Here is a 72,089-nt window from a genome sequence, read left to right as displayed (position 1 = left end):
CCTGGGGTGTTTCTGAACGCCAACGCCTGCATGTTTAGAAATGGCCTCAGTTTGAATTCCTTGTGGGTTACCATTTTTGCTCAGAACAGGAGCAACCAATTTACCATTACAAATTTGTATTTGCATGTTAACAAAAGGAACGCGAGACAGATGGTTTTGTGTAAACAGCCCCTTTAAACCAGGCTTTCAGTAAAACTTCTTCATCAAGATTGTCCATGTCGATGAAGACAAATAAACAAAACAGAACAGATTTCAAATAGGCGACACACAGGAGTGAGATGTCACTGTCCTGCAGGCTGGCTCAGACTCGCAGTATTCCCTCCTCTTCATCCAGACTGAATGTAGCTATACCCTAGAATTACCCAGCATTAGGCTGCGATGCTGTGCCGGGGAGGAGGGGGCAGGCTGTTATGGTGGAATAGTAGATGGCAGGTTCTTTCTGAAAAGCTCACCACATGATGTCCGCATGACACAAAAACACACTGCAGCGCGAAGCCACAATGGCCACAGAGTGGCCTCGCCGCGTGGGAGCTGAGGAGAGCAGCTTGTGAGTGTTGGCAGCTGCCATGGTGGTCCCAGGGAGTCAGCGACGCCATCCATCAGGCTTTGAGCGGACTGTGGTATTTTGGCTAAAGCCTGGCTAGGTACTGTTACTGTATCGACGCCTCTGGCATGTTGAAGGCCGGATTGCTCTGCACTAAACTGTCACCTCTGATTTGTTTGCCTCTTAGTGTTGTGGCATCTGGACACCAGATCCACCGTACTCTAACTAGAAGTGCGGACCTCCGCCAAGGCCAATAGTGCAGTCCGCTATGATTATGCAAGTTTTGTGAGTTCTTAGAAAATCGGTCCCTGTAGTTTGTCTGTAATCCTGCTAACAGACAGACAGACAGACAGACAGACAGACAGACAGACAGACAGATAAACAGACAGACAGACAGACAGACAGACAGACAGACAGACAGACAGACAGACAGACAGACAGACAGACAGACAGACAGACAGACAGACAGACAAACAAACGGCACTGAGAATGTATGTCATGCATGTTTAGCAGAGGATCAGTATGCACAAACGGGCTAGCTGGAGGAATGTGCTGGAGGTAGCAATTCTTTTGGGGACACTTTTGTTTGTTGGTGTCCCTCAATAACCTGTTTTCAAACTGGCTTTTTGGCCAGTTTGGCCATTTTTATGATTCAAACCAAATGAGGGACACAGAGGATTGCTGCTAGTGGCCATGAAAATGTAAATTGGGGAGGGAGTGTTGAAGAAATGTCCTGGAGTCAGTTTCATCTTACTAAATGTATTGTAAGGAGAGTCTTGCAAGAGGAAGAGATCCAGACATCCAGGAGCCACTATGACAACAAGACCTCTGGTATAGTAGGTTATGTGGCACAAGGGTTACAGTGAAGTGACCATCCATCATGAAACCTTACATTCCCTGAGGTGAATTTTCTTCCACATGGAGTATAGCGGAGCAGCATTTTAAAATAATGATTGTATTTGTCTGTAGAGGTAATATATTCATATGCAAGGCTCTATTACAGTCCTATTTTCTATCACAAGGTTGACAGCGTCCACATGGGGCGTCATACTTCAATGATGAGAAAGGCTAATGCGTCAGTGATGAGAAAGGCTAATGACAGCGATAATGTGTGACGTCCATCTCTGAAAGGGTAAATGGGTGTTCACAGTTAAAGTCAAGATCACAGGCGGCGGTGAAGAAAACAACACCACACCGAACAGCTGAGCCAGTTGTGAAACAGTGTGTGCTTGGATAGAATGGTAGGATAACATTTTAACAGCTGCTCCTGCCCTAAAAGACACCAACAACAAAAAAAACACACATCTTTAACGTACCACCACCCGGTGGGGCCCCCCATCTCCATGCACAGGGTTCCCCCAATCTTTATCGGCTGGATCATTGACGGCTGGACGGAGGCTGGGTGCGCGGCGTAAGTTGGGGGGGCATGGGTTGTTGGGGGGCATGAGTGTGAGGCAGTACATAATATACTGTTCCTCAGATACACGCACGCACGCATGCACGCGCACAAACCATACACACACACACACACACACACACACACACACACACACACACACACACACACACACACACACACACACACACACACACACACACACACACACACACACACACACACACACACACACACACACACACACACACACACACACACACACACACACACACACACACACACACACACTGTACCCACAGGCCCCGGGACCACAGAGGCTGTCTTTAGATTTGTGTTTCTCAAACTCCCTGCATGTTATTCCCTATTGGAAGGATTCTTTTGGTTGGTTCCCACAGCCTCCATGTGAGGGTCTCATGGGCTGGGAGGTCGCAGGCAGACTCCCACCCACTCAACCTTCACTGGGGAGACGTTATGGCACTTCTAATGAACTGGGCCGGCATCTCCTACTACACTCTGCAAAAACAAAGACATATACCACGTTAACAAGTCATTTAGGCAAGTATTTAATCTTAAAATAGTTTCTTTTTCTGAAGAAGGAAAAAAAGAAGCAAAAAAAAGCCATATGGTGAGAGTACTTGTTTTCAATGCAAATCAGCAATATGTAAAGATTTTTCACCAACGCTTTAGAATACAGCCCGCAACTTCCAGGGTAATTACAGGGTAACACAATCTGAACTTACAGGGGAATTCATGGAATAAGGGAGTAATAAAGGGGGACTTATAAAGAACTTATACCGTACCTAGTTTTGTAACTATACCCGGTACCTATTCTGTTGTAACAGGGAACGTATGACCTATAGAAATAATAATTTCAATTTAATTTCAGTTTAGCAGAACTTACACTGTAGTTATTCCGTAACTATTGGGTACCTATTATACAGGGTAACTACAGAGGTGTGGGCTGTATTCTAAAGCAACATTAATTCCCTCCTAGTTACATTTAATTACAGGGTGACTACATGGGTGCGGCTCTATTCTAAAGCAGTGTTAATTCCCTCCTACTTACAACCTCAGTCTGTTTCATTGACCATTTACTTTTTTTGGTGGTAAGTTTTGCCAGCCTGTCTCCAGAGTTAGCCTGGAGGCTTTCTATTTGTTTTTTTAACTGTTTTTGAAGGACTAAGGCTTAGTCCTTTGCATGGCCGCCCCGGGTTCGAATCTGAGCCATGGTCCTTTGCCACATGGCATAATTCTCCAAAATTCCTCGCCCTGTAGTTACCCTGTAATTACATGTAACTAGGAGGGAATTAACGTTTCTTTAGAATACAACCCGTGCCCCTGTAGTTACCCAGTAATTATTACATGTAACTAGGAGGGACTTAATGCTGTTTTAGAATACAGTCCGTGCCCCTGTAGTTACCCTGTAATTACATGTAACTAGGAGGGAATTAACGTTTCTTTAGAATACAACCCGTGCTCCTGTAGTTACCATGTAATTATTACATGTAACTTGGAGGAAATTAATGTTGCTTTAGAATACAGCCCGTGCTCCTGGCTATTATATTATAATAGGTACCCGATAGTTATGGAATAACTACAGTATAAGTTATCCTAAATTAAATGAAATTTAAATGATTATTTCTCATAGGTCATGCATACCCTGTAACAGAATAGGTAGTTAGAAAAATAGGTACGGTGTAAGTTCTTTAGAAGTCCCCCTTTTGTTACCCTGTACTTACCCTGTAAATTCAGATTTTGTTACCCTGTAAGCTGTATTCTAAAGCGTTACCCATTTTTTCTTGAATAAAGTGTGTCTGTTTCTTGCCACTAATGGAGTGATCTGCCTTGCTTTGAGGTGTTGACGCTGCTAGAAAATTCCTGGAAATGGCTGCAGTGGCATTGGAAACAAGTGGCAGAATGTTTAACGTGTTTTACGAAAAGACAGAGTAAACAACCTGTTAGAGCGGACATTGTTCGCCGTGCATTCACACTTGATCGCTCATGTTCCATCCACAAATGTTATTGTGCATTAAAAAAATAGCGTACGTGTTGTTCCATCTGAATATATTTTCGAAGAAATGACTATTCTTTTCCGTTATTTGATTTACTCATACTCAGTTTGATATTTAATTGCATTAGTGTTGCTGTTTATCACTCTGCTCAACCATCCAGCTAATGCACGGAATGAGGGCCTTCATGTGAACGGACTGGAGCGCTGCCAGGGCAACTGAATAGCTGGCACTGCAAAACAAGAAGACTCTTTACAACACTGATTCAATACCAACACAAGGTCCTGACGTGCTATACATATTATATTCAGTACAATGAAATATGTCCAGTCATACAAGAGGCCCTAACAGCAAGGGAGGGGCGGCAGAGGAAGTACATTGTGTTAGTTTTCTTGTATGAATCATAATGGGGCTGTCAATATATAGGTAGCCTGCAGTCATACGATGGTTTTTTCCCCCCTCAACAAAGTTTGGGAAGTCTGCTGACCTTCAAATGAACCAAGGGATTTCATCTATGGTGACTGGTCACATTCTTCCTCTTTGGCCACTGGTGGTCATGGCTACAGTGGTCTTTGTTGGTTAGTGGCCATCAAAGACATCAAAGGGCGAGTTGTGAACACTTTGGCTTTGCCACTGACCACTTGACCCACGGACGGCCTTGCAGTGGAGAGCCGTAATAGGAAATGAACTAAAGATTACTCCGACCACAATCAGTCGGGGGATAAGAAAAGGGCTTTACACCAGAGGATATTAGCCTTTGTGGGGAGAGGAGAGAGAATAATATGTCTAGAGAGAAATACAAGGGTGGTGGTCCTTCAAATTCAATTCATACTGGGTGGTATGACTGCTGCTTCAAAGAATTCCAAGATTGGCCCTGTTATGTCTCGTCTGTGAAAAAGGCAGCGATGAATGCATTGCAGCAGCAGTGCAGCAATGACTAAATGACAAGAGGACTACACAGCTTTGGTCAAAATGTCATCTTTAATGTCACCCTGGTCATGGATGTAATAATGGACATGCTTTCATTTGCTTCCCCCGAGTGACAACCTTCACCTTGTGTGACATCATACCTGTGGGCTATAATTAACTTGGATAGCCGACATCAAACCCAATCCTCAGTCTGAGGCCTGTGAACGACGACACATGCTTCCGGGCAGATGCAGATCCAAGGTGGTGAGTGACACAGGGTGAAATGCAGAGGAAGAAGAACGCCAGCATGGTGAACCACCCAGAAGAGTTACCTTTTGGATTTTAAGTAACGACGAATTGAAAAATGACTTTTTCCACCTTACATTTACCATGAAAACAGTGTCTTTATTTTTTACCTGATGTTGCACCAGGAGGCAATAGGTGTACATAAAAATTCCAACAAATAAAACCATCACAGATTTATTAGCAATCCCCTTCGTCCCACCCAACGACAAACTGATTAACTTTCCATGCCCACTGCCCAAAATGGGGTGTGGCAATGGCCATGGCCAATCATAAAAAGGCACCTATTTGCTTAAAACAGATTCACATAACACCACAAAACTTTGTAGAAAGGTTGGCGGAGGGATGCACTGTACCACTACCAGGTGCCATCTACTGTATGTAGACTCTGATGAATGATCCCTCACTGCATTATGCCCTGGCTAAATATCCTGTTATAACAAGAAATACAGCAGATTAAGGAAGTAAGACACTCTCAAAATGCAGTTTTACAGTATTGTAATCCTGAAACCATAATCAGAAACCTAGTTGGTTATAAAGAAATGGCTTTTATCCCCCCCCTTTCCATTGTGTCATTTATTATGCATTTTTGAAGAAGTACCTAGATTATTTTAAAGACTGGATTTGGGAGCCTGAGTGCAAAACACAAATCTTGTCGAAAGCACTAATCCTACCATATGATAAAACACCTCGAACTATAAATCTCAACCTCCCAATAGATTTCTGCCCATATTACGTCATATGAATAATATTGGGTTACTTGATGTACTTGCCAAACCCATCCATAAGCATGTTCTACGAGAAAAAGAGAGGTTCCATTTTGGACTTCTAATTTCTTCCTCTTTGCAATGGTTCCTTGTTAGGAAGGTGTTTATTGCTTCAAGAGAGAGAAACAAATTTAATTAAATCCAACATTCTGCATATGGGACTCTTGGCCAAAAAGAGAAAAGGCTTGCAGTCGCCTATGTAGTCGTAAAAGTAAAACTGTGTCACAACAAAGTAAGATAAATATGATATCAAGAGCAAAATTATTGGCATGATAGCTGAATACAGTTTTTCCTAATTTTTACACATTTGTAGTGCATAATTAACAATGAACAATGGGGAAATAGCTTCTACCCTTCTGAAAAGAGGGTTTGAGGAATGAGATGTCTAAACTAACAAGCGAGCGCAAACCTTTTAGACTACAGGTGCCGAGGGAGGACGGCATCGGGGCAAAGCGACTGGTGCATACTTGGTGAATACTGCACCAATTTAAAAGATTTTCACCAATTGTCTGCTCACAATGAGTTCAAAATACAAAAATAGGCTCCAGGTTGAAAAATACCTAAATTCTCCTTTAACCACTAAACTCACTAAACGTCCATGACTGACTCAGTGACTAAGTGAGTGAGTGAGTGAGTGAGTGAGTGAGTGAGTGAGTGAGTGAGTGAGTGAGTGACTGTCCTGTCTTTTCCATCTTATGACCCCGGGGGGGCTTCTGGCCCAGCGCCATGGTAAAAATGTACGGTGCTGCATTTAGGTACATCGGAACTACTGTATAAAGGCAAAGGCATAACATCATTTCTTTAATCTCTTATTTATATTTTGAATTGAAAAACAGAAATTGACATGAGAAGAAGTAAATCATTTCATGCCACATGAATATGCACTTACAACTTTAAATATCATCATCTACTACTTCTACTGTACTGTAACTTTATTTGAACATGGTTTAATGGTGACTGTGATGTGGATGATTTGAACAGCTACAGTCCAGTATAATGACAGTTTTGCAGTAAAGTGTGTTTAACCGCTTTGCCCCCTTTTGAAATCGGATCCACAGTTTTTGTGCATGGACACCGCAGCAGCTGTACACATGTTTGTCATGGACTGTACTCAACAAAAGCGAGGCAACAAGATCATTCTGTCAAAGTTAGAGATGAATCTGTGCTACTTTGGCCTGGAGAGCACAACTTGGAAACATATCCAGGGTTTTCTAACATAGAGATGTCAGGTTAATAACCATCTTTAGGCCTGAGTGTTGACTCCACTTCACCACTCCACTATACTCATAGGTCTGATTTAACTATCACAAATTGCTACACAGCATCAGAGCGTTTCCACTTGGTGTGCAAACACTCTGGACGTCAAAGTCAATAAAACCAAAATAATCATTATTGCCTTCGGGAAGTGCAAAGCGAAACAGAGACTCGCATTCACAAGAAAAAAAAAGTTTCCGTTTCAAACAGTGCATACAGGCGTCTGATAGGTCTGCTGACACCAAGAAAGAACTAGCCTACTTTCAGAGACAGTCTGGACGGAGCAGCAGAGTGTGTCACGCTTTACTGGTGCAGCAATGAGAGTATCATTATAAACCCTCATCACAGTGTCATTTACCAGGTACATTTGACCTGACTTCCATGTGGGGAAGTCACTCTTGCACCCTGCATGTCCAGAAGGTCATCTGGCTGCTGAACTGTCCAGACCTCCCTGCTCCTGGGCGAGGAAAAGGTTCAAACACCAGCAGCCATGCTAGAAACAGCCTCTCTCCCATCACTGAGCACACATTAAACAAACCAGAAGAACTTGAAGCCTGAAATTGCGTACACCCTTTATATAGACAAAAGGAATACCAGAAGGGCGGGGATCTCAGCTGATGAATGTGAGATGAATGTCTCATGGTTCTTTTTCTTTCTATCTTCTAATCACCATAAACACACACATACCAATGAATTCCGACGCAGGGACCATCGATGCCATCGATACCAAATAAAGCAAAAATACAGCTCCTTTAATTTGTCAGCCGTTGGATTTGTTTGTGAGATTTGAGTGGTTGCACACTGCTGAGGAGAGAGCTAAGTATACAAACGCATGAAGGAGCCGGGCATAGACGTGTGCGTGGGATGGGAACCACAGTCTCTGTGCTGGCACAGCCCAGTGGATAAACAGAGGATTCATGTGGACAGGCGCCGCCACAATAATGCCTTCTTCACAGAGGCCTCCAGGAAGGCTGCAAAAAGAAAGCGCTTCTGCTTTCGTTTGACTCCCCAAAAATGAACATTCTTCTCAGGCATCAAACTATGGCGCTGGCAGTCTTTCACTCTTGTCTGTGCTTTTCACGCTCTGTTTTTGCCCTGCCACCCTCTCTGTGAGGAGTCAGCCATTCATCATCTGCCAGGACAGCTAATCCAAAAATAAGATGTTGAAAAACAGAAAGAGACCTGTAGGGTGTGTAAGATGCTCCTACTCTGCTGACTTCCCCACAGCTTCTTCTGACCTGCGGGTCCCAGACTTCAACAACACAGGGACCAGGATCAGATGCTGCTCATATGATAACCTCCTGGGCTGTTTATGGTTGGGATTATTCAAAAATAGATGTTCCGAGGAAGCGAGCCAGATTGTCAGGAGTGCATATGCACAGAATAACACAGATTCCTCAAGCATAAAGACATGGTCTGTGCCTGTTTGATAAATAAATATTCATAAATGAGTAGCACATACTGTAGGCTACTGTATATGTAGGCATAGCATATGTTCCGCATGTAATCTACTTTGTAGTGCACAACTGTCATATCTAATTATGAAGAGCTCATCAGCTTAGAGGGCAATTAACTGTATAGATATGCTATGATGCTCACTTCCTCTGTCCCTCCATCACTCCCTCTGTCCCTCCCTACATCCCCCTTCACTCACCCCCTCACTCACTGGGTCATTCTGTGATGGGTCCTGTGTAAAAGGTTAGGCAGTGGAGTCTCTGGACTTGGCCCAAGCACTGTCCCATTTGCATTCCTCAGGGGCAAGCTGTCCAATATCATCTGTGCTCTCTGACAGGGGCCCCTGAAGCCACAAAGGACTGGCTGTGTCGGCGTCTCCTCGCCCCGGGCCCCATCACCGCTGCTGGAGAGGAGAGGCGCACTTCAGAAGTGCCTAATCACACTGACGCCATGGCCCAAGAGGCACCTGCAGACAACAAGCCAAGGCTCTTTTAATAGCTATTTCTGAGGCACCTGCAGACAACAAGCCAAGGCTCTCTCAACAGGTGTTTCTATCACAAGAGGCACCTGCAGACAACAAGCCAAGGCTCTTTCAACAGGTGTTTCTATCACAAGAGGCACCTGCAGACAACAAGCCAAGGCTCTCTCAACAGGTGTTTCTATCACAAGAGGCACCTGCAGACAACAAGCCAAGGCTCTTTCAACAGGTGTTTCTATCAATCTGCAGACAACAAGCCAAGGCTCTCTCAACAGGTGTTTCTATCACAAGAGGCACCTGCAGACAACAAGCCAAGGCTCTTTCAACAGGTGTTTCTATCAATCTGCAGACAACAAGCCAAGGCTCTCTCAACAGGTGTTTCTATCACAAGAGGCACCTGCAGACAACAAGCCAAGGCTCTCTCAACAGGTGTTTCTATCACAAGAGGCACCTGCAGACAACAAGCCAAGGCTCTCTCAACAGGTGTTTCTATCACAAGAGGCACCTGCAGACAACAAGCCAAGGCTCTTTCAACAGGTGTTTCTATCACAAGAGGCATCTGTAGACAACAAGCCAAGGCTGTTTCAACAGGTGTTTCTATCACAAGAGGCACCTGTAGACAACAAGCCAAGGCTGTTTCAACAGGTGTTTCTATCACAAGCCTTCATGGGCACAACTGGAGGAACTTTGCTTTCATTTGAAGGGAATCTCACCAGGCCTTCGCAGTGCCAAGAGTGCCAGAGCTTTTTTAAAGCTCATCTTTTGGGCGGTATTTTAACCTTTATTGGATCGATTGAAATAAAGACAGGCAAGATTGGAAGCGAGTGTGGGATGACATGTAACGAATGTCCCATGATCCTTATTCAATCTCAGAACATCACAGTTACATTGTAGCCACTTGTCCTGGTGGCCCCTCCCTTTTTTGAATCACATTTGATGTGAAGGACATCTCTATTCTGCTAACCGCTGCACCAACAGCATTCATCCCATTCATTCCCGGAACATTTCTTAAGACACTTAAAATAACTTAATGCAATGAATGAATGCAAGCAAGCACATACTCGCATAACTCGGCTTCAGTCAGCCTTGAATTAATGACAGTCCTCTCCCTCAATACAGGGCAGATGTAAAGGTATGTACTGTAGTGGAATGCCATGACTAAGCCGGTGTTATGCCAAGTTCTGCATCTCCGCCACCAAATGCATTTTGGTTTTGGAGGGGGGGGGGGGGGGGGGGGGTTCTGTCCTGGCTCATGGAGGCTGACTTTGGTGCTTAAAACCCAGGTAGGCCCTACAGGTGACCTAGGCCGGCCTAGGGATATGTCGAGGCTCATGGACGCAATCTTTGGTGCTTAAAAGCAGCCCAAAATATCGTGGGGATGCATTTGGTGGCGGGGATGCAGAATTCAGCATAACACCTGTAGCACCAGTCTTCTACAGAGCTGAGTCGGGGAAACTGCAGGTGTGTCTGCTCTAATCTGAGAGAGAGAGAGAGGGAGAGAGAGGGAGAGATGAGGTGTTGGCATGTTGTTGAACGGGAGCGTCGGCATGATGGGTGCTGCAGTGTAACATTTCTGTGGGGATTGTGGGATGGGGGATTAGTGTTGTCTGAGGGCAGATAAGGCAGTGCGGGATCACAAAGCTGTTACATTTGTCTCCTGGAGCCAGCAGAGCAGCCACCCGCCCCCCAACACTGCCAACATTCCTGCAGATCAACAAGTCTTCCACCTCTCTCCTCCACTGCCCAAACTACACAACACCTGGCCTGATAAGGAAAGTTCACCATTGGCTCTCTGACACCACCACCTACACTTTCTTTAAATGTAGTCCTTGAATGAGTCATTCAGATCAGTTCCTGAAAGTGGATTCTAGCTTGTTTCTGTGCTTTTACATGTTAAAGTAGTGTTATTAAACCATGGTATAGTTCCATAATCAGAATGTCTTTAAGAAAGTGGGACACCTCAAAAATCCAAAATGGGACTTTAAGAAGGTTAGAGCCTGTTAACAGAGAGGAAATTATCATTCCCTTATTGACCATGTTTTGAATCACCAGTTTAACTTCCCTCGTGCACGTTGACTTGGTCAAGGTCTCAACATAGTAGACTTGGTCAAGGTCTCAACATAGTATAGTGATAAGGATGTTATAATTTTTACAACGTAACAATCTATCAAGTATGAAATAAAGCCCCTCCACCTCCCCCAGTACTGTAGGAAAGCTTCTTATACAGTGAGGAATGCAGGGAATCTGCTTTGCATTCTGCTCTCCCAGATCTTCCCAATAAAAGTTCAATGAAGTTTTGATCTAGTGACTGGGCAGGCCATGAAAGACATGTGACGTCATAGAGTAAAATAATTATTTGTGCCATTATGTCACATTTCACTTGTGTAGCCTACGTGTGTGACTGAGAAACATGTAATGGTATGTGCTGGATGGAGATGGATGATGAATATGGAGACTAATATCAAGCCTACCTGGGCGTGTTATCATGATTAAGAGGCTGCATTATAATGAATTGAGGCCTATGGCAGCTAGCATGAATCAAGATGCAATTGTGGCCTCCTTGTACATTAGGTGGGAAATATTTGTAAAAGTATGAGGACATCTAGTGGTTAAAATCAGTGTGTGAAATCCCACTGGAAGGTCTCCATTTCTATCTCCTCAGGCTTTCCCAACCTTGAGGTCAGGAGCCAAAGTGGGGTTGCTTGAAAATTATATTAATTGATAAATATGAATACAATAACTATTATTATAATCATAAAAACACCACACACAATTAAAAACATGAATGAATGAATTAATATGGGGGGGGGGGGCATGATGTGGCTCTATCCGTGTCATTGTTTTTTCAGCATTAATTTGCAGCCTAACTTGTAAGCTCACCTGTACATATCCTACACTGAGAAAATAAAGTCCTCACATTATGCACTTACAGTATGTGTGGCTCGTACTGGCTATTATGCCTCTGGCTGCTGTCCATACATGAAATAGCCTAAATGTGTCTAAATTGAACATTTACTTGCAGAATAGTATTACAAACTATTACATGATCTAAAACAAATAAATTTTCAGCAAGATATTGTCCATGTTTTTAATGTCTTTTGGGTCACTAGAGTTTCGTGATGTCACAGCAGGGTCACAAGCAAAAAAAAGGTTGGGAACCACTAACACTCTCTCTTTCTAACTGCAGGTATTTTGTCATTTTATGTTGCTGTGCTGAATGCAACATGTTTCTTGTGATCCAGGACAGGAGGAGCGGGAACGGTATTGGACCTGTGAGGGTCCCAGCTGCAAAGGAAGTGAAGGGCCAGAAAGCTGTCAGACGCCCCAATGGATGTAGTGTTTCCTGGCGCTGACCGGAGGCCATGATGTCTGCTTTAGATGACAAGGTCCCTTTCACACCTGAGCCGGCACACAATTCAATCCATCATAGGGTTTCTGATGATTTAAAATGTATTGATTGCCGTTCAGTAGAGTACAGACACACACACACACACACACACACACACACACACACACACACACAAATAGCCTACACAAACCCATTTCCCCCAGGTATGAGAAGTCTAATCTACTGGCATAGCAGCACTTTGAGAAATGTGGACTGAGACGGACGGTCCATTTTTCTGGTGCTTTCATCTCAGACTGGACTTAATGAACACTCTGTGTTCACAGAGTGGATGTGGCTTTTCTGCTGGGTTGCGGTGGCATTACAGGAGATGTTTGATCTCCAGGTAGCAGCGCTGGAGGGGAGGTAACATATTAAGGTCAGAGAGAGACGGCACAGAGGGGAGGAACAGGGAAGATTTGTTGCTCTGAGGGTAATAAACTGTAGGGGAGAAAGGCCACAGCATCCGTGCATCGTTTCAAATTCATTTTCATATTCTGTAATAAGATTTCAAACTGTTATGGCCTCATTGTTTTAGTCATTTGTCAAGATTAAGTCAAACAGCTCTGATATTTCATACTGCATAAATGCCGTCTGCTCATTTCAAGGATCAAAACAAGCTACCAAGTTCATATTTAAATACATTCTTTATTCAAGGTCATAGACATCTCCCAAAGGTATGCTCCAATAAACAGCAACACAGTCATTTACAATTCAAGGACAAATAATTCACTTTTACAATAACAAATTGAACTTTTTTTAACCTCTTGAGGATCAGTTTCTTCATCTGTTGCCTTGAAATCTGGACGGTAGACGACAAACCAAATATCATTCGACTGCAATCCGAGACAACAAGACTAATAATTGAATACCTTAAATAAAAATATCTCAGAGTTTGCATTGACAGTCATGGCACAAGGATCTAAAGATAACATAATTCACAGTTTGATGTAGTCATATAGATTTATAACGGATACTGATGCCTCCAGTATCCAGTTTTTGTTTTTACTATACAGTAAACTGTGACTGATGAAATGCACTTTGCAGGAACATTATTGTTGGGATCATACTTTGATTTCCTTGTACATTTGAAAAATGGAAATACTGTATCTTTGAATTTGAAAGATTTGTTGCCTACCATACCAACCAATCTACAGTACTGACCAGATTGCCAGTCTGAATGTAGGTAGGTCTACCAGGAGTTACAGAGCACAAACAATTTTATTTCATGGGACAGAACAAGGCCGCAGACTGTTTTTCATTTTAATGTTTTCCCCATCTCTGTTAGATGTCAGTTAATGTAAAACGACTTAAGTGTATAAATTATTTCTAAAAGCTCTGTTAGGAATATTGTGTTGACAGTGAGGTCGGCTGTTTTTCATGAAATTCTTAGCCAGAGCGTCTGGCTTTAAGTAATGCAGACAAAATATAATCTGCGAACTTAAATTAAAAAGGTAGGCCAATGTAAGATTTCTCAAAAGCAATATCTGATTTATCAGAAACACTGTCAGTCCAGCAAGATACATTGATAAGAGAATGTTGTATACTTTGGGTTCACTTTTATTTTTTAGAGATCAAATTTTAGCATTTGGGAACATTGGTTGAGGAAAGTCCATGATGCTAAAAACTATTAAAGAAATCATAGTCAAGTCCCTCCATATGATGAACTATGTCGTGAAACAGGAGATGGTTGAATGCATGGAGTTACAGTATGCTAACAACAGCTAACAAATTCTGCCTCCAATACCTACCAAAACCAAAACATGGAGGCAGGTTCTATTTGGATGGATTGAAAGTACTCCTCGTTCATGTTCAATAAGACAAGTTTCCTAAACACCTGACGGTCCCTTTAATGCAGCAATCACTTTCCAGGCATAGACACAGCTTTTAATGTTGCATGCTTCATCCTCGCAACTCCACAGGGCAACGACAAAGCACTACACACGCAGCTACAGTGAAGTAAGGTCGCTATCAAAATGCTGTCAGTGTCAAAGTTTGGTGCAAAGTTCTCCTACCTGCTACAATGTTAATTTTCCGGTTATTTTTCCACGCATCCTCCTGGTTGACAAGCTACTGTTACATTTTGTGATCATGTTGGCCAGTCAGCAAACTAAGTTTAAATCAGCAACAACCATTCAGAAGAAGCCCTAAATTAATGTCTTTATAGGCTACTTGTTGTCAACGCTCAACAATAATAGTTGTCTTGAGCTTTTAAACATGTGGTCACACCTTATAGACACCTTAAAAACATGTTACCATGGGTGTTATGTTTGCTGGGTGCAGCCATCTACTGCCTCGCCTTGTTTATCTATTCACCAATTGCAAACTGTAAGCTACATTTTGTGACAGAAGACTTGCTACAGTAATATTAGCTTGCTAGCTCACAGCTGCTATGAGAGTATTCTCCATTGTTAAGTTTTTACTAGAGTTTGTGCTTTAGTTGTTTAGTAAGGATTCAATTGCATAATCATTTTATGTTCATTACAGGACGAGTGGTTGGCTTCCAGGTAGTCTGACCCGCAAATTTAACCATACATCTTTGCTGCAAACACGGTTTCCCTTTCGTAGCCTACACACACAACATAGCCGAACATCCTTTTACTATTGAGTTCTTGTGAGAGCTGCTGTTGAAGCTGTAGCATATTAGATCCTGCCTGTCAGGCAGTGAGATCTGTTGCAAGCAGGGAGAGGTCTTGACTTGCCCTTTAAGTATAATTATGCCACTGCACAGGTTCATCGTCCTCTTCTCTTTACCTCCAGATCAGGCCCCGAGCATTTAGGATGTTTATCGTTTTCAAGCAACTGTTGGTCCTTGGCCTGCCTGAACAGAATGTCATGATAATAAAGGCTTTGCCAAGTTTGCTTATTAGCAGCAATTAACTGGCTTTCATCAAACAAATCTTTTGAAGCTCTACCATCTGGCTGTATAAAGCACTGTGGCGCATGCTGCGCTATCAGCGGGGGTGTGAGGGTGCAACTGATTTCTTCCTTTCAATTAAAAAAAAGGTGTGAAGGTGTATCCCCACTGTGAGAGTGAATGAATGCCTATGAATATAGCCTCTGCCCCCCAGAGAGAGGAAGCTACAATAGCATTGGCACAAATCACTCGTTTAAATTTGATGAAGGATTAAAGTTATGCATACTTAAGGGTGTGGCCGCTGTGACTGACAGGTGGCTAGCTGCTAGCTGTCTGCTAGGCATCACCTGCTCCCAGACTCCACACTCTCATCCAAATAGAGAGCCAAAGCCACGCCCACTTCCTGCTTGAGCATATGAACCGGTGTCTGAAAAAATATGAGTGGTGGTGAACGACAAAAGACAATATTAATGTTTTGATCCCGTTTGAATCGTGCCATGAAATACACATGTTTGTCCATTTAAAAGATAACTTTGAAGCGTATCGTTTAGTTTTGTATGAAACCACTCAATCAACTACATCTCTCTTCTCGCACAATATACGTTATGGTTACACCATAACTTATGCGACTGGTTGTGTCTAGTAGTGCAACAGTTTTACGACAAACTGCGACTTTCTTTTATATTGACAAACCTCACATGTGTGGCACTGGCACATGACGGTCAATGTGAGTGGTTCAGTTGGCGATTCTGTATCAGTCAGCGTTGAATGTGTTTGCATTTTTTACGCAACGGGTGGAATGGGCAGACCGTGTTTGGCCGATGAGTTTGAACCGCTCTAAATTAAGAAGTTGTTGGGTACGAAATTGCTGAAACAGAGAAAGATTTGTTTAGGTACAACAGTCATTGGCCCCAGCCAATGATCCAAGATGAGCTTTGTGAAGAGCGGTGTAGGAGAGGAGGATGAACCTGCCCTGTGGAACACCTCAGGGAGGCTTTGGACCTCCCTGCCTGTCTCATTGGCCTTATGGGCATGACCGGATAGGTCTTCAACACAAAATCTCACAAGATGTAGTTCTCCAAAGCTACTGTATCATGTGTCTTATTTCTCGCCTTGAAATGGATGTTTTATTCATAACCATTTGATTTTGTTGGTAAGCCACCGTATAATCAGGAAAATTAAAGTGGTTTCATGCATTCAGGTCCTAAATGGACTTTTATGTAAATTATCTCCACAATGTGTGTTTAGAATGTGAATGGTCTGAACTCTCATTAATTTTCCCAGGCAACTAATGGGGCATAATTGAGGTATAGATTTAGACTTCGACTGAATACCATTTGATATGTAAGCTGCTTCCACAAAATAGTTATTAAACGTTAAATCTATCATATCAAAGATCATACAACAAAGATAACAATAACCTCTTTACAAAAAATATATAGTAGTAACATTTATAATGAACTATTAAGATTCTCAAATATATAGTTAAACTGAGACAGGTTGCACAGTGACAGGAATGTTACAGTAATAAGTCTCACGGTTTTTGTTTTTTTTTCTCTTTCATTTTGGCATAATTACCGCACAAACAACGGGATTGGAAAAAACTTCAAATATGTAAACATAGTACAACAAGTACAAAAGCACATGTCGCAAGACGTGGTCAGAACACACGATACAGCAGGCAGCACTGACACCTTTTACTCCTCTTCCATTGACTTCTCAATCTCCTTCAGCCTGCGGACAAACTCCTGAGCCTCCTTGTCTCCGACGCGGGCATCCAGCATCCTCATGATTGGCTTCTCTGGAGGGAAGAGCAAACAGATGAGAGTGGCTGCTACACCTGACAATCATTTCTGGATTGAATGGCTTTCCATGTTGTATTACACAAGTAATTGGAAACCCTTGCCAGACTTATAACCTCTGGTCCCCCTAGAGGCCAATACTGTGTTAGTGTAAAAATGTGGTTTGATGCCGCGTACCGCTGGGTTTGCTGCGAGACAGGTGGAGGATGACCGGTGCAACGCTCTTCCCGGCCGCTGAAGCGTTTGGTCTCCCCGGCCAGCAGAAGTCGCTGAGAGGAGCGACTGCTTCGCCGGCAAAGTCGTTGGTGGAGAGCCAGTCATAGTCCATCACAGTGAAGGTCAAACAGGCAAACCTGTGGCGGTACTGTTCAGGACTGACGTGGCTGCAAGGCACAGGCAATGCAGACAGTAACAAGAAGGGGAAGGAAGGGAATTATTATTCACATGTAAAGGGACAATAACCCGTATAGCACGGTAAAAAAAACAATAACCTTTATGACACTGACTCTCATTTCTATTACCATGTCCCCATCATAAATGCTGACTTGTAGAGGCAGAGTAACACCAAAATGCTAAAAGTCATATTTACACAATGTTCTACAGTCTAACATTAAAATGTGTTTTTAACAAACAGAAATGTCTCGTGATTGATATAAATTTGTTTTTCAAGTGACAGAAGTATACAGTACTGTTTTTAAGGTTTATTAATAATTATTATTTCAAATTTGCACTCACAAGTAAAATAGTTCATCAAATACTGGGTGCAGTGTCTTAAGTTTGACTTGGGTGCGCTGACTCTTGGCCATGGGAAAGAGGTGGTGAGGACAGAGCTCCACTATGACAAACGGGTCACTCAAACCTGGGTGAGACCAGAGAGAGAGAGAGAGAGGGGACAGAGTGAGACCTCAGCTGGACAGCTGCAAAACAAGGACCTCTGCCCTTCATTCTGACTGTTAGGGAGTTTACCTCTGCCCTTCATTCTGACTGTTAGGCAGTTTACCTCTGCACTTCATTCTGACTGTTAGGCAGTTTACCTCTGCACTTGATTCTGACTGTTAGGCAGTTTACCATTGGCATCCAGCGCCATGATGTCTGCCGCGTGCAGAATCTCCACTGTCAGCCTCTGCTCTGGCGCGTCGTAGTAGCACTTCACACTAATCCGACCGAAACGGGTGTGTTTCAGCGTTCTCTGGAAAATGGAATTATTTGTCATTGTCTGTCAGCAGCAGCAAGAAGAGTAGGAACGGTGAAATAAAATACAATGTGAAAGTGTAACTAGTGCAAAGTGATTTCTTTCTTCCACCAAACAAGATCGGTCAGTGTATATCAGCCTGTCATAAACATATACCGTGTCTACACTGATGTTATAGTAAGTGTTGAGGAGAATTCATAAAGTGACATAATCAATCAGAGGTGACAGAAAAGCCAGTAGTAATGTGTTTTCCAATCAATACTACTCTGAGACAGGTCAGTCCAGTCGCACCTGCTGGGAAATCTTCTCCAGAAAGTACTGTTCAATCAGCTCAAAGGAGGAGCACTTATTCAGCTTGAGCTCCTCCTCCAGGAGCTACAGTGGGGAGGGTCAGGAAGGGAGAATGATGAGTGACATGGAGGATAGGAGAACTTACAAAAACTCAACTATCATAAGGCCTGGTTGACAGACTGAGAGTTCTAACCTTGTAGTCTCCATTCTTCATGTCCTCCAGGGCCAAACCATCTCCTTTGGCATGGAAGAACTGCAACAGAGTCTAATCATAGGGAACCAGATTTGAGTGAGAAAAACAATTTCTGACTGGGGGGCTTGAAGCTAACAGTATCACAGTGGTCCCTATCGTCTTCATGGAACATACGTCTCAGCATAGTAGAGAGACATGTGACGTTCACACAAACAGGATTTCTGTCTGCCAAACTACACGCTCAGCCCACTCATATATGGCATGATATTTTGCATGCCAAACTCAGCAAGTATGAGCACGGCCAAAGATAAGATAATAAAACAAAAACACACACGCTGAAGGATTACAGCTGTCCGTTGTGTATTGCTGCTATCTGACCCAGATATATTAAAAGATGAAAAGGACATTGATAGTGCTGGCCTTTTTCCTTTTTATATTACATTTTTAATGCAACTCTGCCACGTCCCTTGCCAGCTAGTTAAGCTGCCATTAGAAGACAGAAACTTTCACATTGTCATTCATGGACAACCTACTGACTTCATAAATAGCTAATATATGCTAATGATTGCACGACAGCATGCATCCAGTACTTAGTAATGATGATGGTAATGGTAGTAATGTGCACAGCTTTGACACATGCCTACCTTTAGCGTATAGCCTTGGGCTCAGGCAAACTGAGCCGAGCTGCTGGACAAAGGCTATTGTGAAATGAAATGAGGTGCAGGATGAAGAAGGTAAGTTCTGACCTCCACTGTGTACTGAAAGCGGTTGTAGAACTCCACCTGGACGCCTCTGTTTTCCGCCACAGCGTCCAGGATCATCTGCAGGAGCAGTTCCCACATGCTTTGCAGAACTCTAGGGGGCAACAGACACAATGGCACACCCACACATATGTATTTATCATGGCTAAGTGATTAGTAATTACAATTAACCCACTGATGTACCTCCTCCAGCCTCACGTATGTTTTCACAGCTGACGATAGCTAGATAGATAATTATCCATTTTAGTGCAAAAAAAGGCTAGCACTCATATTTGTAGTAAGGAGAGAGGAGGTGAGAGGAATTACCTTGCCAGATTCTCCTTCACGAGGGTTTCGGTGAGGATGGCCATAGTGTCGTGTAAGTATTTCATAAGAGGGGAGACAGCCTGGAACAATGTAAGTATTTCATAAGAGGGGAGACAGCCTGGAACAATGTAAGTATTTCATAAGAGGGGAGACAGCCTGGAACAATGTACGGTAAGTATTTCATAAGAGGGGAGACAGCCTGGAACAATGACAGGTAATGCATTAAAGGAGGATTTAGGTATTTTTCAACCTGGACCCTATTTTAATTTTTTTAATGTATAAGTAATGTGAGCAGAAATGTTTCAAATTGGTGCTGTATTGACCAAGGTCGCTTCAGTTAGCAGCTGTTTTGCCCACATGCTACTACTGCACTAAACAAGCCTTTTTCGATTATTCCATCATGACATTATTATAGTGACATATAATTTACCTTCTGCTTGTCTCACGAGAGTTGCGTTGTTTGCCGGAAGTCAGTTGTGGTGTGGCAAGCTGGGAGCTGCCATGTTTCTTGTTTTGGAGTACCAGATGGCATAACTGAATGATTTTGTAAGTTTTGTCTGATTGATCTGATTTCGAGAATATGGATGAGGCATTTGAATTCGATGGCTGCCCGGATTTATTTGAGCTGGACTAACGTTATGGATACAAACTGAGGGTAACAGGAGCTTCTATCTCTACCATTTACATTTACATTTACATTTCGTCATTTGGCAGACGCTTTTATCCAAAGCGACTTACAATAACACACTTTTTGTCGGCAATAGAGCAATCAACTATGGAGCACAGTCTATGACAACTACAAATCCTGAAGGAACAGTGGTACGAGTTTAGTTTAGGATTCTTTTTTTTTTACTTTTTTTCTACCAATGTGATGAACAGCAGGTAGAGAGAGGGTGAACACGCTGCTGCAAGGTCAATACTGTACAAGCATTCATTTTCTCTCTCTCTCTTTTACAATAATAATCTGAGCCTGTGTCCTCACAAAAATGTCTACTCACATTACTTAGTTATACTTAAAAAACAAGAAAATAGAAAAATACCGAAATTCTCCTTAACAGCAGGAGAGTAGTGACAAGCACCACTGATACAAGTATGAAGGTTACGGGCCTTACGTCGTCATTGTTGATGGAGTCTGGGGACAGGCTGATGTGCTGTATGTACCTCCTCAGCTCAGGCTGCATCTGCACAGAGACACTCTCTCACACATATGGTACATGTTGAGGATACACGTGCCCACACACACACTACCAGTCAAATGTTTCTTCATTTTTGCTATTTTCCACATTTTAGAATGATAGTAAAGACATCAAACCTGTGAGATGACACAAACAGAATCATGCAGTGACCAACAAAGTGTTAAAACAAAAGAATGTTATATTTTTGCTTTGAAATTAAATTCATACATAGGCATTAAAGGAGAACTCCACTGAAAAACAATGATGATTAATTCGCACATGATCTCACACATATCTGAAAACTGTAAACAGTTTTGCAGTCATTCATTTAGTTTGAGAGTTATTGAGCATTTAATTGAGTTAAGTTGTGGACCAGTGATGTCGTTCATGCGCAAATTACATCACTGGTCCAGTAGTTCCTCATAGGGCGCTGGCTGATTGTTCCGAACCCCTGTGGTTCGGCCACAAACACATAACTTAAGCATAACATAAGCCTGGCAAAATGGATTCTCCAGTTATCGTGATCTTGCGAATCCAGCCGCCCATCGCGAGGTCATAAGAGACCTGCATTACTGCCAAGCATTTATGAAGGACTGCTTTCCTGCTCTATTTCTCATTCATGTGAGATATCAAGTTGATTGTGATTGCAGGGATGCCAAGTGTGCTCTGACCGCTTGGTGCATTGTCCTAGATGCAAATAATCATTTGTTGAAAGAGAGGGTCGCACTCAGAAATGTCTCATTCATTAGATTTAATGGAGACATAGAACATTTTCGCACACTGATGAAGGCCGGATGGTCGAAAACGCTCTGTGGGCTCTATTCTCCCACAGGCCATCGGCGCTATTACGGGCCTTAACCGCAAAAAAACGTGCCTTGCGCCTGTTTCGGCAAGATAGCAATAGGCTTTAGGCTGCCAAATGCGCTTTAGGCCGAATGGGCGTGGCGCAGTCCCAAAGTGGGCGTGTCGGCGCTAAATACCAGCCTAGTCATATCTTGGGAGCTGGCCTACATTTAGCGCTTTGCGCTTTTCAAAAGCAGGCCTATTCTTTGCCTTCACTGCTTCTTCTCTGTCACCCTTCTCTCTCTCTCTCTCTGAGTTCCCAGCATGCATTGTGTTTCTTCATTTCGCTACTAAATAGCCACCAAATGAGCCAAAATAGATATAAAAGGTAGTTCTAAATTAATGTGTAATGGTAACACAGCCTGCCATTGTCAACATTTCAATATTGGACCAAATAAAACCTCGAAATGAAAACACCACCCTATGTGAAACATATATGTCCTCCTGGGCATATATATACCCCTTGTCGAGTTAACGTGATTTAGAGAAGTAACAGCGGAACGCGCTTCGGAACGCGCTACTAATGGCATCTGCTATACTGTGATGTCCGTCCAATAACTTGGCCCTATTTCACATTTAGTTTTACAATAAAAACACATTTATGCAATGACTTGACATAATGTAGGGTATATTTATGTGCATCATCCTTCCTGCAGCAGGCGAGAGAAAATGATATCTTTCTGGACAAACTTTCACCAATCTAATAGGCTATATTTTTCTAGCTGATGCATAGAACATTATTTTCACTTTGATCTTGCTATAGTGTAGCGTATTTACATGCTTGCAGTATTGAAACTGCAGTTAGATTGGTTTGAGAAGCATAATAATATGGAATAATAGCCTATAATGCAGACAGACAGGCTGGATGAAGGGAGGGGGGGGGGGGGGCAGAGCGTTTGGCTTTCGTCTGGTTTTGCGGGATCACTGGAATTGGAGCTAAAAAGGCAAGCGTGCGATTCGTTTATTGCACTTATCCAATGAGCATGACGGTGCATAATTTTACGCCTAAAAGGCGTGGTTGTAATGCTTTGGGCTGCATCTAGCGCCAGCACGACGATATCAAGTGCGCCTTTCCACGCCCACTGCTTTGATCTGCGCCTGCCGCTCGGCCTAGAAACTGCGCCGATGCAACGATAGGGGCCTGTGTCTCCATTAAATCTAATGAATGAGACATTTCTGAGTGCGACCCTCTTTTTCAGATCTTTAATTACCTGGGGGAGAAAGGAGAGAGAGAGACTATTCTACAATAAATGTCAAATATGCAGAGAAGTGGGAAAACTGGAGCTCGGATCCAGAGTATTCTTGAATCCAGTATATCCAGTATATACTGTAAGGCCTACACAGTGCAGTTGCAGTAACACTTTTTATTCCACCAGTCATCAGTGAAAATGTCATGCTTCAAGTGATGAACTGAAGTGCAGGTTGTGTGTGTGGCACCTTCTCAGTGAGCAGGGCGATGAGGCGCTTGGCTTCTCGTTGCAGGTCCAGGTCCATGTTGTACAGCTGGCCATTAAGAGCCTTATACACCTGCTCCTTCCCCTCTGCCCCGCACGACTCCTCCATGGCCCGCTCCACACCTGGCCAGTCCAGGTCGCGAGGCAGGTGGCCGAGGAAAGCACGCACGTGCTCCATGTTGTTCAGGCCGATGCACAGCTAGCGGAGAAGCGAGGACGAGCAGAGGAGGAGAAATAGAGGGAGGAGGCGGAGAAACAAGGGTGAAGAAACAAAGGAGGAAAAGAAGCAGGGCTACAGAAAGGTGGAGGGGTGGGGGTGTGTGTAAATGACTGATGATGAAAAGCAGCGCCAATTGCATTGACTCGTGCAAACATATTAGTGGGCTGATCTCCCACTGAGGTCTTCTGAGGTGTTCGTGTTGCCAGGGAGAGAACACTTGTTGACATTTACTTCCCACGTCCCCCCCCCCACCATGCCACAGGCGTTACCTTACCTGCACTGTGAAGCTCCTGTGGTCACGTCCCAGCTGGTTCCTCTCAATCATCCGTGTTATCATCTCCGAGTAACACACAGCCTCGCTGCAGAAATTCTACGGCACATAACATCACAATCTCATCTCATTTTCCTTTATGACTTCAGCTCTCTTTTAGCCTTTTCTGTGCGTGTATGCATGGTGTTGTGTTCACGTGTGTGTGTGTGTATGTGTGTGTGTGCGTGTGCATGGTGTTGTGTTCACGTGTGCGTGTGCATGGTGTTGTGTTCACGTGTGTGTGTGTGCGTGTGCATGGTGTTGTGTTCACGTGTGTGTGTGTGTGTGTGTGTGTGTGTGTGTGCGCGTGTGTGTGTAGCATGCGTGCAGGCGTTGGAAGTGGCACTCACGTCTGTCAAGCGGGTGACGAAGATGAAGGCCCCTGCAGAGTCTGGCCAGGCGAGCTGCAGCCAGAGCGTGCGTACCTGACTGAAGCATGCTGTCACCTCCACTGCTGAGGAGCTGTGTTTGGCCTGCTGCACAGGCTCCAGCTGTTCAGATAACACACAGATGCACACACGAGCGCGCACACACACACACACACACACACACACACAAACAACGTAATTCTTCGTTACAAAGCCCTGATGAAATCGTCTACACTCTACAGCAATAAACCTACATACTCTAGCTCAGTTTTAACAAAAAAGAACTGTATATAATTGATATGATTCTAAGTGTTTCCCTGGATTCTTATTTCCATTCGGCATTCTCAGAAGAGCAGTTTAAGCCTCTCCTACCTTGTCCATGTCCACTGCTCTCTGGATCCTGTCACATGACCTGTCATGGACAATCTGCAGCCACTTATGGATAGACGACTTAAACGAGTTATGAAAGCCAGTCAGGGCCAACATCTTAGCATCCCTGTCAGAAAGGAAAACACATTGTAACAAATTCACAAATTATGTAAAAGTTTGGATCTTATCGCTGACATCAACAGACGCAGTTTCAAACTATAAAAAATATCCTCACTGCTGGACTAAATAATTTCTTTTTGTTCCTGTTAAGATGCGCACTAGAGGTTTGTCTCATCCTGCTCCTTGGTTCACACCTGAGCTTTTGATCCATGAATCCATGTTTGGAGTGACTCAGTAACAAAACTGGTCTATCAGTTCATGCTCTAGTCTAGTCCACGGCTGACCAATTTGGGGGCCGCGGGCCAAACTTGGCCCACGCTCAGTTTGCTTTGGCCCTCCATGGTTTTCAAAGGAAAAAAATCACGGCCAATATTACTGTCTTTCAGAGGCTGTGGCGGGCTCATTTTTAAAGCTAGCTTGATGATACTTTTACCACATGAGACTAGAAGACCTATTTTAGATTTAGAATGTAAATTGTCTATATAAAAAATATAATGTCATCTAATTTCGCATAACATCAACATTTAGTTTTGGCCCACGGCCATCCATCCAGATTAATTTTGGCCCTTCATAGGAAATAATGTGGGTACCTCTGCTCTAGCCTATAGGGAGAATGCTGTGAGCTATAAGGACACTCTCAATGAGGCAAAAACAACCCATTACGCCAACATAATCACTAATGGCCTGGGCAACATTAGAGCTGTGTTGTCCAGCCTCAATAACCAACCAGCTACCTTCAACCAACTGATGATCTCCTCTCACGCCCTCCCATAGCCTCTGTAATGATTTCCTTGACTTCTTTTTTTTTGAGAAAAAAATTTGAATCCATTTACCTCCATCTGCAGCAGCAAGAGAGTTCTCTCCATGCCAATTACCCTATTCTGACTGCTAGGTCATTCTCTGCTTTCTCTCTTGTTGAGGAAGAGAATGTCACTGAGTTCCTTTGTGGAGCCAGAGCCTCTGCTTGTCTCCTTGACCCTATAGCCACTACCCTGGTGAAGGCATGCAGGCACTCTCTAAATGTTCTCCTCACTAATATCCATCCCTCCTCCCTGGCAATATTCCCCCAATTTGAAAACAGCTACAGTACCATCACTAGCAAAAGCTTGGACTTGACCCAGAGAATTACACAAATTATAGGCCTATTCCAAACCTCCCTTTCCTTGGCAAGGTGCTGTAGTGTAGTGTAGCCAGCCAGAAGCAAAGACCACATGGTTTCAAATTAACTGTTTGAGATATATTACTCAGGGGTCCATCCTAAGCATAGCACAGAAACTGCACCTGTCAAGAGGCATTGTCCTCACTGCTGCATTTGACACAATCTGTCATAGCATTCTACAACACCGCATTGGATCTCACCAGGCTCAAGTCATTCAGCTTGGCCCCACCCCCCCTGGCCCAAGGTGTCAGGTTTCGGTTCTGGGCCCACTACTCCTTATCATAATATGATCCGTCAACATGGCTACTTACATTTCCACTGCTATGCTGACAACACACAGATCTACACCCACACTCTACCTACCCCCTGCTCTCATTGATTGTCTCATGGACATCAATACCTGGATGACTGAGAATGACCTCAGTGAGAAAATTGAGGATATCCTCAGTTTCCCACATCCCACTATCCATCCTGGGCTATATCACGTCGCCCACTGCTCAGGTAAATAATCTAGTAATTATCGATTTGACCCTCTCCAAACAACCAAAACAGCTTTCACCCACCTCAAAAACATCTTCAGATTTGATCCATATCCATCATATGCCTTTATTACATGCAGTCTGGACTATACTGCTACTTATGTCCAAAGAGTGCTCACCAGAACCAGACCCTGGGAACACATCACCCCCACCCTCCAACACTTCACTCCCAGTTCAATATCCCAGTCCCAGTCCAATATCACATCAAATAGAAGACCTTCCTGCCCTCCATCCATCCCCCCATGGTCTTGACCCTCTCCATCCCATTGACCTCCTCCATCGCTACCTCCTCTTGCACACTTCTCTCCTCCCACACTCTTCACCTCTCAGCCCCCCCCTCCCCACTAAGCTCCAAGGACCATGCCACCACCTCCATTACTTCAACCAAGGCTCATCTAAAAAACATTTATTTTTAAACTTAGTGTCTGAGATTATTATTTTTTGTGTTCGTTCATTTTTCAGGGACAATGCACACCAATGAGTCAAACTGTAAATGAGACAGAGTTAGCCTGAAAGGATAGTTTTCATTTGCTGTCCATTCACCAGAAGGGAAGCCAAAATTTTAAATACGATAGTATTAAAAAGCATGTGTTATAACACATACTATAATACATATAAGCATAGCGTATACGACAGCAGAGCAGAATAGACAAAACATAACATAACATAACATAACATAAAACATTTTTTAACATTGTTTTAGGATATGTATTGTTTTAACTGTTTGAAATAAATCTTCTCAAAAAAAATCAATCGGCTATACTAGTATAAACTATATACTAGAACAAACAGCGACAGTAAAAGCACATATAAGACACTAGAGCACACAGCATGCACTGAACAAGACACATACTAGAGGCAAGACAAGCAGGCATGGCAAGACAGTTGGCAAGATGCCAGCAGAAGCAGTGGTTGCAGTACTAATGTATACATGGCTGGTTATTAAAGTGTAACTACACCCAAGCCCAAATGTTTGGTGAAGCCTGACACCTAATGGCGAAAAATAGGGTACTGAACTGGCCTTCTCTTATTGGCTGGTCTCTTTGCTCTGTGATCCCACCACCTCTTGTACACTATAAACAGAGGCTGACATCACAGGGGAAAGAGACCAGCCAATAAGAGAAGGTCAGTTCAGTACCCTATTTTTCACCATTAGGTGTCAGGCTTGACCAAAAAGCCTAACCCCAACTTCAGCTGCAGAGTGGCTAAAAGCACTTTTTCTAATGGTTGAGCCTCTGGTTGCGCGGCTAGTATTTGACCTCTGTGTGATGAATGTTTGAAGTGGAGGGGGGACAGTTTTATCAAAGATGTTAAAAGCAAGGCAAATATGTGCATACAGTACTTAATTAAATTATCCCAACTCAAAAGGTTATACTTTCTTAAAGGTCCCAATTCGTGCAGCTGTAACCTCTTAAAAACGTGTGTCTCTGGTCCATAAAACATGATTCTGGATTAATCTGTCGAAAATATAGCAAACCCGTTTGTTGTGACGGAGTTCTCACTTCCTCATCTGGTGGCTTCCCAAGAACGGCCTGTTTCTATAATATATTCAGAACTAACAGTTCCCATTGGCCGCTGAGGGAGAGCCCGCCCCAGGCTCCCAGCGGCCAATCAGATTAGCGTCTGTGGACCAGCACGCTAGGTTGCGAGTTATCGTTAACTAAACGGTACTACGCTAAAGAGGACATCTCAAAATGCCTAGACTTACCGAATGCACCTCTGCAGTTGCTGGATCACGTACAGTTGGCGTCGCTCCAGCTAGAAGTGTTAATTTTGTGGCTATAGACTATAAATGGTGCAGGTAGCTTGTGTGAGAGAGACCCGCGCAGTATGCAGGAGGAAGCTAGTGACGTCCCGATTCCCCCAGATTCCCCTCTGGGCAAACGAAGCGTTTGGGGGTGTGGCTTGGAGGAGACTGCAGAGGGACGCTGGATAGGGACAAATCCAACTGTGGCAGTTCTGAGCGTGTGACCACTCATTACAGGGAGGGCTGACAGCAGTATATATGCATTTACAAGTAAAAACAGCTTTTGCACGGAATGGGACCTTTAAAATGAGGCAGTGGTGGTCGGTGTTTGACTTCAGGTACAAAACTTTGAGTTTGTTAACCCCGGCAATAAATCATTCCAACTAGTTTGTTGAATGGCACCTTCAAAATTTTCGATCCTGAACGTTGAATGTCTTTACTAGTCTTTCAGGTCTATTACTAAAGATCAAGTCAATCTGTGTTTAGGAAGAGATGGTTATTCTAGTTGGCCATTTAATCAATTGAGTTAAATCAAAGTTATCTGTGATCTGTTTGAGGGCCTTCCTGTTTGTCCTATCTTCGCAATTGTTATTTAAATCAACCATCAATATGACTTATTTCCTAGAACCGCATTCTTTGAGAATGGTTTTCAGAGTTTAATAGAATCAATTGTTAGAGGAAGGTGGGCGGTATAAACAACAAGAACAAAGGACATTAAGGAGGGAGAGTTACAGTTATGCTTTGATCACTGCTTTACTGCTGCTTTGTTTTGTTTATCTCATTTGTTAATGTTTCTACTTTTGTGCATGACTGTACAGACATAAAAGGTGCTTTAAAAGCATTCTTATTATTGTTTCATATATTAAAGGGAATACCAAACAATCAAAGCCTCTCTCATTGGCATATTAATGATAATATGAATATGGATAGCAAAATAAAAAAAATATGTATATATAATAATATAATATATAAAATAAAAAAGAAATATGAATAGTCATTAAAGAGTCAAATTGTTAACTAACTTGAGAGGAAGAAACTCTCGAAAGCCTTTGAGGATTTTCAAGGACATGAAGAGCTCAAAGATCGTCTCTCCCATGGTTTGAGTGAGTCTGGAGCTCTCCTGCTCCAGAGTCCCACACACCCGCTCCATGGCTACATTTATGTCATCAGCTACCTGGAGGATGAAAAGATTTGACACAGTTCAAATTATCAGCACATTTCACATGGACGTAAAAATTTAATTTAATTTCCCCCTCAACATTTTTAATCCTTAATGACATACCAGTTTCTCCAACTGCCTGTATGAGATGCTGAAGAAATCTAACTTCACCGTGCTGTGAGGGTACAAATGCACAAAATGTTGAAATGGGATCAGTCCATTAATAAAGTCTATAATTCAAATCAGTGACTGGTGCTACAGAAAACATTTGATGATCACCTGAAGAAGAGGTTGTTGTAGATGTTCTTGGCTCTTTGTATGTCTGCACACACAGCATCCACCACCTGGACCAGCTTCTTCAGCTGCTCCTCCAGAGCCTTTATCATCAACACACGCAACAACATCTCAAATCAAAGTTCTCTGCCCAAGGTCAGCGAGAGAAAGATGAAAAGGAAACTGCCATTTCTATCATTTGGAATAATTTCTCTCACTATAAACTTACCCCTTCCTCTGGTTTATATTGTGCAATCACACTCTCATACCATTCTGCTGTTCCTTTCTGTTGAAGCGATTACATGATCAAAGGTCAAACAAATGGTTCAATTAAGTGAAATTACATTTTGTGTGTTGATGTCAGAAATTACACTTCATCTTGTTATGTTATTATTACCTTGATAGCAGTGGTGATGTCCAAATGCAGTTCATTTCGAAGGGGACACACTGTCTTAAATGCCCGCATGTTTTGCATGTAGCCAATCCCCCTAGCACACACAGAGACCAAAGCCAATTTAAATGATTATTTCTGAAAGCCTATACTTTAAGCTCGCCTATATGCTCATTTCACAACATAAAGTAACATTATGTTCTTACAATTCACCTTAGTAGTAGCTACAATCTTACCGCTCCTGTGTACTGCATAATTATGACTGTTGAGCGAGTGAGTGTTCATACAAAACATTGACTTCTACTGGCAAAATGGATAACATTGAGGTGGATCTGCCTCCCTATCGCGGTCCATTTTCTTGTCTTGAATTCCTACCCATGTTGGTTGGTAGTTATTCAGCAACGGTGCTAACAGTAATTGTTTACTTTCCCTACTAGTGTAACAAATCCCGATTCCATTGTCAGTACTAATTACAAAACTCAAGTCATGACCTTTGTTAGCAGCCCCTCGAAATATCAGAGTACAGATGTATCACCAAAACTATGCTCACCCCGAGAATTCTTCTTCTCATAATCAATCATCACCCTCTCAATTAACAGTAGCATTTATCTGGCTAGAAGTATTACCACTGCTTTGGTTTTATCAACTGTATTCGGTTACCCTGAGCATTCACAGGAGTGGCAATTGAGTTATTGCAATTTTTACACGGTGCAGCCGCTACTATACTTCTGTCTCTGAGATATCTGTAGCCTAAGCCCCTCCCCCGAGTGCCTGGCTCCACGCTCCACATTGGCATGGGGGGAAAAAACAGAGCGCAGTCATCAGGGCATGCACACCGCAGTGACGATAATCGCTTGGAGTCGCTGTTGCCCATTCATTGTGTATATTGGATGCATCTGTCATCACCTTCCAAAGCATGCTGGGATACCTGGCAATGGATGAGAGCAACGACAGGAGGGGCTACATTCAAAATGTCAAACAAGCTGCAGGTCAAGCGACCAGCGGGGCAGGACACAGCGACTCCAAGTGATGTGGGCGGCCAAGTGGAATGCCTCATGGCAGCTGTCCGACTGGGCAAGTTAAAGTGAAAAATGCATCGCCGAAGCGAAATGGGTGGCGGGAGAGAAGGGTCCAACCTGCAAACCTGCACCACTTACTCCAACACCTCGGTGTGATTTTTTTAAGCTATGACAGGATGCAGTTGCCAATTTTAGTGGTGGAATCGAAACGTAATATCATACAAATGACTGCTTCCTCCAGGTGACTACATTGGAGAGAGAGTGTGCTTTCAGCATAATCTTATGTTATGGCCTTTATACAACATTTATGACATTTAGAATACAATGGTATCAAACATGAAATAAAGATACAAGCTTTGGGTTTTTATTTAATCATTTTATGTTGGCCTTCCGCCAACATAAAATGAGTTCCCTGTTGGTGAGAAATAAACATCCTTGCTTGCTCCATTATTTTCCAAGGTAAACAAGACATTGATATAATTTGAGTTATACGGTACAAGCCTTTCATCCAATCAAAATGGATGGCCAATGTGGAATAATATTACTTTTGACATGAGTAATGAGCAATGAGTAATACATTTCTTTTTTGAGTAACAGGCCCAACACTGCCCCCTACAGAGTGCGACTGAATGGTTGTAGTCTCTCTGTGGTTCTGTGATGTGATGGTGTGAGTTACCTCCTACAGAGTGCGACTGACTGGACGTGATGTGATGGCGACTGACTGGTTGTAGTCTCTCTGTGGTTCTGTGATGTGATGGTGACTGACTGGTTGTAGTCTCTCTGTGGTTCTGTGATGTGATGGTGACTGACTGGTTGTAGTCTCTCTGTGGTTCTGTGATGTGATGGTGACTGACTGGTTGTAGTCTCTCTGTGGTTCTGTGATGTGATGGCGACTGACTGGTTGTAGTCTCTCTGTGGTTCTGTGATGTGATGGCGACTGACTGGTTGTAGTCTCTCTGTGGTTCTGTGATGTGATGGCGACTGACTGGTTGTAGTCTCTCTGTGGTTCTGTTGGGGTGAAAGGTCAAGCATGTGATGTGATGGTGTGAGTTACCTTAGCACTAGCTCGAGGCGTGTAATGGCAGCAGCGTTGGTGCAGGGGAACACCTGCCGCATGTTCTTCATCAGGCACAGGCAGTGCTCTGTGTACAGCCTGAAGCTGTCTGACAGCTCCCTCTCCTGGACACAGGAAGGGCCCGCGGTTATAGCTTCAAGAACATTGGCTGTGAGACATTTTTGGTTGAACCAAAAACCTTGATGGATGTCAGTGAGGAGCTAATGAGGCGGTTGTTTCCAGATGATGAAAGGATTTTCCGTATAGGGAGTCCGATGGCGGAGATGAACCTACCAGGTCTCCTCTCACAGCGGGAGGGTCCCACTCGGCATCGATGGTCCTTAGGAGGCGCAGCAGCAGGGAGTAGCATACCCTCTGGGTACGGTGGTGGCTGCTGTAGCACTGCCAGCGACTGTGTCGGAAAACAACATCAAACATGCACCTCTCTCATCTGAAAACCAAGCTTTGATGATGATCGAAGTGTTGATCTGATCCGTTTTCTCTCTGCTAATACTCACATAATTGCCTGTTGCAAAGGTGACAGATCCGTTTGTACCGCATGATGAGTCAGCACCGTCCATGCAGGGGGACTAAGCTGCCCATTCCAGTTATAAGGCTCTCGCTAGAATAACATGGAAGGTTACGTGCTTACTAAAAGATGAACAGTTAGGAGCCATTCAATTTCTTCCATACTTTAATAAGAATAAGAACGTCACATTTCCGTCTAGCACGTCTTCAAAAGCTGTTTGAAATGTATTTTGCAAAAAGGTATAAAAACAAGGACTAATAATAAAATTGTATAAAAAAAGAGAATAGGCTACTTCAAAAACAATGTCAAATTAATTAATTATAACAAATGAAACAGCAAATCATTAAAAAGTGATCAAACATGCTGCCTAAAAGCAAGACTGTTAGGATTGATTGAAAAGATGATACTGAATTTAGTAGTCTAATTTAAGTGACACAGTCTAGGGAGAAAAAGCAGAATGCGGTAGAGTCAGAAGATCTAGGACATCTAGCAAAATCTGAGGTAGCACTCTGGCTCTGAGGGAGCTAAGAGTTCCACAACTAACTCGATCAGTAAAATCTTGAAAGAACCCAGTAAGAATTTGACAGATGGCGAGGTGTAGGAGGTGGCTGACTTCAACGTCAAACCCATGGAAACAGAAAAATTCTTACTAAAACAGCTTTGGAAACTGTTTTGAACTATCAGAAAGATATTTAAGTCCTAATTTTACAAGGAGCTGGAGACATGAGCGTGATATTGTAATGAGACTAGAGACTTGCAGCAAGCTAAGGATGAAAACTTGATTTTTGAAATAGTTCTGTATTTCAGACTGTACAGTATTTCAAGTCACTGTCAAAAGTCACTCCTATTTTTGGCTTTGTGATGGAGGACAGACTACCAAGATAATTAGAATACAATCAATTTCTGTGGAAAACTCACCTTAACATGCTCATGTTCGTATTCCAGAATCTGACTCAGCAATTTCTTGTGGATGGAGACGTTTGAGTCTCTCTTAGACAAGGTCGTGTCTCTCTGGGGAACAATGAGGATCAGTAGTATTCTTCACATCTCACACAGAAGAGGAATGCATATACATATATATACATATCTGAAATACTGTCATACACACCTGGTTAGTGAAGAGCTTCAAGATCAGGTGGCATTCTCCCTGAACTTTCGACGCACTTGACCGAGGCTCCAGTTTAAACCAGGTGTCATAGCCAATCACAGGGATTTCCTGCAAGAAGGAGAGTGTAACAACCCAGAGTCGTGGCCCCGGCTTTCAGGGAAATTCTTCATCACGTATCCAAACATCTCAGACATTCTGTGTTTGATTTCTCCCCTTAGAGCTCGCCACCTTTGACTAGTGTTTGCTTAGAACAATTTCATTTTGAAGACTCACATTCAAAGGGATGTTGATACACCCCAGGAAGTCATCAGCATTCTCCTCAGATCCTGATGACGAAGATCCATTGGCACGCACTGATTTAGCGATCTGCTTGAAATACCTAATGATAAAGCAATGCAAAAGGTAAAATAGTAGTATCTTTGTATTTGCAAGAGCTACTAAAAGCCGTAAGTGCAAATGTAGAAAAAAAAAAAAAGTTAGATGGACATGTAAAGTATTTGCTGACTCTTATCCTGAGTGACTTACAATTAGTGCATCATTAGAGTAATTCTGAATTTCTGAACACAAATTTCAAGCAAACAAGTGCAACGAGTGCAAGAGTCAGAGCCTAAAAGTGCCTTTGCAATATCCCCCTGACCATAGAATCATCATGTAGAGCAGGGGTCACCAACCTTTTTGAGGTCGAGGGCTACCCGGAGGGTAGAGAGTCATGTGGGGGGCTACCTGTTGAAATTTGCTCGATTTACCTTTAAATAATGAGTATTATGCATTTAATCGAGACATACACTCTTTTCTTTCACTGTTGTGAAGAAGAACTCTTCCTCCCACTCCTCTTGAAATTGGTAATGTTTTTTCTTTCGCTTTTCTGCCATTGTTCTTGCTTTCCATCATTTAGCTTAGCCAACTGATATAATCATTGGCAGCTGGCAGTCGCACTGTCGCAGAGTGAATGACGTAGTGACGTAACGTAAAACTAAACTTTGACCCCAGCCCAGGTGGATCAAAATAGTTAATCAATAATTAATTATACACAGACAATAAATTATACACAGACAATAAACGTTTTTAAAACGTATGCATTGTTAAACCAATTATTTTCTACATTTGTGTGTTATTGTGGGAAGGGAGGAGAAAAACAAATAAAAAATACATTTTTCGGATTATATATATATATATATATATATATATATATATATATATATACCGGTATATATATATATATTTTTTTTTACATTTTTCTGAACGTGGCCTGCGGGCGCCACAGCGCCACCCCGCGGGCGACCAGGTGCCCGCGGGCACCGTGTTGGCTACCACTGATGTAGAGTGAGTAGAGAGGGAAAGTCATTCAACAAGAAGAGGGCAGCATGAGTACTTCTTAACAAGATGATTTTCAGCCTATGATAGAAGAAGCAGGTTTTGACAGAAGTGGTGATGTCATTCCACCATTGGGGAACCAAGGACAAAAGTTTTAAATTATATAGGCGCAGTGATGGACAGCGAGAGGAGGGAGGCGGGGACTAAATGCCAGATCCACAAGGAGTTGGAGGACAACTGGCCAACCTGGGAAGTTGGGCAAACCTACAGTAGACTAGTATGCTTTACCGTCTGAGCAAGACTCCAAGTGATGCAGCTCAAAGAGTCTTTATAGCAGATAGAAATATAGAAGATAGACATTTTTGGGACCAACTGACTGACAGTCAGAGTGACTTATACTTATTACAAAAAATAAATATTGCAGTCTAGAGCTGGTTATCGACTGAGAGAAAAGCTCTTATCCCTTGGTTATGACTCACACAGCCTGCAGGCTTTATCGCTAGTGGATTGACTGTATGTCAGTCTTTCTTTTCAGTGGAAGGACATTATAAATACCAAATTATCCAATTACTGTATCTCATCCAATCAACAAGCAGGTCGGTGTGACACCCCCCCCCCCCCAAAACAACAACAACAACAACAACCCAAACAAACAAACAAACAAACAAATAAATAAATAAATCTGTGATGAATCATTAATTTACTGCATAATCAGGCAACCTTCATTAAAATGAAATTGTGTATTAAAATGACAGAGACAGCTTGGCTGACTCATATTTATTGCTAAAACGCCAACTGCATGAATAAATTAACAACTCCACCACCTATTTGGAAACGGCAATGTTGTGATCAAAATCATAAAGCTGCATTGTTTGTGAATCAGATCTTCAAAAATGAATAACATTTCTAAAGGCATAATAAGAATAAAAGACAGTGGTTCCACCATCTAGCTTCCCCATCAAGAGCTAATAGTGATGTAGGATGGGATCGGCAGCAGTTTACCTGCCCATTCCTCGAAGTCCGCTGACTTCATTGAGTTTTCTGCAGGCCTCGGCGACAGAGACATCGTCATCGTGATCCCTGAGAAGACGTGGATTAATCAGAGTTGATCACACTCTCTAATGTCCTGTAACACATTTTATTATCGTTGTACAATCGTCCACTGTGGACTCTTTATGGCTTCATAATGTGAGCTTTGTTGAGAACGTTGGCAAATTGATAACTGAGGAGATCTAAAGAGCCAGGCCAATTAAAAATGGTGCGAGCTAGAAAATGCTAATCTAAAACCAGGTAGAGGCTTGGCTGCTTATCAAGAATATCATTAGCTTTGTCAGCTTTTACCAGAGTGAAAAATGAAGTGCATGCAAAACAAATGCATGCATGTTTACTCTGAATTTATTGGGTAATTCATAAATTCATAATGAAAGATTTTTCCACTCTGTTAAACTGTACAAAACCAAAGGAGATTTCATAGTCCACTTCAGTACAATATGATAATGTCCAGCCTGAAGTGTTGAAAGGATCCAAATAATAACTAATACTTCAGTCGACACATTGCTTTCATTCCCAGGGTTTTGATCGAATAGAGGTGCTGCTGTACACTAGTCTTACCATATGTCAAGATGTAAGAGATCATTGTGGACATCATCTATATCACTGTGAAAAACAAGCAAACAGAAAATAAATAATAATCTTCATTAGTAAACACTGACGATAAACAGCTCAATCCTTCAGTGCCTGTTCCACAGCACACACAGATGCCAATGGCCTCTAACGGTCACAGAATTATAGCACCGTTGGGCGGTAGTGTGAAACAAATTAAACTGTGAACTGAGCACGTCACACATAGCGACGCTCTACTTTACACTTTATAATTTATTTATAATTAACTCCTTTCTATGCCGTTTGTCTGTCAGTTTGTTTGTTAGCAGGATTGCAGAAAAACTTTCAAATTTTTCATGAAACGTGGTGGGAGGGTGTAGCATGGGCCAAGGAAGAAGCCATGACATTTTGGCATGGATCCGATCCGGGGCGGGGCAAGGAAGGGGGCAAGGGAAAAGGGGTTGTAACTATGGATAGAAAGGCCATAGAGAGTCGGGATTCGAGGGGTGGGTAGGGGGAGTGGCTAGGAGTATCTGGGTGGTGGCAGGGGGTGTGGTCAGGAAAGGGGGCAGGGTTAGGGAAAAGGGGCCGTAGCTATAGGGATAGGAAGGTCATAGAGAGTCTGGGTTCGAGGGGCGGGTAGGGGGAGTGTTCTTGTCAGGAAAGGGGGCAGGGCTAGGGAAAAGCGGCCGTAGCTACGGATAGGAAAGTCGGAGAGAGTCGGGATTCAGGGGGTGGGTAGGGGGAGTGGCTGGGGGGATGTGGGTGGGTCAGGGTTCTGATCCGACTCACAAAATTTGCATATCATAGCAGAGTGGAGTATGCACTTCTATTTTGAGATTGTTTTCTGCTTGCTCCATCCTCTGCTGTTGGTGTGACCGCCACGCTGCGTACTGCACTAAGTCAAATTCCTCGCTCGTCATAATGATGACTCACTATGGCTATTCAAATGAATCTTGAATCTTACTTACAAGGCAAAGTGCTGATCCCACACTGGGTTGAGTGTCTCGGGTTTGACCTCTGTGACCTGGATACACTGGGCGGCCAACACCTCCTTGGTGCTGGAGCGCTTCTCCAGCTTCTCCTTCCGCTTCCTGAAGCTGAACTTTCTCTCCTTCTTCTCCTCCGTCTCACGGGGGCTCTGGCCCAGCAGGATACCCAGCATGCAGTAGGGGTCGCTATACCCTGGCGGCCCGCGGGGGGTGACAGAAAGGTTACTGTGCACGCGCACACACTTTTATTACACCGATGATGCTGTGGCTGTCATTTCTTTGTGTCCTTTGTGCTGGTCGGCGTAATCAGTGACACGCTGATACCCCGCTATCTATCTGACATGAAAGGAGTTGATTGCGTTGTGAAATGAATACAGAATACAATGAGAGCCATTAAAACTGTTTAAACTCTGTGTTATGCTAAAGAAAAAATAGGAATATGTTGCTTTGAATCTTTCAAATCGCAGCAAACGTGTTGTTTTCCAATAGGAGAGGTAAGTTAATAAGTGTCTCACCATTTGCATCCTTGGCCATCAGGTTCTTTGCTTTTATAACAGAAACTCTCAGGGAGAAACTGGCTCGCTGTAAAAAGAAAAAACATAAAAATCTACTCAATAACAATCAATACGTCTATTCAATGATAACTCTGGATGTGAGATTGCAAGGCTAACTATTGAGTAAAGGACAGAGTATTTTCTTTTACACAACTCTTTTCTTCTTATTTTTTTTTATTTTTGTGTGTGCATTTTTGCCTTTAATTAACAGGACAGGAGGCAGACAGGAAAGGTTGGGAGAGAAAGGGGGGATGGCATGTGGCAAATGACCACGGGTCGGATTCGAACCCGGGTCGGCCACGCGAAGGTCTAAGCCTTTGTGGTACACACTCTACCAGGTGAGCCACCGGGAAAAATAACAATCCAGAAATCAATTCCTGTTCTCTTCATCAGGTACTTAATATCCAGGCTTCGTATGTCACCGGGTAGAAAAAGGTCACTGTGCAACCAAAGGCAAAATGATTGGAGAGAACATTTAAATGGCACAATACTTTTTTTTTTCATTGTGGTCAAAACCTTCTAGCAAGGATTCTAGCAAAAGAGGCCAGTATTTCTTACAGTGAGATTTGAAAGGTCCCCTGCAGTCAAGTAAGAAACAAGAACTCATACTAAGAGGCTTTCATGTGTTACAGGTCTTCCATAATGTACGACACGGAGAGAATCTCTCCAAGGGCCTCGCTGCACTCCAACTGTCTTTCACCTTTCACCAAGTACACACTTTAAACCCCGAGCATGAAGAAATATCACTGAGGCACTGGAAAATTCCATTTGTTCATAGACGGTTTAGTGATGCCAGTTTAGTCTATGACTGAAGAGTTCACTTCCAAAATGCTGAATATACAGTAGCCTAATAATGATTTTGTTGTTTGTTTTCTCCCCAACTGCACGCCATGGCCAATTCCCTCTGCTGTCCCGGCCGTTGCTCCACCCCCTCTGCCAATCTGGGGAGAGTTGTAGACTAGCACATGCTTCCTCCGATACATGTGCAGCCGCCAGCTGCTTCTTTTCACCTGACAGCGAGGAGTTTCACCAGCACGACGTAGCGCGTTGGAAGATCACGCTATTCCCCAGTTGCCCTCCCCCACGAACAGGTGCCCTGGCCAACCAGAGGAGGCGCTAGTGCAGGGACCAGGACTCATACCCCACAGGCTTCCCATCTACAGACATTGCCAATTGTGTCTGTAGCAACGTCTGACCAAGCTGGAAGTACAGCTGCTGGTGGTAGACGAGTGCTTTTACCCCTACACTACCCAGACACCCAAATTACCACAAACAAATGGGGACTGTCAGCCTCTCCCTGAGTCCCTGCCTTATACATTGTGTTAACAACTCTTATCCTACTGGCTTATCTTCGAAACATCGCACACAGAGACAACAGGGAGGGGGAGGGGCCAAGCAGCCACATCATTGCTGCAACACAAAGCAACAGGTTTCATGGGTGGTCTTTATTTTGAAAAAGAAAAGGAAATCCGCACACTGTTTTTTAAGCTCCCACGGTGAGTTTTTTAATTACAAAAAAGCAACGTGTCGACCCTCACGGGTCTTCATCAGGCTAAGTACAGAGATGGTCTTTATTTTGAGAAATAATGAATAATATAATGAAAAATGAAAAATAATGATATCTAATTAAAATGTAAATATAAAATAATATTGACTGTCAACATACATGGATCTGACGATCTGTCTCAGCTGCCACTGCACTATGGTGCCACAGTGCTAATATCTGAAGGATCGTATATTTAAGTAGAAACATGAGTTAAGAACACAGCATCTCACCTTGGATTCTCTGACTTTTTGGAGAATGATGTCATGCTCCTCCTCGCCCATATCAAACACCTTGGAGAGACAACAAAGTTTTTTTTTTCTTTTGTATTTCTGCAATGACAGCTCCTATCAGGAGTCTGGAAACAGTCTTATTGATACAATTGTAACTATTAGTGCAGTGCCCGTTCCCCTGCCTCCCCTTGCGCCCATTCACACATCATGCTCTCCCTCTCTTCACCCCCCGATTGTTCGAATTGCACAAAATTCGACACTGTACTTTCTCAGGTCCCAAGCAGCCCACCCGCCAAGATCGAAATGCGCCACTGCACTCCGTCGGGTTCCCAGCAGCGCACTCCCTAAGTTTGAAGTCGATCGGACAAATGGTTCTCAAGATAAACCGCTTTTTGAGTTGCCAGTAGGCGGCGCTATGCCGAATTGCACAAAATTTGGCACTGCACTCTGTCGGGTTCGCAGCAGTCCCCAAGTTTGAAGTCGATCTGACGAACGGTTCTCGAGATACGCGAAGGACAGACAGACAGAGAGACAGACAGACAGACAGACAGACAGAGAGACAGACAGACAGACAGACAGACAAACACACGCTCCTGCCTTTATTAGAGATTAGATAGCTGAACTGACAGGATGACCAGAGACCTCATAAACTTCACACAATTTCTCTTTCTCTCTCTCTCTCTCTCGCTCACACACGCATGCACACACGCTCAGACAGACACACACACACACACACACACACACACACACACACACACACACACACACACACACACACACACGTACTCAGACAGAAAACAATAAAATGGCAAAGCCGGCTTAAGGGTAGGCCTTCTTTACGACAATATTACAGGATCTCTGTCAAAAAAGGGGGGTGGGGGGCCAACCCGGATGTTAGCATCCCCTGGTTCCCTCGTCTGGAAGTCGATGGGATTTTTGATTACAACGCTGATAAGGTTATGAAACTGAGACCTGTGTGTTCAGCAAGATAATCTTCACAAATGAACACCACTTTTATGATGTTCGAGGAGTAGCCTTAATGTGATCGCCAAAAATGGCGATTGCCAGAAAACTCTTCAAAAATCATGAAAATGGTGTTCATTTGTGAAGGTTAATTATCTTGCTGAACACAAAGGTCTAAGTTCAATAAGTAAGGGTTAATGCACGACGAGGTGTACATTATCACTTTTTAAGGGACGACGCGAGAGGCGTGAACTGTCCGAGGCGAAGCTGATTGAAGACGGAAATACAGCAAGGCAGCCAACCACGCTGCAGGGCGAGTGCGAGTGCCTGCGAGTTTCTTGCTTAGACTCGTCGGTGGTGTGTAGGAACCTTGAGCCCGGCGCGAGCCGGGCCTTTGACAGAGAGAGAGAGAGAGAGAGAGAGAGAGAGAGAGAGAAGGTTCCTACACACCACCGATGAGTCTAAGCGAGAAACTCGCAGGCACTCGCACTCGCCCTGCAGCGTGGTTGGCTGCCTTGCTGTATTTCCGTCTTCAATTGGTCGATTTCGAAATGCCCCTCCTTCCCCCGCGCTATCTTGTCGCTCACCAGCTTGCAAAGCATGCTGGGAGACCTGGCGAGTGGACATCGCAGGCGACAAGACGAGAGGAGGGGCCAAAACCGAAATAGACCAATTGAAGACGGGAATACAGCAAGGCAGCCAACCAAGCTGCAGGGCGAGTTGCGAGTACATGCGAGTGCCTGCGAGTTTATCGCTTAGACTCGTCGGCGGTGTGTAGGAACCTTCAGAGGGAAATCTCCTCTTTCTCGCCGAGAAGAGCCTGGTGACGCGAGGTTAGAAATCTCCGAAACGAAAATCAAAATTGTAAATAAGAGTTATTTTTGATAAACTGAGCACACAGGGGTGATTTAAATAGTTACTTTGACCGACTCAATTTTTTTCTCAACTTCCAAAATTGTCATATTAACCCTTAACGGGGGTATAGAGCTCAAACAGCTCTCTTGATACCACTGTTGAAACTATGGCGCATTGATATGAATGGTGAACAGACCATTTGGCTGAATGACTTTACCAACTGTACATTATCACTTTTTAATGGACACCCTGCAGCCAATCAGAATTGAGTATTCACCCAGACCATGGTATAACATCTGTTAACGACAGACCTTATTTAAGACAGCTAACCAAAATCCCCATAAATCTCATTGACTTGGAGACGAGGGAACCAGGCGATGCTAACTTCCGGTTTTTACGATTCATTCTTGTGGCTCGCTATTGCGTCCGTGCCAGCACCTTGACAGCTGAGAAGACCTTGAAGAAGAACTTTAGACTGACAGCATCTGATATCACAGCTGAATATCAATACGCAGTATGCTCTGGCTTTGATGTTTAATGGGGTTTGAGCCAGGAGCATCTGCTCAGATACACGGCCGATTCACTGCGAGATGAGCCCAGACTTAGAGCGGCTTAGGGAGTCAAATTAAAGATGAATCTTTTTTCTGAGGTGTCCTCGGACAACTTAAAATTCCAAATGTACTCCTCTCATGTCATTTGATTTGCCCTTGGTGGAGAAGTGGAGGATTGGACTTGTGTGTGCGGTGTGCCCATGCATAGTCTTAGAAAATAATATAGCATGCAATATAGACAGACAGAGACAGACAGACAGACAGACAGACAGACAGACAGACAGACGGATAGATAGACAGATAGATAGATAGATAGATAGATAGATAGATAGATAGATAGATAGAGATAGATAGATAGATAGATAGATAGATAGATAGATAGATAGATAGATAGATAGATAGATAGATAGATAGATAGATAGATAGATAGATAGATAGATTAAATGTTATTGATCCCTGTGGGTATATTAGGTTTTTGCTGTAGGGAAAGTAAGAGGAGTCAGGGGAGAAAAGACAAATAGGAACACAGGCCAAAAGCTGAAAACAAGAGTACCTTGAGAAGATAAGTGAACATCTCTTCTTCACTTTTGACATATTCCGGTGAAGGCACCCCCACCCGGTTCACCACCGTGTACACAGCCTCCTCATAAAGAAGGTCCAGCTACATGAAATCACACAATCACTTTACTTAGTAACAATAATTAGAAAGAAAAACAGTCACATTGTTTTTCCTTGGCTGCTTTTTGCTCTGAGGCACGGCCAGAAAAACAGCAGGGGATATAAGACAGTGTGGATTCTGTTGTTGTGATATGAAATGCAGTGAAACAGAGAAACGCTGAGCAGATGAACCTCTCTCCTGCTGATTCTGTCTGGAAAAAAGGCCTGGTCGGCATGCTCAATGGGTGGCGGCATGGTGCTGGCCCCTCTCTGGCTCTGTGGAGAGACAGACAGACAGACAGAGAAAAAGAGAGAGAGAGAGAGAGAGGGGGGGGGGTGAGAGAGAGCGAAAGAGAGAGAGTTCAGCCTACCTTCCCATCTCAAAGCTGTGCTGACTGTGAGTCAGAGAGAGAGGGTGAACTTAGGTCACAGTGAGGTGTTATTGATGGTAAAGCCCTTAGCTCTCATTTACAATCACTTGGAAGCATTATTGATTTTCTTCGGACTGCCTTCGCAACCGCTTTATCAGTGGAGCACCATAAAGACATGTGCTGAACGTTAGTGTGAGTGAGATAACCACAAGTGGGAATAAAAAGTCACATACCTACTACCAGTCAAAAGTGTGGAAAAATGCTAATTTTATTATTATTATTATTATTACCTTTATTATTATTATTATTATTATTATTATTATTATTATTATTATTATTATTATTATTATTATTATTATTATTATTATTATTCACTATTTTTCCACATTTTAGAATAAGATATTGCATGACATATAATAACATAAATGAAGTTATGCAGTGACCAACAAATAAACAAATTAATTAAACAAATTAAAACTCTTATATTTTTGATTCTTTAAATTAGCTGCCCTTTGCGTTGATGGAAAGGCAAAGGCTTTGGAAAGAGATTCATACACACGCAGCCATCAACTTCTTTGTCTAAGCCTTTAGATCAAAAATGGCTTTAAGATCATGAAAAACACAGTACACATCAATCATGTGAGTCCAAACCACTGACTGGTAGTGTATGCTTACAATAATTCAAGTTCTTGGATGACTCTCCGAAGATGAAGCTCAGTCTGAACGTCAAACAATTTTTTTTTCTTTTTTTTTGTAACACCCCTTTGATATACAGTAATTTGGAGATGAACTGGTGGAGTGCTGTGTGAAAAACATCTATCTTTGCGTGGGCAGCCGGGGGGGGGGGGGGGGGGGGGGACTGGGTGAAACAGCTTGTGACAGCTGAGCTGCCAGTCTTCTGAGCATCCTACTCAAACTTGTCCTTCTGTCCGCACGTGTCATACTGGGCACTGTAGAGGGTTGAATGACAAGACTGTTTTATACCCCCCTCTGCCATGGTGGAGGAGGTGACACGCTGGCGGGCGTGTTCGTTCACCACATGCTATGTAAAACGTGCTTCCGGTGCAACAGAAGGAAAGGTTACGGGGTTCGCTGTGGGGTTACCTCAGCCTGGGCGGCCTGCAGCATGTTGTCCTGTTTCTGTAGGATGCCATTCATACGCTCAAAGAACTCCACGCTCTCCTCCGACACCCTGCCAGGCAGAGGAGACAGATTGACAAACTGTGCCATGCTAGCAAAATGACAGCTTCATCTTCGACAGTTTCCAACAGTGCTTCCCGACCTTTTTTGGCTTGTGGCCCCACTCTGATGTCACAAAACTCTAGTGCCCCCCAACATTCAAAACACAGACAATGTTTCAGTCAAATTAATTTGTTTTCAATCTTGTAATAGTTTGTAATAATATGTTGCAAGATTTAGACCACATTTAGGCTATTTCATGTATATTATTGTGGACGGCAGCGAGAACCATGGCCAGGACGAGCCACAGATCAGTGCAGAAAGTGAGGATTTTATTTTCCCAGTGGAGGATATGTACAGGTGAGCTTGTATTTACAAGGCTGCAAATTAATACTGAACAATGACTCAAATTAAATTATGAATAATGAAAATTGAAAAAGAGCTAAGTAGGCTACAAATATGGGCTATATGTGTTCAGATATCTGTTCTTGCACCATATCGCGGAACAGGCTACGTCCTACTGAAGGAAGACTTTTCTATTTATAGTGGGGGGTGGCACATATTATGGCTCTATCCATGACAATTATGTATATTAGCTGTTAGATGTTGCGCCAACAGAACATTTGAAGAAAGTATGAATGATGAATAAGGTAGGCTATATCAAAATATATATATCCCTGTGTATTATAACACAATAGGTCTCAACTGAAAATATGTATATAAAATATGATAATATAATCATTTATACGTGACAGTAAGGGGAAATCTGTGACATATTATGATGAAGCTACATCAGTCTCACTCGGTGTATTCCTGATAGGCTTCTGTGTGAATACACTGTCAGTTCACTGACATCAATGGGACCGTCTGCAGACACTGAGCGGAAGAGTCTGTCAATAAAGGTGATCGGCCTCCTGCCTGTTTTTGACAAACCTACTCTAGTCCATGACCTGCAGTTCATCTAGTCCATGACCTGCAGTTCACGCATCGATAGGAGCACCCTCCCTTTGACTCCTTCTCTTCCCATCGCCTCAACAGGCAAAATAGATATAAACGACGACTCTGGCTGATCAAACATATCCATATCGACCATGCTAATCTCCCGTCATGAACAGAGACCGGTGGAAAATGCAAATTATATTTTCTATCTCCTCCGGGGTGTGAGTGAATCCCTGGACTCCTGCCATTTGCTGGTTTCCCAGCCTCTGTTGTCATGGTGACAGAGGCACACTCAGGGAGGGAGGAGTTGGCTGCTGAACACCTTGGGAATCCCCCTGCACTCACCCCCCCAACTTTCTCACCACACCACTGTCTCCTGGCCTATGCAGAAAGAACCGAGGTGGACCCCCCCCCCCCCCCCCCCCCCCCCCCCAGACGCTGGCTCCTTCCTGCCTCTTGGCCAACCCCATCACATTATGCAGATGAGCTGTCCACATCGGCCCCGGTGCCGCCGTCACGCTCCTTTATTAGGGCCTTTGCATCACAGCAGGCGCGTGGCAGCGCGGCCGTGCACCCACTGACTCTGTCCCCGCGGCGCGGCGGGGGAGCGCATGGCAAACCCCCGAGGTATTGATGAAGACTAATGGCAGCCATGATGGGGGAGGGCCGCTCAGGGTCCCGCTGACGTCCAGCGGCAGAGGCACTCGGTTAAAAGAACATCCAGGTTCACAGTTTATAACGATAGGGCCCAAAGTGTCTTTCTTTATCGCTGCCAGACTCACTGCAAGGTACAGTATACTCTACAATGGTAGAAACCAAAAAGGTGATTTTTGGAGTATTATCATCAGTAGTCGATAGCTACCAAAATAACGAAGTATACCAACTACCAAGTAGTATCGAAACTATTATGTATTATGACATCACTGATGATGTCATAGGCACTGATATTGCGGTTTTTTGTTACACTCGTGCAATTGTGACATTGCTGATGTCCCAATATCTATGACATCATCAGTGATGTCATCAGTGATGCGAAGTTGAGCTGTGCATGCCAATAGTGCAGTCGAGGTCACGCAGCAGCCGACCTGTGGGCGAGGCCCCGCAGCGGCCGAGCTGCGTATGCGAGCTGCAGGACGGGCGAGGCCGCGTAGTGGCCGAGCTAGCGAGCCCGCGCAGTGAGCAAGTCTAGGAATTGGGCGCACGAGATGCCTAGTTAATTCAAATTGAGTTCAAACTAAATCTCTCTAAAATCCCCTAAAACTTAAAACTAAATCTCTCTCAAATCCCCTAAAACTGAATTCACATCTGTTCTTCTTATCTGTAACTCCTCAGTCAATATCTGTGTCACTCTCTTCGCTTGAAACCACAAAGAAAGTCTGGAATCAAGGAAACAAAGCCTGCTCCACTGACAAGGGATTTGAGACTGCTTTTGTGGGCTTATAGGATGTCTACATTATTACATTAATTCACATTATAGTGAAAATGAGCTTTGTTTTATTGTGGTATTAATAAATCTGAAACACTAAATTCTGTCCATATCCCTCTGCAGTCACCCTGGACTTTCTCAGAAATATGCCTCCCATCTTCTATCAGCCGAACAGCTTGAGGATTTGTCAAGGGAGTCAAAGGAGGCTCTTTTGTTAGCTTTGGGAGAGACCTGCTTATGTGACAGACTGATCATCCAAATACAGTTAATTCTGTATTGATAGAAAAACAATGATGCCGATATCCAAGCCAGTCTCCCCTCTCTCTCTCTCTCTCTCTCTCTCTCTCACACACACACACACACACACACACACACACACACACACACACACACACACACACACACACACACACACACACACACACACACACACACACACACACACACACACACACACACACACACACACACAGAATAATAATCTCATATTAGGTTGCTAGGAAACAGGTTCTTTTTATACAGCCATTTATTTTTATACTAATTTATTTACCGAACTCATTCAAACGCTTCAATGAGGTTTTCCAGTCTGGAGTAGAAATTAGTAACGCACACTGTAGGGCTGGTTGATATGACTTCAAATCAATATCACGATTATTTCAAACTTTTACTTTGATTACCATTAATGATAACGATTTTTATGTTATACACCAATCCCCTCCCCCCGCCTCTTCTTTTATTTTGCTCGGGTTTATTTGTTGGCTCTGTGTTTTTGCTTGTGTCATCCAATATGCCAACTAAACAGCTTGGCTTTGAGTAAACGCGTACTAACGTTACTGTAGTTGAACAGGGGCACTAAGCTTGCCCTAATATTTCACCCTAACCTTAAACAATCATCAGTCCTCATGCGGGGCGGAGGAACGTGACTGAACACGTCTATTTTTTTTAAAGGAACACACCAACATTTTGAGAGATTCACCTATTTGCCACATTCTAGAGGAGATAGACGTGCTTCTCTTCTCTTCTCTTCTCTTCTCTTCTCTTCTCTTCTCTTCTCTTCTCTTCTCTGTGCATGCATTAGAAAGTAGCGACGCGTCCCTCCTGCTAGTTGGCTTAGCACAATGACTGGTAGTCTGCGGAACGGGCTAGCCTACCCACGTTAAGTCACCAAATACAGATTCCAACAGTGCCAAAACGTTCTTAATATGGATACACATTTATATATTATTTGCATTTATTTGCATTTTTGCACTGTCTCTATAGTTGTTATATTATGTATATTACCTCAATGTTTTATCTATTACCTCTTCTCTTTTATTATGTTCTTGTACTTGTATTTGTACTTGTACTTGTGCTTGTGGTACTGTTGCTGCTGTGGCACCTGATTATCCTTAAGGCGATTAATAAAGTGCTATCTTATCTGATCTTAATTTGAATTACACATTTGATCGTGCAGCGGATGTTACAGGATCATAACATGATGATCATTATGATCATAACATTCCTTCAGATTCTCTATCAGTCCAAGTCCTCCTGCTGCTTCCCCACTTCAAATGGATCCTGTAAGAAAAAGAAAAATCCTTGTCGTGTTGCAGGTCAATGGTCGGTTTGCGTGGGCAACTCTAACGTAAAGCACTTAACCAGTTTCCAAAGACCACCGGTGACTACAAGACAACACGTGAGCAATTAACTCCTGAGTTGTGTTCCCCATCTGTTTTTCATCAAACGAGGCAGCACATTAGCATAATGCTACAGCTACGGCGTCTTCACTGCCTCCCAGACTGACTGAAGGACTCCCGCCATGTATTACCTAGGCAACAGGAAAATCGTTCCTGGATATTTTTGGACAATAGCTCATGATTGTAAGTTATACTAGTATTAGTATTATTCTAGTATTACTAGAATTTCTCTTTCATTGCACGGACATACAGTATGTCTAATAATGACATATTTGCAGTGGAGAGCTTGGCCTTTCATACCGTTGTAATTGCTTTGATAATTTTTCATTCAGGAACAATGAGAAGCTCAATCCAGTGACACCAAAGAGTCAAATCCATGAATGGAGCTCAAGATTCACACAACACAATGGAGCCGGCCCTTTGAAAAAAGCAAACCATTAACAGAATATAAAATACAAATTCAACTACAGTACGTATATTCCTGTGGGGTCTACCCCGTCAGGTGCCCATTTCCACGATTTGGCAGCGTCTTGTGTATTTTGTGAAGACCTAATAGCCCCCTCGCACGGAGGTAAAAACATAATTCGCTCAGCTGAATCTCCAGTGAGTCAATCTGGGCTCTGAGAGCTCAGGTGGGGGCTGGAGCCCCTGAATCCACCCTGCCTCGTTAAGTGAGCGGGCAGCCAGGTCAGTGTGGCTCTGGATGGATAACGAAGCAGATCAACAGCCTGTCACTATAATGATGGGCGGTCAGCATCTCCTTAGTGTGTCCCAGCATGAGGACTCAGTGGGAAGGCTGCAGCATGGGCGAGGGGAAATAAAGTGAAATGCTGAGAACGCAAATAATGTCCTCCTCGAGCTGATTCAAAATTACATAATGACAAATTAAATAATTAAAAGATAGGATAAAATAAGATACAACTTTAATGATCTCCGTGGGGAAATCAGCTTCTTGATACAGCGGATAATAAAATAGGGCAAAGGGAAAATATGGTGAGAGGATGAGAGTGAATCTGGGGCATTAAGCATAATGCAGTGCAGAGTGAAAATAAAAAATGAATAAAATCAAAATAAGGAATTAGGCTACAGCACGTATTACAACAATAAAACATGAGTGAACACAAACAACAACAACAAAATGCATGAAAGGAAAATTATGCACAAGACGTGAAAACAGCACTAGGTCTTGGTCTTTCAGATGCTCAACAGCATTGCATGTTTTTCTTCCATGTTTAAAATAGCATTTCACATTTTGGGAGTTGCCGGTGTTTAGGTTGCTATAGAAACCTCAGGTCCACACCATTACTTTTGCCTTTGACATCAGATGACGCTCCCAGACACGACTGACAAATCTTGTGATTTCGCCTGTGCCGTTCCACGTGTTACTACTGTACCAGCACCAGTGGCTCCTGCATTACATTACTGGCTTTCCTTGGGAAGCTAAGCAGGTCTGGCCTAGGATACTCCTTGGATGGGAGACTGGTGCTGGAAGTGGTGTTGGAGGACCAGTAGGAGGTGTTCTTCCCCTCTGGTCCGAAGAATAATCAGATCTGATGAATAATCTCCCCAATGCCCCAGGGCAGAGACAGTGAGCACTGTCCTTCGGATGAGACATTAAACCGAGGTCCTGACTCTCTGTGGTCATTAAATATCCCATCGGCACTCTTGGCAAGAGTAGGGATGTAACCCCGGTGCCCTGGCTAAATTCCCAAACAGGCCTTCCTTCAATCATGGCCTCAAATCCCTCCTTACTTAATTGGCACATTCAGTCCTCAACTCTCCACTGTGATGCTGATGTGTGGTGAGCGTTCTGGCACAAACTGGCTGCCGTGCATCACCCAGGTGGGTGCTACACATCGGTGGTGGATGAGTTGAGTTCCCTCCCCCTCCCTCCCATGATATGTGAAGCACTTTGAGTGTCTTGAAAGGCGCTATATTAATCTAATCAATTATTATTCATTATTATTTCTCAACTGACAGAGATAAGTTTGATCATAATGACTGAGTCTGTCTCACTTTATGGAGCGGCAAGATAGGATATCTTCATCACTCAGATAAGAACAGACAACAAAACAATGTGATGTAAATTAATACACTACTAATAACGTCTGCGATCCCTTACAGCATGACTGTGCATGCGCTTGTATGGTTGATGCGTCCTTGGGGAGAAGCAACTTGTTCACAGCAAGTCCCAACTCTGGAGTAAATGCCAGGCACATTCAAACATCGTGTCTGGCAAGAAATTATGGTCTCTGGCTACAGCGGGACAGGACAAATGAGTAACAGACATGAATCATTGCTTATGCGGTACCGCTGTCTATTCGAAAGGCTGCCATTATCGTTCTGAGGCCCCCATCTCCCCTCCAAAATAGGCATGTTCCCATTACTGAGGCTATTACCTGTCCTGAATGGTAACAATCACACAACCATTATCTATCACATTCCCATGCAGGGCTTTATGGCAGTAGTTGCTATGGCGCACAATAATTAATGTTTGATCCCTTTTAAAGATCCATGCAGCAATTTCTCCTTGGGGGAAAAATGGCAGATTTGTTGAAACATGTGTATATGAATACACAGTTCCCTCTCACAGTGACTCAAGTAAGGCTTCATAAATTGATTTGTTTGTGTGTCTGATAGTAATGCTTCACATTGCAGATATAGGCAGCTGATTGGACAACCAGACTTTCTTTATATTACAACACTTCTCAGATCATAATTTAGATACATGATACTTTCAGGCTACAACCATCTGCTGGCCAGTATGTTCTGGAGGATTTATAGTTGATATACAGTGTATTTTCAACAGGCAAACACTAGCACTAACTGAATCAAACCAAACATGATGTAAAGTGACCAATGTGAGACAGCGGTCAAATTAATGAAACAGAGGAACCATGCACAACGCTTCCATCTTTTTAAACAGTGATTCTCAACCTCTTTCATATCAAGAACCCCTCAGTTAGTCCACAGGCTGACATTTGATGAGATTTTGTCTTTCCGACCCAAAATCTGAGAATATTGTTTTTGTCAGATATGATTTTGTCCAGAATTCTGTGACTCTGTATTGCATGTAGAGAGAATTATAACCAAAATAGTCATTCTTCTAAAGTGCATTCATAATAGTGAAGTTCAACAATTCAGGCACATCCAGACAAAAAACGTTCTGGTGCTGGACAAAAAAGTCACTATGCGCACAAAGGAGAGATATGTCCGCACACTGGAGGCTCCAAGTAAATGGTTTTATAGCAATGTTTCCATCAGCCGGATCTTTTTCAATATTAAAAAATTCAGCAATTTGCTGATTAAAAAAAAAAAAAAAAATTAAGTAGCTACCCCAGATGGTCCCCGAACCCCACGTGTGTGTGAGTGTGTGTGTGTTCGTGCGTGGATGTGTGTCTGTGTGCGCGTGCCGTGCATGTGTGTGTGTATGCAGCTCTGTCTCACCGGTGAGGTTTGGGGTCAGGAGCGTGGGACAGAGGGCTGCTGCCGGTGGGCGACGGCTCCCTCCTGCCCCTCAGCGACTGGCTCCTCTGCACCTGCCGCAGCACACTGCTCTTTAAGTCCAGCAGTGTCGTCATGTCTCCTCACCTGCTGCATGGACACACACACACACACACACACGCGCGCGCGCGCACATGCACACAGACACACACCCATGAAGGCCTGGCAAAAGCGCTGTCACACCGGTGTCGTTGCGGCAGCAAGTCACTATAGTTTGAAACAAGGTTATTACAGTTAACTAAAAGTAAACAAAAAATGAAAACTACGTGTGCAAAAACCATGTTAGTTAACCTAAGTAAACACACACACGCACACGCGCACACACACACACACACACACACACACACACACACACACACACACACACACACACACACACACACACACAGATACTTCACAGAAAAAGAAAAACTAACTGAAATGAAATGAAATAAAAAGAAAAAAAGAAATGTCTTTAGTGTTTGTCAATTTGGTCGAATTTGTCAACACAACAAGCATAAGGAGGCATTAGTTCAGTTTATTTGTCATCTATGAAGGTTAAAAAACAAATTTAGCCCCCCATCCCTCTCGTAAAAATGGGACAAAGTAAAAAAAAAAATTGAGAGCCCTAAATCCAAAATGGCTACCACCGGCTATGTTGGAAATTACCTTTTCAATGGTTTGGCTGCAAGGTTCATGGATTCTGAGACTTTTTGGAATGAGGAATGAGGAATTCATCCTGTAAATGAAGATGTTTTGATGATTTAACCTATTTTTTTTTTTTACTTTTGTCCAAGATGGTCACTGATTTTCAGCTCCAAAATGACTATTTTTCAAGTAGAGCCTTCATATTAGGCTCTAATGAAAGCTCTGCTCGTGCTGAGTTGAGTTATAAATAGTAAAACAGTAAGTACATCTCAGAGGTAATTTTTTTTCAACATTTCTGGTTCATGAGAAAGAACAGGTCACTTGTCCTTTCCACATAATGATCTAAAGATTTGGCATCAGGTGTCAGACGGATTGTACACTGCACACAGTTTGTGCCACTTGGAAGCTCTAGCCTGCCCGCAGCTAACATCTGCACTCTCACCATATAGATGGAGAGGACAATTCTTTCATATCAGCCCTGGCTCTGTCTTCTAACTCCACATTCTTACCCAAACATTCCAAGAGCTCTCTTGCCTCAGGATCAATCATCGCCTTCTCCAACACCTTCTTCCCGTGGCCATAGAACCCTGAGGTGTGCTCACTGCAAGTGATCACATGGAGAGGTATGATGATGTCTGCATGGGAAGAAGGTGTTGGAGAAGGTGATGACTGACCTAAGGCAAGAGAGCTCCTGGGACCAGTGGGTGAGAATCTGTAGCTAGAAGACAGAGTCAGAGCTCATATGAAGGCATTTGTCCTCTCCATCGTCTATGGCAGTTGTTTTCAAACTTTTTGTGTCCAAAGCACAACAAAGGGCAAGCCAAAATCTAAAGGCACACCTACATGTATATTAATATCCATCCAAAATATTCCGCAAATGCTTTTATTCACTTAACAAACTAATTTGAACCTTCATAGATTGAACATGATTCTTTTGTAAGTGTTTTTGACCCTTTTGCAGGTAATTTTGAGGTTAATCAGTTAGAATAGTGACATAATTTTATATGTTTGTTTCATAATAAATCTATAGCTGTCTCAATTTAACGCCTGGTTGTCACAAAATCCCATCCCACAGCACACCTGGACTTGCCTCATGGCACACTATTTGGGAACCAATGGTCTATGGTGAGAGTGCCAGTGGATATTGTTTGCCCATGTATTCCAATAAACACCTTTATCTTTCAATTCAATTAATTCAGAAATTAGTGCCTATAGAGATAAATTAGTGTCCATAGCGAGCGGAGGTTTGTTTCTCATGAACCACAAATGTTGATCCTTTTGACCTCTGAGATGACCTCTGTGTACATAATGTTGTTTTACAGTTTATAACTCAACTCAGCATGGGCACAGCTTGCATTAGAGCCTGATATGAATGCTCTATGACAATTTTGAAAAATGTACATTTTGGAGCTGAAAATCGTCTTGATCTTGACATCTCGACATCAATTATGAATTCCTCGACCGAAAAAAAGTTAGCTATTTTGGATTTAGGTCTCTCAGAAAATGCCCGCATTTTCGCAAGAGGCATGGGGGCATATATATATATATTTTTAAACCTTCTTAGATGACAAATAACCTGAGGAACAAACCTCCGCTTTCCTCTATCACGGAACTGCTGGAAATGACCCAACTAAAATACCCCCCATATTATTATGAAAAAGTCAAACTAAACTAAACATTTATAAACAATAAAAACTAAATTGAAACAAGCAATCCCACTGTTGAAACTAACTGAAACTAAACTTAATTGAAACCAAAAATAAAAAACGACGTGAAAAAATAAAATAAAATTAATGAAAAATACAAAACTATAATAGCTGGTTTGAAAGACCTCTGTAAAGTCAATGATACATCAAATTTTTCAGTTTCAAAAACATATTCAGTCATGTTTATGAAAAACAGTTGTTCCAGCGGTACAGTTGGTGTGAGATATTCTTTTGGTCTAATGGGCTGCATAATTACCCCCTAGCTTAACATAATTATACTCTTCCTCAGCAGAAGGTGTGTTCTATTTCTGTCCAGGCCTGGCTGATGCCATAGGCTGTGCAATTTATCCTCCAATTTATCCTTTTTAGTTTTGTCAGTTCAGTCACTGACTCTGAACTTCGGAGTTCACTGACTCTGAACTTCAGAGTCAGTGAACCTTCATTTACTGTAGTTACCGCACTTTATATAAAATAGCTTCACAGAGTTGAGCGGCATACCGCCCATGCGCTGGGTACAGCGGAGCGCTGTGTTCAGGAAAACAAGGAAGTTACTCGGTGCGGATTTGCTACGAAAATGACGTTTCACGTAACTATGGATTATTATTTCATCACGTGGTGAGTACCCAATGTCACAACATGTACATAGAGCTTTCTGGCACTGTGTTTTGTTGACTTTGGACGGCGATATCGATACCGACATTATTGCACCCAGAGGGCGCAGTTTCCCCAATAGTGAAACTTGGAAAAGTTGCTGAATGGGGCTTTAAATATTAAAGTTATTTGTTAAAAAAGCCTTCTTTTTTTGATAATTTTGTTATTATTCATTTATTTTTAAAAATTACATAACACAATCACAATATGCCACAGATATCTGCAAAAAATAAAACCTATACACATATACATTTACATTTACATTACATTACGTCATTTGGCAGACGCTTTTATCCAAAACGACTTACAATAACACATTTTTGTCAGCAATAGAGCAATCAACTATGCAACACAGTCTATGACAACTACAACTTCTGAAGGAATAGTGGTAAAGTATATATATATATATATATATATATATATATATTATATATATATATATATATATATATATATATATATATATATATATATATATATATATATATACAGTATATATATATATATATATTTTATAAGAGAGAGAGAGAGAGAGAAGGAAGGTAGTTTCAAGAAGGGCCCAGATGGAGCCTGAAAAGGTGTGTCTTAGTCTTTTCCGAAAGATCGGCAGTGATTCGGCCGTCCTGACCGAAGGTGGAAGCTCGTTCCACCATTGTGGTGCCAGGGACGAGAAGAGTCGCGAACAGGATGAGCGACTTTTGAGCCCCCGTAGCGGAGGAGGGGCGAGGCGTCCTGCACTGGTGGAGGAGCGGAGGGAACGGTGAGAGATTTGGAGCCTGACCATAGATTGTAAGTACAGGGGGCTGTCTGGTGTACTGCCCTGTAGGCCAGAACCAGTGTTTTGAATTTAATGCGTGCCGAGATGGGAAGCCAGTGAAGGTCACGGAAGAGGGGAGTGACATGAGAGAATTTGGGTTGGTTGAAAACCAGACGGGCTGCAGCGTTCTGAATGAGCTGAAGCGGACGGATGTCAGCGGCAGGGAGGCCGGCCAGAAGCACGTTGCAGTAGTCCAGGCGGGAGATGATAAGTGACTGGACCAGGAGTTGTGTGGCTTCCCTGGTGAGAAACGGGCATACATATACTGTACATACTGTACACGAGCAAACACAATCAAAACATAATCCCCCCTCCCCGCAGGACCCACCCACCAACAAACCCACAACGAAATTAGCTCACAATAGTACATGTGCCCTTCAGCAAAAAGAGAAGGAAAAAGAAAAAAGAAAAAGACAGTCAATCATGGAGACGCCCATCACGCACGGCTTCAACAAAAGCATTCCATGACGTGATATTTTCTACTTTGGCGCCATGCATACGGGCCACCGACATCTCCATGACAGCCAGGTCCACAGCTGAAGATGCCCACTATTCAAAAGGCAGAGTATGAGGAGCTTTCCATCTCTGAGCTACTTTTTTTTTTTTTGCTGCAGTAAGCTAGGCCCAACCACAGCCAACGCCTCTGCCTTGTGAAATCATTCAACAACATAACAACAAGGGACAGTGACTCTCAGAACTGTGGACATCATACAGACATCATAGAGAAACAGCCGAGCATTCCCATATGTATAAAGGTACCAGGGGTTGCCAGGGGCATAATGTACAGTTAGGGCTTTGAGATAGTTTCACCTTAAATAATTTGTGAGGGGTACAGTATAGCCTATGGGCGTAGTTATAATGAATCAATTGTTGATTGGGGTTCCTGGAAGACAATATGATATTAATCCACACCATATCCCAATTGATTATATTAGATGAAATGGAACGATCCCTACTCCAGCAAACATTGGCTAGCAATGGTTTTTCTGCAGCATTGGTGATAAAGGTATGAAGACTAGAGACCAAGCCCTTAGTGCTCTTGGATGCACACATTTTATGCATGGGATGGCTTTTTAACTCTTCGCCCCAAGGAACACCGTATGAACAACAGTTCTAAATGTGGTGATAAGATGAGAAATGATAGGGCCATAGCTGGATCTACAGGTTTTGAGAGGAATGTTGGAGAAAAGAATGTCGTGGAGTCTGCATGGGCTGCACTGTATCCGTCGCCTATCAGTAATCAGTGAAGTTGCCCCCACTAAAATCAGTATCGTCTCAAAAATCCCATATCGGTCGGGCTCTAGTACCACCTTCGCCTCATTTGGAGCTTGGAAAAACCCTGATGGCATATTTTCATCTTTGTGCCCTGAAAGCCTGAATGATTCCTGGAGACAGGGATAGCGGAACGCATCTGAACTTGGGGGGGCCGGGGGGCGTGTCGGGGGGGGGGGCGTGTCGCCCCCCCCCCCCACACACACACACGTCTGTGAACCACCATCATTGATTATTATTATTATCATCATATAAAGATTTTGGTCGTTTGAAGCCAGATTCATATAGAAATATCTAATTTTAAATTAACATTAGGATTAGACGGTTGTGATGTCAGTATTCCGTCTTAACAATCATATATTTGCTCCTTTTCTCACTCACTCCTATGTCACCACCTGCTCTCACTGCAGGGTTTGAGATTCAACCTTTTTTTATCACCAGCCAATATGGCTAGATTTTAAAGTTACGAGCCAATTAATTTCAACTAGCCAAAATGTTTTTCTTGAAATAAACCAGAATATGAGTGCGACTGGGTTTTACAGCAGGGCTATTCAACTAAATTGTTCAGGGGGCCACATTGTCAGAAACCTAAGGGACCGGGGGCCGGACCGTTCCCCGAGCCAGTACACTTGACACAATGCGCCACCATATTTTCGCAGCCGCGCTGGAACTATTATTAAGTAGGGGGTGCTGTAAGGAATGGAATCTCGGCAGCGTCAAAGAAAATTTTATGTTTTTTGGACTTTTATCCATATTTAGAAGAATATTTGATTTTAAATTAACATTAGGATTATACTGTTGTGATGTCATTATTCAGTATCTTCTCCTTTTCTATTATTAGTATTAGTATTAGTATTCAATACTGAGTATCTCATGAAAAACTATTAATATTGCATCTTTTGTGTTTAGCTCCGTCTCACGGCAGGCCCGGCTACAGAACCAAATTACAGAGGGGGCCTGCCCCTAGCTTGGGGGGGACAAGGTACCCAATACAAGGGGGGTCCGGGGGGATTCTCCCCCGGAAGAAGATTTTGTACATTTTAAAGTAAAATTCGTCAACCTGGTGCATTTGAGAGCAAAATGAAGAGGCTAAATCTATGAAGAACTACACACATCTCTAATGTGTTGTGACTTTACAAATAATTAGGCCTAAACAATTAATATTAAATGTATTTACACATTGTGCACAAATTGCATTCATTGTGACAAATTTACAATAGTTAATATCCAGCCAGAATCATTGCAAATGGAGGTTCAAAGTAACAGTTAGCAATAGCATTCAGTTAATCAATGCCTAATGACAGCCAGATTCCGTTTTAAACTTTAAAACAGAAAAACGGAAAAACGTTTTTAGCACACACAAAAAAAAAAAAAAAAAAAATTGAATGGGGGGGCCAGTTTAGGGAATGGGGGGGCCCGGCCCGGTCAGGCCCCCCTCCAACGTCGGGCCTGTCTCACAGCATTGTAACATTGTAGTGCAGCAAGAAAGGAAAACTACTGTAAACATTTGAACCATATTTCTTGTTTAGAACCTATAGCTAGCAACATCGCCATCTCCTGAAAAACATTAATATTGCACCTTTCTTGTGGCTACATCACAGCATCTACTGAAAAACATTTATAGTGGATCTGACTTGTTTAGTTCACTTTAGATTCACATCACATCTGAAAAACAACCAGTCGAGTGTAATAAGTAAATGAGGTTTAATTGTAAAAAAAAAATAAAAAAAAAATCTAATTTTTTTTTTTTTTTTTTGGGAACTGAAATGTACCCGGGCCCGGGCCCGTGTGGCCCGGGCGGTTCCGCCATCCCTGCCTGGAGATAACTATAAGAGAATTGGATGGCTCTGCTGAGAACATTGCTAAAACAGTTCAGACAGGTGTTTTAAAAGATAATAAAGAATTTTAAAATCATGTCTTAAACTGAAGGGCAGTGAAAAAAGGATCCGCACACCTTTGGAGCTCAAGCTCCAAGGATGTGCGGATCCTTTATTTTTTCACTGTCAGGTATTTTGATCCAGCACCCAACCCAATGGGTTTCTTTGGATGTGTGTGTCTTGTTTATCTTCTTCATTAAACTGAAGAGCAACCAAATGAAGTGATTGTAGACAAAAGGGGTAATGCAACACACTCGCATTCCGCCCACGTAATATATCACCAGTACCCTTGTGCGCAAATATGATAGGCCGACGGACCCACACTCATGTAATCTGTCAGACGCATGCAAACCGGTGTGTATTTTTTCCGTACCACATGTATTGTCCATCTATTAACATGGGCGAGAGTCTGTTCCGGCAGTTTTACCGGATACGCACAGAGCTGTAACGCATCTGGTGTACATTGGATGTAAGGCTAAGTTACGCCTTGGGAGGCACAGCGGGGTCAGGAGGCTTAGGTTTAGGCATTGGGGAGGGTCTCTTAGGGCTAGGCACGGGGGTTAGGTTTAGGCATTGGGGAGGGTCTCTTAGGGCTAGGCACGGGGGGGTTAGGTTTAGGCATTGGGGAGGGTCTCTTAGGGCTAGGCACGGGGGGTTAGGTTTAGGCATTGGGGAAGGGTTAGGCACGGTGGGAGGGGGTTATGTTTAGGCACTGGTAGCCCCTTTGTTAGTGTTAGGGTTTGGATATGGTGGAGGGCTTAGGGTTAGGGTCTGCAGGGGAAGGCTTAGGGTTAGGGTCTCCAGGGGAAGGCTTAGGGTTAGGGCCTCCAAGGTACAGTAGGAAGACCCCCGGAGGGGGTCAGCTCCAACCTCCAACCCCACGGCATAACTTGACCTTTGCCTCACCCTGACCAGGTGCGTCCGTGCTCATTCCATAATATGCCTGAGGCACTTGTTTAACGGGCCGTCTGTGGGTGTAACGGCTTGTTTAACGGGTCGTCTGGGGGCGTGACGGCTTGTTTAACGGGCGATCTGTGGGTGTGACGGCTTGTTTAACCACCATCTGTGGGTGTGACGGCTTGTTTAACAGGCCGTCTGTGGGTGTGACGGCTTGTTTAACGGGCCATCTGTGGGTGTGACGGCTTGTTTAACCACCGTCTGTGGGTGTGACTGCTTGTTTAACGGGCCATCTGTGGGTGTGACGGCTTGTTTAACCACCATCTGTGGGTGTGACGGCTTGTTTAACAGGCCGCATGTGGGTGTGACTGCTTGTTTAACGGGCGATCTGTGGGTGTGACGGCTTGTTTAACAGGCCGTCTGTGGGTGTGACTGCTTGTTTAACGGGGCCGTCCGTGGGTGTGACGGTTTGTTTAACGGGCCATCTGTGGGTGTGACGGCTTGTTTAACCACCGTCTGTGGGTGTGACGGCTTGTTTAACCACCGTCTGTGGGTGTGACAGCTTGTTTAACCACCATCTGTGGGTGTGACGGCTTGTTTAACAGGCCGTATGTGGGTGTGACGGCTTGTTTAACGGGCCGTCTGTGGGTATGACGGCTTGTTTAACAGGCCGTCTCTCCGTGTATCATATTTGCAGGAGGACAGAGTGGTGATATACATGGCCAGAGTGACAAGGGGCTGGGTAATGTGAGCTTGCAGGCTGCAAAATTTTGACCAGTTCAAAACTCTACAGAGCATTACAGTAGTTTAGTCTACTAGTAATAAAGAAACACATTAGATTTGCTATTAGACTTTAAAAAATTACCTGCCCTCAAGTGTTCTTGAGATAATAAAAAGCAGATTGGATAACAATTCATGTACTTGCCAAATCGGCATCATATAACATCTATAATCACGCTTGGATTCATCTAGTGTCCTCTAGAGAGAGAGTGGCGTCAGCGGAGGACCAAAATGCGAGACTCATTAGACAATGAACAGCCAGGAATGGGTCTCGCGCTACTTTTGCATGCTAAAATAAAGCTGATAATGTACAATTTGATTCAAGGGATGAAAAACCCTTTCAGAGTACAACACAAACTGTCTATTTTCCTGCAACTCGACAGTGCTGCTTAATCCAGGACCTTACTTCCTGGAACTCTTGAGAGTAAAAAACTGGTCCATTGGAGTGAATGGAGATGTCGGAACTCTTCTATTATACGGCTCTGGATTCATTGTATCAGGTCTTCTTTTAGGGCTTCAGCATGACAAGCATTTGACCAAAGGAAACACAAAGCAGACATGCCTCTATAGCATCAGCAGATCAATTAGCTCGAACATTCACACTGAGGTGATTGATGATGAACTGCAAATGTTATTTTTCAAGACAACTGTGCTTCGAATTGCTACAACATATTCACGCCTGGAGGGGCCCAGAGCCACCAGTGCCTTCTGAACAGATGGACAGTGAGTCAGTCGAGGCAGTCGGTATTGATGCTGCCAAATGGCCGTACAAATAAATTAAACTGCAACTAAAACAGAGTCACTCCACATGTAAAATGTCGGAGAGCAATGGTCATTCAATTTAACATATGAGCAACAGCCTATATGATCTCTGGTCTCTGTTCATGAGTTGGTTAGTCACAATATATCTTGGAAACTACCATACCTGTCAACACTCCCAATTTTCGCGGGAGTCTCCCTATTTTAACCCTTTCTTCTGCTGTGCTCCCGATTGGTATTTTTATCCGGTTTATTCCACAATTTCCATCAAATGGCTGTAGCGGACTCAGTCTTAAAGCCAGAGTGAGGTATCTGCTGTCATATGAAGTATCTGATCGATGTCATATGAAGCCGATATACAGTACCCCTGAAAATCTCCTTTTTCACAGCCTAATGTTGGCAGGTACATAATTATGCAATAACAATGAAAGTGCGGGTGAATGTTTTGTCTAGACACTGAGATGGAGCAAGAGTACTTATACACTGAGTGGCCTGCAGGGGGAAGCATTCATTAACACATTGAGTGCCAAGGACGTCTCTGGACGTCCTAAAAAAATGTAACGAGGAGTGCCAAGGACGTCTGTGGACGTCCTAAAATCATAATTCATATTATTCCATAATTCTGCTGTTTAAGGTCGTACCTAGCCAGTGAGCATGAATCCCTTCAAGGGATCACACGGCGCCACCTTAAACATCGACAGGGAAGCTGCGCCACCCACCTCAGATCCTTTACTTTGTGCATGAGACAGCAGGGAAAGACGTGATCAAAGAGGAAACCGATGCATGCTTCAGCCAGAGCCTATATATTGCTCTGTCTGCAGCGGAGAGTGGGCTCGGCTGCATCCGCGCTCACAACTGAGCTCTTATGCTTCTATCTATCTCCACACGCTTCCCTGCCAGAAAGCCAGCATCCGAAGCCGAACGGCCAAGCCTTTTCGTTCAGTCGCGTTTTGCATTTCCTTGATGCGCGCTGGGATCCGTCCGGGGCAAAAACGGAGTCGAGAAAACAAACTCTGTGCGTGTGGGGAGGAGCCCACAGCTCAGAGGTGGAGAAGGGGGGGGGGGGGGGGCACGCAGGCTGCACAGAAACCACACCACGCCACCACATCAGAAAACACCAGCCAGAGTCAGTGAATGTGCTCGAAATTAGAGTGCAAAAGGTATTCATAAAAGTGACTATATCTTGGAAAGTAAAAAAAAACGACAGAAAACCCTTGAAAGTGCACTTTTTTCAGAGGCTGTCATTTCATAATGGAACTGTCTAGAAACAAAATTTCTTCTTTGGAAGAAGCAGGAGTGTTCAATGTTTCATTAAAGTCCAGCCCCGTCAATATAGCCCTAATAGAAAAAATTCTATAGCTGTTTTCAACTGAATGGAAGTGAATCTGGCACAGGCTGCAGATAATTTTACTGAAGCGCTGTGGCACTCAATGTGTTAATGAAGTCTACTAAAAACACTTTCCAAAGAAGTAAAAGCTTTGACATTTTAATTGTTGTCACTGATAGACCCACAACAACCCAAACAATCTGCTTAACAAATCATTTGCAATAGCTAGAACCTAATTTACATGATACACTAATTCAAAAAGAAGTGGGATGTTTTTATTTCATATTTAATGGTCTAATAGTCTCTCTTCTTAATCTCAACATGTCAGCCTCTTTGCACTTTGTTGCGAAGTTAATTGGGTTTTAACAGAAGCTGCTAATTAGTTGCATAGAAAAGAATGTTGAGGTTGGATTTTTGTGGTGCTATGGCATATACATATACATATACATATACATATACATATACATATGCTACGGCATATACAATACAAGACCAATATTTGTTCTTTATCAGCACCACTTGTCATATCTTGAGCTCTCATTTTGTTTCATGGTGTCTTTAAACCTAAAATTGCCTTGCGGGCTTCCTAACAATATCATGCAGTGTCACTGTTGCCCAGAGCAGAGTCAAAGAATAAAAGCAACAATTCTGTCCAGAGATATTTAATGAAACTGCACATGGCGGAGCTTTCCCTGAATAAGGAAGAAAAACAAGTTGTCCCTATAGACTACAGTTTCTTTGCAACAGCAACAACAAATGCTCTCATCTCAGCTCACTTCAGCCTGCTATAGCCAATGCTGGGGGTACTGTAACTGACAGTGAATGACATAGTGGGCAGGGAAGTGGAAATGTAAACAGTTTTTGTGTTTCCCATTGAAGTTTCAAACGCTAATGAGATGGATTGCAGCATAATTTCACATCACCAATCAAGAAAATCCAAATTTATTATGAGACTTCATAATTATGAGAAATTTATTATGAGAAAAAGCTGGTTTGGCTGCTGCTCTGAGTGCCGGGTCTTGTTACACAATGCGCCCAGCCTCCAGAACACTGTACCTAATTAAGTTAGTGTATCGAACTAGCTGATAGGACCCCACTTCAAACAAACCGAACTATCCCTTTAACTCATTGAGTGCCAGCCACTTTTCAGAGTTTCAGAGCGTTTTCAGTGATTTCTCGAGGCCCACAGAATATTGTATGATATTACTATGTAAACACCGAACACGCCCAAAGAACGATGAGACTCTCTTCTATCATCAGCAAAAAAAAGTTTATTGATATCATTTTCCGTTCTTTAGTTATGAGCCGGAGAACATAGGTTGATTTCACCAAAAAGAGACGTTTCAAATTAGAAGCTGAGATAATTAGCCTTTTGTGAAATGAAGCATTTCAAGCACATGACTGACTCTGAAGCTAATATTTTCTGATGTGACACCTCAAAAATAATTTCCTTCAATAAAACAGTGAAAACAAAGGAATTTTGCTTGGCAAAATAATATTTTTTAGCTGCAACCAGCAGCGCTGGCCCCTGCGTGCGCTGCTGGTTGCAGCTTCTTGCTGGTCTTAATTTACTGCTGGTGGGCATCAGATATTTTAGCTTGTGTTTGCCAATCCTGTCCTCCTGTCTGGGTCTGTCTGGGTCAGTGTTGTATGCTGCCCTGTGTGCCCCCCCCCCCCTCAACTGCAAACCCCTCCTAATGCCACCTAATGGGGCCGTAAAATAGCTTTTACACATTCAACATCCACCATACTTTCACAGGAGATGGATCTGGCTTTGATCCATGTCCCACCGTCAAAAAACGCAATTGACGACAATCGTCGTCATTGGCACTCTACGTTAGTATTTGAATTGACGACGATTGTCGTCATTGGCACTCAATGAGTTAAGAACAATATGAAATTAAAATTCACTAAATCAACTACAACTGCACTAGCACAACTTAACCCAGGCCTTTTGGCACAAATCACTCCATCCCCACCATTTTAACAAACTTGTATCATATAGCTGGTTTGGAGCTAACATCATGCTAACAGTATAGCCTCATATTGTAGCTTACTAAAACACTAACACATGTGTGAAATGTTTTCAAGCTTGTCTATAATTGTTCAGACACAACAATCAATAAACCTTGATCATAAGAATTTTACTTTGAGAGGCAAAAAACTGTTTTTTGAACTTAAATGTGCTTATCTCTTGTGCCATCTGCCTCCCTTCTTTGCAGAGTGAGTAAAATGGATACCTCTTCAAAAATGTGTGGTCACATGACCAATTTCTTCTATGGTTTTCTAGATACAAGGGGTGGCACAACTTCCCCCCTGGCACAACTCACCCCACTCTCCCCTATTGGTAGCCTACTTACTATGCAAAGTAGAGTGCTATAGATATATTCAATCATAAATCTGAGTATTACAATGTGTTTCTAAAACTCAAAAACCATAAAATGGACACAGAGTTTACTAAAAGCATCAACAGTTATGGTAAAAGTTATGGTCCACCATCTTGGAAATATGCAGATTAGGGGTCCACACACATCTTCATTAGTAAAGATAACCATTCCAACACCTTTCTAATGGTCAAAAAACATAAGATAGACACCAAGTCTGTATTTCTAGCTCATCTCTTTCAAAAGTTATAGCCAAAATCTTTTTCGGACAGTGGTCATATTGGATCTGGGCACTCTGGCTCAATTGTTAGAGCATGCCCTGGGCTAATTCTGGCCAAAATCGGGTGCTTTTCGACTTGATTTGCATGAACTTAGCCTAAAATGTCCCTAAAAGTCCCGCAACTATTATGTTTTGCATGGTGTTATAAATCGAGTGATAACACACATTTAGCTACCATATTTTCTAACTCTAGAGATGTATACCTTGCCAAAAATCAATATGAGCATTATTCCCAACCCTTCTGGCCCATGGACTAATATGTAGATAGATTTATTTTGCAAGATTTTGAGAGTAAATTAGACACTTTTTTCAAATGTTTTTGAGTTTTACTATACCAAACCTGTTAAAATCATTAAAACAACCCTCTCAATCAATTCCTCATGCAGAAATCATACAGAAAAGTGGTGTCATTTGTCTCTGTATGACGTCTAGTTCAAAAGTTATGACCCTTATCCATTTTCATCAGACATCGCAATATGCCCGCAAAAATGGCCGCCAAACGGACCCATGGGACACTATTTCAACGGGGCAACAACAAAATTTGTTTATTGACACCTTGAAGAGTACAAAAATCTATGTTAGAAAAATATATCTTTCGGGTGCGCGGGGACCCCCCGTTCCTACTAGACTATAAATGCTGTTTAAAAAATGTCCCTTTAGAACCTTTTCTAGTGGAAAGTCATGTGTGGAATTGTACGCATCTGCAGTATACAGCATCTACAATTTATTTGGAGTTAATCCTTTCAATTTTAGGGGAAGCTCTGACATCTATTTTCTGTTCTATTTTCTATTTTCTATCTATTTTTTTGGCAGATATTTATCTGCAGTTTAATATGGAAGTTGGTCGCTATATCCCCACAGGAACAGATGATGATGATTAGTTGCTAATATCTTTAAAGCAGAACACAAGATTTCAAAACCACAGCAGCGAGATAGTGTTTTGCTGCTACAGAGCGGTCACTTCACTGTTCGTTAGAGGCCATGACAGCAAAGAAAACACAAACTGACCCGATAGCAAGGTCATTAACAGAAGAAACATCAGTAGTTAAGTCCACTTATCGATGTGTTAAATGCAGGAGCGCTCACACATCTGCCTAGCAACTGAGCCGGAGAGCAAAGCTGAGTGTCCACAAGCAATCTTTGCTTTTAGCCCAAATGACCCCATTTTAACTGTGATGTGAAGCTCTTTAAAATGGCTCCACCTGGATGAGAGAGTCTGAGCCTCCATCAGTCAGTGTGCCTGCCTGACACCACCTGGATGAGAGAGTCTGAGCCTCCATCAGTCAGTGTGCCTGCCTGACACCACCTGGATGAGAGAGTCTGAGCCTCCATCAGTCAGTGTGCCTGCCTGACACCACCTGGATGAGAGAGTCTGAGCCTCCATCAGTCAGTGTGCCTGCCTGACACCACCTGGATGAGAGAGTCTGAGCCTCCATCAGTCAGTGTGCCTGCCTGACACCACCTGGATGAGAGAGTCTGAGCCTCCATCAGTCAGTGTGCCTGCCTGACACCACCTAGATGAGAGAGTCTGAGCCTCCATCAGTCAGTGTGCCTTCCTGCATCACCTAGATGAGAGAGTCTGAGCCTCCATCAGTCAGTGTGCCTTCCTGCATCACCTAGATGAGAGTCTGAGCCTCCATCAGTCAGTGTGCCTGCCTGACACCACCTGGATGAGAGAGTCTGAGCCTCCATCAGTCAGTGTACCTGCCTGACAACATGACGGCAAAGGCAGGAGAGAGAGAGAGGGAGAGAGAGGGAGAGAGGGAGAGAGAGAGAGAGAGGGGGAGAGAGGGAGAGAGAGAGAGAGAGAACTCAGGAATGACAAGGACACAAGAGAAAGGGTCTGATTGAGGGAGAAGTCGTCTCAGTCAGTCTGTCAGACAGACAGACACAGAGTCAGACAGCCTTTTCAACATTTGACAGCCAATGTCTATCTTTTGTTCCATCTCTGTTTGAAAAAGAAGCGATGAACTGTGGGGCCGGGGCCTTTTTCACATTTCCTCTAAGCAGCAGAAGACACAATAGGCGGCATTATTAAAGACAGGACCCAGAGTGCAGTGAGATTCAACTCTGTGCGGCAATGGAAAGCACTTTTGACAATCAAGGACACACACACACACACACACACACACATTAGGGATGTAAATGTAATTATAACCGGTTTTAACGATAACCGTAGCATTTCAAATTTTCATTATCATTCAAACCATGGTACCGTGATTACCGTGTTACCATGATTACAGTGCTTTGAAAAACATGGTAAATACTGTCCATCATCAACCAAACTTGGCAACCGTCTCCCAGATGCAAATGCGCAGCCTTGGAGAAATGATTTCAGTCAGTGTATCAATCCTTTTTGGGTCTGAGTTTTCAATATAAAACTTGGTGAAATGATTTATGTGAGTGTATTAGTACTTTTGTAACATTTTCATCACATTTTAACAAACCGTGATAATACTGATAATTTTGGTCACTATAATCGTGATATGATATTTTCAGATCGTTCCATCTCTCTCTCTCTATATATATATATGATTACAGTGCCTTGACTAAATAGACCCTCAGCATGAAGCATATTGGCTGCTAGCATTCAGTCCTCCCAGCCAATTCCACAGTGCAGCTCACAGCTCTCCAGCTCAGAATAATCTGACTGAGGCAGAAATTCTGGGTACAAGTTGCATCTCAGACTGAGCCAAAGGACGGCATAGTATTATGCAGAAGGCAGACAATCTGTTCTCCACATGGTCCATTACACTAAAGGAACAATCCATGGATACTCTTACCCTCTTAGGTCTCATTCCGTCTGCCACGTTCGGTGCATCCCAGGAATTATTTGTCACGTGTTGTAATTTTGCTTTTTGTTGCTGCATCTTCCCTCCACCTGCCTCTTCGACTTCCTTTCAGCAACCAAGTTTCCAGGTGGTCTGTTTGTTATTTAGCCATAACTGTTATGTTGTGCTCATATGCTGCTGGTCTGTTTGCTATTTAGCCATAACTGTTATGCTGTGCTCTGCTGGTGGGAATGTGCTCTGCTAAACAACAGTGAATCCACATAGCTATTCTGTTAGAAAATCAAACTTGAACATGAACCATGATGGAGGCAGCAGCTTTGCAAGATGGAGAAGTATCAGCATTGCTGGAGATTTGCGCTTTACAAAACAACTAACAGTGTTTTAGGGTGGATTTGTCCTTTGCGGTGGGACATTGCTAATTCCCCCCCCTGAATGGGGCATTGAAATAGAGAGAGAAGGTATTATTTTTAAAGACATTATTGTCGTTTGCTCTGATGAAGAAGTAAGATTTTCCATCTTCAAAATATGGCATTGCGGCTACTCAGGAGACAATTCTGACTTTTCCCCCCACTCTCTGTCAGGGTGAATTCAAATAAATGTGTTCCATAGGGCCCTAGTTCTCTTCCATGGTTTTAAATTGTGTGTAGTGTAAAAAGCTTCAGGCGACCCCACTTAGGGTCGCGATCCCAAGGTTGGGAACCACTGAGATCCTGCTTTGCTTTGAAAAAACGTGTAAATGCAGTACCAATCTTGGTGAATTAATGTCTTAACTCCAATTGAAAGTATCCATGCTTCTTTATCGTACACTTCACGTTATGGTATTGTGATTGCAATCAGTATCTGAATACTGGGGCAAGATGGTGCAGATATGCATATAGGAGCATGATCTTCTGAAGCCTAAAATGGATGATTATTATTGTTTTCATTATTGCTTAATTTGTTTTTATTGTCTGTGCTGCTATGTTGAAATGCTGTAATAAAAAAATAGGTCAAATTAAAAAAATACCGTCACCTGAAAAACACCTGCTTACGCATCACATCACACCCAATACCTGTGGGCTGGGAAGCACAGGCTGCAGACGGTTCACTGGCATCACAGAGGAGCTGCCTCCCAGGTGAGTTCATTTCAATTACACGATTGGATCTCTCCCCAGTGGATCTCACTCTGTTCCAGGCGTCAACCCAGGGTGACAAAAATGGGTCGACGTGCGAGTGTTCGCGGGGTGCCGGCTGCCAAGGAAACAGTGTCAGAGCCAAGTAAATGCCTTTCTCTCTCCATGCGTGCCGGAGTGGAGCCAGGGAAAGACTCACCAGTATCTCTCTCCTGAGAGAGCCAATGAGCCCGGCAGCCAAAGGCGCCGCGCTGTTAGGGATGGAGTGTCTCTATGGTAACGGCAGAGGAAAGGAGCTGGTAAATCCAGGTAAATAGAATTCTCCAGACGCTGCATAAAGAAGACCCTTGATGTGACAAAGTAATTCTTTTGTAGCATAATAGCATTGCTTCAGATGCTTATTGTAGAGTGCATATATCTATCTATAGGTCCTGAACCTGCTGGTCTCATCTTAAAGGAGACCTGGTGTGACAGTGCCACGGCTGCTAATGTCAAGCATCAGAATTACAAGAGGTCCCAATCTTGAGTCTATCTTCATTCCCTAACACAACTGTGATTGAGACCGAGATAAAGGGAGCATTTGTGATCCAGGTGCATAGAAAACACTTCCTCCACTTTGTAGGATGTCAATCTGCTATACCACCATGATCACTATTACTATGACTGTTTAACCCTCTGGTCCCTATCAAATTAAGCCAGTCCACAGTGATGGATGATATTATCTCCATCAATGTTAACGAGCGCACACATCTTTCTCATCTTTCCTTGTTCTCACGTCTTTGTTCAATGTATCCATCGAACAAAAAATAGAGCCAGAGATTCTGCAGCATATCACTGAGCCAACAATGCTTAATGTCTTCTGAAACAGTCCCTGGAAACTTCAACCACACGCCTCAAGATGAGGCTCTGTGAACTTCTCAATGATGCTATTTTCCAAGTCATTAGTTGGTGAGCAATGCTGCAATTGTCTTGTCTGTTTGAGCGTGAAAGCTCCAAGGTTTTAGAGTGTGTTGTGTTGTGTTGTGTTGTGCTGTGTTGTGTTGTGTTGTGTTGTGTTGTGTTGTGTTGTGTTGTGTTGTGTTGTGTTGTGTTGTGTTGTGTTGTGTTGTGCTGTGTTGTGTTGTGTTGTGTTGTGTTGTGTTGTGTTGTGTTGTGTTGTGCTGTGCTGTGCTGTGCTGTGCTGTGCTGTGTTGTGTTGTGTTGTGTTGTGTTGTGTTGTGTTGTGTTGTGTTGTGTTGTGCTGTGCTGTGTTGTGTTGTGTTGTGTTGTGTTGTGTTGTGTTGTGTTGTGTTGTGTTGTGTTGTGTTGTATTGTATTGTATTGTGTTGTGTGTTGTGTGATGCGATGGTGTGAGCTGCAATGATTAAGTGATCAATCGAGTTGTCAACTATTAAGTTAATTGCCAACTATTTTGATAGCTTAATTTGAATACATTTTTAACGTGTGTGGGGGGGAGGGTCTAAATTCTCTGATCCCTGAGCTTCTTAAATTGGAATATTTAAACAAGACATTTTCGACAACGTCATCTTGGGCTTCACCATTTTCTGACATTTTAGACTAAACAACTAATCGATTAATTGAGAAAATAATGGACAGGTTAATCAATAATTGGTAGTTGAAGCCCTAGCTGAGGGAGACATGAGGGAGTGTGAAACGGAGGGGTGTGTGTGTGTGTGTGTGTGTGTGTGTGTGTGTGTGTGACTATGATTTGCCACATTTCTTTTTCGCCAAACAATAAAGGAGAATGCACTTAATTCATTTGAGTCTCGATAATAAGGAATACTAAGCACCCTCTTAATTCTGCTTTTACAATTCTACAGTGACACTGACATTTATATGTAATTAAAGAACAACATAGCACATTTTGACCTTCATATTACACAGAACTTAATTCAACCATCAACCTGAGGGGATACAACATTCAAAGTGCCCCACAAAATCATGACTGCCTTAACTGTCAGTGCTAATGTTAAAAAGCTTGACCATGGTCTTAACGATGGTGCTGATAGATTTACAATGACAATGAAAGACCTGAGAGACAGAATCAAGAGCCTCATCCACAAACCACCACTGGGGATAATGGATTAGCTATCTACGTTATTGTGCGACCAGGGCTTAGGGACGCATCTGACTCAATGGATCAGAAAGTGCAGAAAGTGGAGACATCACCGTGTTCTATGGGCACCTGTAGATAACACATAATCTATAATCAAGCAGGCGAAAAGGAACAGGACAGCCAGTCTATTCCCAAATGCTCTCAGAGCACCGAGTCGCCAAGACACATGACAGGCACTCGGGCTTGGAAATCGATTGCCAGAGAAAATCCTGAGAAGAATTGATGGTGCAGGCGCTGTGAGCTGAAGAGTGTCTTAGTGCAGTGAAATCACTGACATCCACACACAGAAGATAAAACTTAAACAATGACACAAATCCTTACACACTACACACCCTGTCACCCTGGAAAACACCAGCTCCAACAGAGAGACTGATGTCAAAAATAGCAGCGATGAAGTCTTTGTGCTGAGGAAACGACGGCACCTCTGTAGTTTACGCAAAAACATCAATATGTATCTACACAACAGTTTGCCAGTATTGCCACTGATGCTCTGAAGTCATATAATTGCTAAGAACAGTGCTAAGTTTAAAAAATGCTTACTTTACAATATAATAGCAAATAATTATATTTGTACAGCATTTTCTCTACCAT

At 43.0% G+C, this 72,089-nt stretch overlaps 1 protein-coding gene across 1 annotated transcript; it reads right to left on the bottom strand.

Annotated features, from left to right (window-relative positions):
- Positions 1-17,057: 17,057 nt before the first annotated feature.
- On the bottom strand, positions 17,058-52,178 carry baiap3 (BAI1 associated protein 3; the record flags this gene model as incomplete). Its single annotated transcript, XM_083649093.1, has 33 exons — positions 17,058-17,161; positions 17,340-17,545; positions 17,898-18,021; positions 18,231-18,351; positions 18,646-18,729; positions 18,839-18,910; positions 19,585-19,693; positions 19,906-19,985; positions 21,018-21,086; positions 23,361-23,576; positions 23,872-23,967; positions 24,258-24,398; positions 24,648-24,771; positions 29,232-29,383; positions 29,492-29,543; positions 29,648-29,745; positions 29,871-29,927; positions 30,039-30,129; positions 32,106-32,230; positions 32,400-32,517; positions 32,624-32,727; positions 33,553-33,645; positions 33,743-33,850; positions 34,016-34,121; positions 36,059-36,136; positions 36,668-36,712; positions 37,630-37,843; positions 38,166-38,232; positions 39,981-40,040; positions 42,903-43,010; positions 43,199-43,282; positions 44,482-44,569; positions 52,045-52,178. The coding sequence occupies 33 exons, from the start codon at positions 52,176-52,178 to the stop codon at positions 17,058-17,060; spliced, it is 3,528 nt and encodes a 1,175-aa protein (XP_083505219.1).
- Positions 52,179-72,089: the final 19,911 nt, after the last annotated feature.

The sequence above is a fragment of the Poromitra crassiceps genome (assembly GCF_964638095.1).
Source record: "Poromitra crassiceps genome assembly, chromosome: 13".
NCBI classification, from domain to species: Eukaryota; Metazoa; Chordata; class Actinopteri; order Beryciformes; family Melamphaidae; genus Poromitra; species Poromitra crassiceps.
The sequence above is the reverse complement of the archived record's forward strand: the minus strand, read 5'-3'. Positions and strand labels throughout refer to the sequence as shown.